The sequence below is a fragment of the Lolium rigidum genome, chromosome 5 (assembly GCF_022539505.1).
Source record: "Lolium rigidum isolate FL_2022 chromosome 5, APGP_CSIRO_Lrig_0.1, whole genome shotgun sequence".
Taxonomy (NCBI): Eukaryota; Viridiplantae; Streptophyta; class Magnoliopsida; order Poales; family Poaceae; genus Lolium; species Lolium rigidum.
This window is the reverse complement of record NC_061512.1, coordinates 27,137,919-27,210,007: the sequence shown is the minus strand read 5'-3', so window position 1 is coordinate 27,210,007 and position 72,089 is coordinate 27,137,919. Positions and strand designations below refer to the sequence as shown.

General features: G+C 47.0%; 1 long non-coding RNA gene across 4 annotated transcripts; it reads right to left on the bottom strand.

The window, feature by feature from the left end:
- Positions 1–50,129: 50,129 nt before the first annotated feature.
- Positions 50,130–51,983, bottom strand: LOC124653620. Of its 4 annotated transcripts, none has more exons than XR_006987979.1 (3): positions 51,223–51,983; positions 50,954–51,150; positions 50,130–50,796 (listed from the first exon to the last, which is right to left on the bottom strand). It is a non-coding gene; the product is annotated as an uncharacterized LOC124653620 (long non-coding RNA). The 4 variants fall into 4 exon arrangements; XR_006987978.1 differs by having other exon boundaries at positions 50,954–51,141; XR_006987976.1 differs by having other exon boundaries at positions 50,954–51,983.
- Between the last annotated feature and the right edge of the window lie 20,106 nt (positions 51,984–72,089).

Below are 72,089 nucleotides of genomic sequence, written 5' to 3'. Positions count from 1 at the left end.
TATCACAAAGGGGTACCTCTTTGCCGCCTGTACAAAAGTCTAAGGAGAAAGCTCGCATTGGATTTCTCGCTTTTGATTATTCTCAACTTAGACATCCATACCGGGACAACATAGACAACGTGATAATGGACTCCTCTTTAATGCTTAAGCATTCAACAACAATTAATTTTCTCATATGAGATTGAGGATATTTGTCCAAAACTGAAACTTCCACCATGGATCATGGCTTTAGTTAGCGGCCCAATGTTCTTCTCTAACAGTATGCATGCTCAAACCATTCAACTCATGGTAAATCGCCCTTACTTCAGACAAGACGGACATGCATAGCAACTCACATGATATTCAACAAAGAGTAGTTGACGGCGTCCCCAGGAACATGGTTATCGCACAACAAGCAACTTATAAGAAATAAAATGCATAAGTACATATTCAATACCACAATAGTTTTTAGGCTATTTGTCCCATGAGCTATATATTGCAAAGATGAAGAATGGAAATTTCAAAGGTAGCACTCAAGCAATTTACTTTGAAATGGCGGAGAAATACCATGTAGTAGGTAGGTATGGTGGACACAAATGGCATAGTGGTTGGCTCAAGGATTTTGGATGCATGAGAAGTATTCCCTCTCGATACAAGACTTAGGCTAGCAAGGTTATTTGAAACAAACACAAGTATGAAGCGGTACAGCAAAACTCACATAAAAGACATATTGTAAACATTATAAGACTCTACACCGTCTTCTTTGTTGTTCGACCCTTACTAGAAATTATCTAGACCTTAGAGAGACCAATTATGCAAACCAAATTTTAGCAAGCTCTATGTATTTCTTCATTAATAGGTGCAAAGTATATGATGCAAGAGCTTAAACATGAGCACAACAATTGCCAAGTATCAAATTATTCAAGACATTCTACCAATTACTACATGTAGCATTTCCCGATTCCAACCATATAACAATTTAACGAAGAAGATTCAACCTTCGCCATGAATATTATGAGTAAAGCCTAAGGACATATTTGTCCATATGCAACAGCGGAGCGTGTCTCTCTCCCACACAATGAATGCTAGGATCCATTTTATTCAAACAAAACAAAAACAAAAACAAACCGACGCTCCAAGCAAAGTACATAAGATGTGATGGAATAAAAATATAGTTTCACTAGAGGAACCTGATAATATTGTCGATGAAGAAGGGGATACCTTGGGCATCCCCAAGCTTAGACTCTTGAGTCTTCTTGAAATATGCAGGGGTGAACCACCGGGGCATCTCCAAGCTTAGAGCTTTCACTCTCCTTGATCATATTGTATCATCCTCCTCTCTTGATCCTTGAAAACTTCCTCCACACCAAACTCAAAACAACTCATTAGAGGGTTAGTGCACAATTAAAATTCACATGTTCAGAGGTGACATAATCATTCTTAACACTTCTGGACATTGCACAAAGCTACTGAAAGTTAATGGAATCGAAAAATCCATCAAGCATAGCAAAACCGGCAATGCGAAATAAAAGGCAGAATCTGTCAAAACAGAACAGTTCGTAAAGACGAATTTTATTGAGGCACCAGACTTGCTCAAATGAAAATGCCCAAATTGAATGAAAGTTGCGTACATATCTGAGGATCACTCACGTAAATTGGCATAATTTTCTGAGTTACCTACAGAGAATTAGGCCCAGATTCGTGACAGCAAGAAATCTGTTTACTGCGCAGTAATCCAAATCTAGTATGAACCTTACTATCAAAGACTTTACTTGGCACAACAATGCAACAAAACTAAGATAAGGAGAGGTTGCTACAATAGTAACAACTTCCAAGACTCAAATATAAAACAAAAGTGCAGAAGTAAAATCATGGGTTGTCTCCCATAAGCGCTTTTCTTTAACGCCTTTCAGCTAGGCGCAGAAAGTGTGTATCAAGTATTCTCAAGAGATGAAGCATCAACATCATAATTTTCACAATTTGTCCCATTAGGTATCTTAGATGCTCCCTTATCTATAGTGGTGTTAAGAACTTTATAAATTTTAGGCCTATAATAGTATTTTGGTTTAGGCGCCTTAGAGACATACATGAACTTCTGCTCCTTACCCACATAAGCTTTCTCTCTAAACTTTATAGATGAAAAGGTTGAACCCAATGTTCCCATAGCCTCTTCAAGTTCACTAATCCTTTGGGTTTGATTATCATGAATAGCACAAGCTTCTAAGATGGCAATTCTCTCATTAATTCCACCTAGAGATTTATCAAGTTTATCAGTGCTATCAAGTAATGCTCCCAAATTAGTCTCAATACTTGGAAGGTTTTGCTCTATGGTTTCCAACTTTTTCATGACATCTTCAGGAGAGGTATCAATTTTAACTTCATTAACAGGTGGTATTCCAAATAGACTCTCAATAATGCAACTAGCTTCTAAGGCAGGAGTACCTAAGAAGTTACCTCCCGCGAGACAATCAAGAACATACCTATTCCAGCTAGAGATACCAACGTAAAAAATCCTGAGTAGGATAGTGGTGGAGTGTTTCTTAGTGCACCTATTATGGGCATCACTAATTCTATACCAAGCATCTTTTAAAAATTCTCCCCCTTGTTGCTTAAACGAACGAACTTCAACTTCAGGATTACTCATTTTAGCAATAGTAAATAAAGCAAACTAGATAAAGTAAATGCAAGTAACTAATTTTTTTGTGTTTTTAATATGGAGAACAAGATAGCAAATAAAGTAAAACTAGCAACTAATTTTTTTGTATTTTGATTTAGTGCAGCAAAAAAAGTAGTAAATAAAATAAAACCAAGACAAAAACAAAGTAAAGAGATTGGAAGTGGAGACTCCCCTTGCAGCGTGTCTTGATCTCCCCGGCAACGGCGCCAGAAAAAGAGCTTGATACGCGGACAGCACGCGTCCGTTGGGAACCCCAAGAGGAAGGTGTGATGCGTACAGCGGCAAGTTTTTCCTCAGTAAGAAACCAAGGTTTATCGAACCAGTAGGAGCCAAGAAGCACGTTGAAGGTTGATGGCGGCGGAGTGTAGTGCGGCGCAACACCAGGGATTCCGGCACCAACGTGGAACCTGCACAACACAACCAAATTACTTTGCCCCAACGTGACAGTGAGGTTGTCAATCTCACCGGCTTGCTCTAACAAAGGATTAGATGTATAGTGTGGATGATGATTGTTTGCAGAAAACAGTAGAACAAGTATTGCAGTAGATTGTATTCGATGTAAAAGAATGGACCGGGGTCCACAGTTCAATAGAGGCGTCTCTCACATAAGAATAAGCATGTTGGGTGAACAAATTACAGTTGGGCAATGGACAAATAAAGAGGGCATGACCATGCACATACATGTTATGATGAGTATTGTGAGATTTAATTGGGCATTACGACAAAGTACATAGACCGCTATCCAGCATGCATCTATGCCTAAAAAGTCCACCTTCGGGTTATCATCCGAACCCCTCCAGTATTAAGTTGCAAACAACAGACAATTGCATTAAGTATGGTGCGTAATGTAATCAACAAATACATCCTTAGACATACCATTGATGTTTTATCCCTAGTGGCAACAGCACATCCACAACCTTAGAGGTTTCTGTCACTCCCCCAGATTTAATGGAGACATGAACCCACTATCGAGCATAAATACTCCCTCTTGGAGTTACAAGCAAAAACTTGGCCAGAGCCTCTACTAGTAACGGAGAGCATGCAAGATCATAAACAACACATAGATAATAGATTGATAATCAACATAGCATAGTATTCTCTATTCATCGGATCCCAACAAACACAACATGTAGCATTACAGATAGATGATCTTGATCATGTTAGGCAGCTCACAAGATCCAACAATGAAGCATAATTAGGAGAAGACGACCATCTAGCTACTGCTATGGACCCATAGTCCAGGGGTGAACTACTCACCACTAGTAGGAAAAGCCTCATCAGTGGCGCACGAAAATTTGATTCTGTGGCGCATGGGGGGTGCGCCACAGAAACGTCGCCACAAAAATAAGCTTTCTGTGGCGCATCTGGCCGTGCGCCACAGAATTAAGGTTTTTGTGGCGCACTTGGGCCGGTGCGCCACAGAAATAAGTAGTTCTGTGGCGCATGTGATATAGCTGCGCCACAGAAATAGGTGCGCCACAGAATTATTTTTTGGTGCGCCACAGAACTATCTACAGTATACTCGATTTTGTGCTCCCCGGTGTATTATACGGGTTTTATACTGGTTTTATACACGAGTATACAGGTTATATACTGATATAATATAGACAGATATAATATGGACATATATAATCATCACATCATCATCACATTACTTAGAGCCCGATCGAGTTATACATATAGCTCCATACAACTCATAATCCATGCAAATTAAGAAAGTTCTCATCATCTCTAGATACAAACGAAGTGACACCGGCCGCCGCCTACACTTGGATGAAATAGAGTACCGCCGCGACGATGGTGAGCAAGAGCGAGAGCACAAGGAAGGTCTTCATCTTGCTCTTGTTCGCTTGGTGCGCCCTCCACTTGGCAACCGCCTCGTGTCTAGTCGGGTACCCTTTGTAGCGACTTGCCGCTGAACTTGTGCACTGTTTCTTGCACTCCTCCCACTCCTCGTACACTCCCGGAACCCGCCCTCGAACACGACGTAGTACGTCATCTCTATGGACACAAGGCATATTAGTATATAACGCAATGGAAAGAGTTAGAGGGTTCACATGCATACATATTCACAAGAATTAAAGCAAGGAAATAATAATAAACCTAAAAGAAATATAGCATCGGTATCACATAAGTAATATGGCTCAACGATAACGACTACAATAGAAATTGAAGTCCAACAACGACGACCACCGTTTCGAGCAAATTAAGCAAGTTTAGTTTACAACACGGTACAAATTGTCTATCGATTCAAAGTAATGCTAGGCACACCGGCCTCGGTCAACGAGACGTCTTCTTGAGCGGCTCCGGGAATGGCTTGTACAAGTCCTTCGTCATCCACGTCCTTCCATCACCCTGCCTATGTAGGCGTTCTTCGATATCCCTCTTAGGCAACGCTCTGGCTGCGTGTAAGAGCCCCGATCCGTTGGATACATCTTGTAAGATAATTTCCGAGAGCTTTACTTGGATGCGATGGAAGTCTTCTCTAAGATCATCATCACTGATTTCCCCGACATTTTAATGGGGTCTCGCTTACTAGGTGGCAGAGACATCATCTCCGCATCCTCGACAAACCCTTTAAGGTGATGGAGGACATAGAAGGCCTCCTTAATGCTGCCAGCTGGCTGCTTGATACAAGGGAAGTTGATCACGTGCTTGAACCCGATCTTTTTAGTGTCCGGCCTGATATATTGCCCATTCTTGTCGAAGGTGCCTCCACTTTTGGAGTAGCCAAGGATAGCCTCATCGAGAACACCCCTTATTCTCGTGTAGTCTTTCTTCGTCGTCGTACTCGACGAGTCGAAATACTTGGGCTAGTGACCACTTTGGATCTAGGATGATGAGTGTGCAGTATTTGTCCCTGCTCAACACATGCAATTGAAATGGAATGTTGGAAATGATCGGCAATGGAAGAAATATATAAGAAAGCATAAGTTACGACGGCCGTGAGCGGATGTGTACTTACTCGGGAAAGACAGGCGAGAAGAATGGTGTTGCTCTCTTTGTGCATGAGCATGAAGTTACGGAGGTACCGCACCGCCTTGGTCCGTGTCCTTGAGCCGTCCTGGAGCTGGCTATCGCGCATGTAGTAGGGATCCGCTATCGCGATGTGGCGGGGTCTCTCTCTGTTGATCTTCATCTGAAGATTGATCGCGTATAGGCGGACCAAGTTATAGTCGAGCCGTTTCGAGTGAAATAGATTGAAGACGTCCTCGAACGCTATGAAGAAGATATCCGCGGGGTCTTCATTGACGAAGTTCTGGTCGGACGGCACCTTGACCGAGAACACCGGGTAATTTGGATCCTTTTCTTTAAGAAGGACGCTCTCTTGATAATGAATAGAGTGCTGCAAAGGGAGCATTTGTCCACTTGCGAGGTGTTCCATGTCCGGAGGCGAGTATAGGTTTACCAGCTTCATGACACCGGGGCAAGCCATCCGGGGTAGGTGGTACCATGTCGTCGGCCCGGATCCTCTTAGGAGCAGGCTGGCTCGAAGATGCGCCCTTCTTGGCTCCTCTCTTCCTTCCCTTCTTCACCTGACCTATCTGGGGGTGCTTGTGGTGCCGATGGTGGTGCTTCGGGTGCTGGTGGTGCTTCGAGGTTGCTGGGGTTGATTTGGGTGGCTCCCCGATGATCGTCTTACGCAGCGTGTTAGGGCTGAAAACGGTAGCGAGGCTTGACTTGAGCTGGATTGCCGGCCTCCGGAGGAGTGTCTTGAGAAAGACCCGTGAAGACCGAGGCGCTGCTTCGTGACCGTAGGGGGACGAGTAAGTTGATCGCCGTGTGTGCGGAAGGCTTGTTCATCCATAGGAGGCATGTACATATCTTGGCTGCAGGCGCCGGTGTTGATGTAGGCATCGATGTCATCATCATCATCTACATCGTTGCCATCAAGTGGCGCCATGTCCTGGACCTTAGGTGGTGGCGGTTGCGATGCCGCCGCTTGGCGTACCGTGTGTCTAGTAGACGGTCGTTGCGGTAGCGCTCCCAACAACTATTTGTGGCGTCTGGTGGTGACGGCGATCGTCGGTTCCTTCCGGGTGGCGGCGGCGACCGCCGGTTCCTTCAGGGTAGTGGGGGTGGCGACCGCCGTTTCCTTAAGGGTGTCGTCGGCGCTGGCGATCTTGGGCCGGATGATAGGGGAGGTGGCGCCGGTGCTTTTCTTACCACTCGGAAGACCCCCCCAGACGAATCTGGTTCTTCGGCCATGTCATAAGCCATGAGGTGCAATCCCCAAGGGGCAAAACGTCGCCTTCGTCTGTGCCCGGAGGTTGAAAGGGGGGATGGCGTAGCGGTACTCCGGCACTACCATTACCAACTTGACCTTCGCCACGTCTTTCGCCAATGTAGTGCCGTGCATAACGCGGGAAGCCATGACATAGCCGCTAGCAACTTCCACCAACTTGCCGCCGGGCTCCACCGTTTGCGGAAGTATGCATTGTTCATCCCGAGTCGGGGCGCCATGTTGGGCATCGTGAGATGGCAGTCACGAAAGGCATATATAGTTAAAGAAGATGACGCGAAGGAGTAACTAATGAGTTTACCTCCTTGATGGCGTCGATCTCGGCTACTGTCGATACAAGGGCGGCGGTTGGGGGCGTCGATGCGACCAGTTGGAGCTGCGGCGGTGGTTGGAGCTGCGGCGGCGTCTGGTGGAGCCCCGACGCCGGCATCGAGTGGAGCGGCACCGTCGGCGACACGTGGAAGCTTGAGTTGCTGCCGCTAATGCTGGGCACATGTATCGGCCCCACTTGACCTCCCGCATTCCAAGCAGCTAACCCCTCCATCAACCCAGGGGGGATGATCTGCCGGATCTTCTCGTCCAATAACTTGTTCATCATCTCCGTGTTCTCCAGAGGCTTTTCGGCCACCAGCTTCTCTAGTGACTCCACCTTCTTCTTCAGCTCCTGAACCTCGGATTTATCCTTTGCCGATGACCTCCTCTCCAGCTTTCTCGTCTTGGCATCCGATCCGTAGTACTCGGATAGCTTCATACTTGTGCCAAAGCCGGACACACGGCCACCCGACGTCGGTGGCTTGTCTAGCTCCCTCTCCTTGTATTTGTTCATCGCCCTGTTGAAAGGCGTGTCCCACGGTTCCGTCGACCCCTGGGACGACGGGCCAGCCTTCGTCAACTCTTCATCCTTCGAGACAAAGGAACTTAAGGTTAGCCCATTTGGCTTCATTGCCTAATAAGATGAGCGAAATAATATAGAACTATCCTTACCGTGTACTTCTCGAAATCCTTCACGTCTTCGTGATCCGTAATAAATTCCCCCGTCTTCCGGTCTAAGTAGTAGCGGGACCGGACAAAGTTCCTAGCCTCGTTCATCCTGGATTTTGTGCCGGGGTTTTCTTTCCCCAGACGTACCATCTCGGCATCCTCCTTGTCCCAAGTGGGCTGTTTTCCTCGGTAACCGCCGCTTCCGCAATGGTGGGTCCCTAAGTTCAAATCCCGCATTTTCTTCCCCCAGGCGGTCCATTTTTTAACATCGTCACTCTCTAAGTAAGACTTGAATGCATTAAAGTCTTCTAAGGAGAGCGACGGTTCTTTGCTACTTATCCTCTCCCAGCTTTCACCGGCGTCGATCTTTTTCTTCAGCCGGTTCTTCCAGCTGCTCAAGGCGGTGCTCATCTTCGTGAGAGCTAAAGAGTCCACCTTCTTATTGAACGGCTCCGGGAACGTGTATCGTTGGTGAAGCTTCGGAGGAGGGATTGGACGATAGCCTGGTTCTCCTTGCTTCTGAGGTCATGAGTTAGGATCGGCACGGTTTCACGGACGATGCACCCTAGTTGCATGCCGTACCCTTTGGCAACCCACGAAGGCTCCATCGGTAGGCCACTTTGGGAGACTACCGTGACAACATCGGTGACGTTGGCGAGCACTTGCGGCCTCCGATCCCTCCTTGGCCTCCTCGCCGTCCTCTTCTTCTTACCCTCCTGAGGGTTGCCGCCGCTATCACCTTCCGTGCGGTTGGCCGCGTTCTCTTCACCGGTCGTCTCTTCACCGGTGTGGGCGGCGTCGTCCCAGGTATCGTCATCATCGCCGGTGTCGGCGGCGGCCCCCCGGCCCTCTCCCTCGGAGGCAGTGTCCCGGCCCTCTTCCTCATCGTCAGGCGACTCGGCGGCGGCCTTCCGGGGCTGCTCGTAGCCCTCCCAGAAGTCCTTGTTGGCCTCTCTCGCTTCTTCGTTCTGGCTCCTAGGCTTAGAAGTGTTGCCCGACATGTTTATTTTTGCACTTCATTAAAAAGAGGCAACAAGTTAGTACAAAAGTCAACCAAAAAATTCGGCATGACCTTTGCTATTTTTTCTACGTAGGAGTGCCCATTTCTCAACCGAAACGGAAGTTAATCAACGCTTCGGGAGAAATGGGCAACTCAATGAAATCCCTGCAAAACCTGGAGCCCACATTCATCACCATATTCACAGATTCTAACCATGTTCATCATCATACAAAATTGTATCCAAATACTACTACATCAAAACCTGGAGCTACAACTACATCAAAACCTGGAGCATCAAAAACCCGAAGCATCAAAACCTAGAGCATCTACAACAAAACCTGGAGCATCAAAAACCTGAAGCATCAAACCCTGGAGCTACAACTACATCAAAATCTGAAGCATCAAAACCTGAAGCATACAAGTACATCAAAACACTGGAGCATCAAAACCTGGAGCATTACACTTATACTTACAGTAGCACTAACCACTTATACTTACAGTAGCACTAACCAAAGTAGCATCATTAGCTTGAACCAAGAATTGCTAACAAATCCTAGCTAGCAGTAGCTAGCAATAAAGAACATCAACATATAAAATTCCAGAGATAATTAAATAGCAGAAGCTTGAGCATCATATGGAAATGCTAGTGACTTACAGTAGCATTTCATGTACTAGTAGCATTATTATCTTGAAACCCCAAGCAGTAATTCAAAATCAACAAATCCTAGGCAGTAGCATTTCATTTTATTAACCCAAGCATTTTCATTTTCTAAACCTAAATTTTCTACTGCCAACAAATCCTAGCATCAATTCAAAATCAACTAGGCAGTAGCATTTCATTTTATTAAAAAACCTACTGCATTGTATTGAAAAACCTACTGCATTGTTCATTTTATTGAACCATTAGCTCTACTGCAAGCAATGAATTTGAAAAAACAGCAAGCAATGAATTAAAAAAATAGCAAGAACTTTATTAGCTCTAGTGCAAGCAATGAATTAAAAAAAATAGCAACCAATGAATTAAAAAAATAGCAAGAACTTTATTAGCTCTAGTGCAAGCAATGAATTAAAAAAACGGCAACCAATGAATTAAAAAAAATAGCAAGCAATAAATTAAATAGCATTTGATCGCATCATTTGCATTTACATTTAAACCAGTAGCATCATTTGCATGAACAAGAGAACCTAAATCAATTTCTAGCTTGTACATTTCATCATTTCATCATAGCATCATAGCATCATTTCATCATTTCCATTTAAACCAGTAGCATCATTAGCTTTCACCAAGAATTGCTAACAAATCCTAGCAGTAGCATTGGAGTCATTATTCTATTTCATGAATGCTTGTTCAATGGAGATGTAGTGTCTGGCCAGAGAATTCAAAATCAACAAATCCTAGGCAGTAGCATTTCATTTTATTAACACAAGCATTTTCATTTTCTAAACCTAAATTTTCTACTGCCAACAAATCCTAGCATCAATTCAAAATCAACTAGGCAGTAGCATTTCATTTTATTAAAAAACCTACTGCATTGTATTGAAAAACCCTATCGCATTGTTCATTTTATTGAACCATTAGCTCTACTGCAAGCAATGAATTTAAAAAAATAGCAAGCAATGAATTAAAAAAATAGCAAGAACTTTATTAGCTCTAGTGCAAGCAATGAATTAAAAAAAACAGCAACCAATGAATTAAAAAAATAGCAAGAACTTTATTAGCTCTAGTGCAAGCAATGAATTAAAAAAAATAGCAACCAATGAATTAAAAAAAATAGCAAGAACTTTCTACATCTAGCTATGGAGCCCCTGAATTTCATCACATAGAAAGAATATAATGCCATAACCAAGAAATTAGCTACTGTTAGGATCATGGCAATTCTTTGATGGCTTGGATGGCTTGGATCATGGCAATGCAAACAACAAGAACATGAGACAATACAAAATCTGACCAATGTTGCCCTTCTTCTCCGAAATTCGGGCACAAGACGAGTGGGGAGGGGGACAAGGGAGTGGGGAGGGGGAGAGGGACTCTCACCGAACGGCGGCGGTGGCAGGGCGCGGTGGTGATGGCGTTGTACGTCCTCCTCCTCTGCGGCGGCGGCTCGGGCTGCGCGTCCTCCTCCTCGATCTGCGGTGGCGGCTCGGGCTTGGGCGTCCTGCTCGGCGGTGGCGTGGCCGTCCTCCTCCTCCTCCTCCTCGGCGGCAGCAGCGCTAGGTGGCGGCGTGGCGGTCTTCCTCCTCCTCCTCTGCGGCGGCGGCTCGGGCTCGCGCGTCCTCCTCCTCGATCTGCGGTGGCGGCTCGGGCTTGGGCGTCCTGCTCGGCGGTGGCGTGGCCGTCCTCCTCCTCCTCCTCCTCGGCGGCAGCGGCGCTAGGTGGCGGCGCTTGGCGGTGGTGGTGGTTGCAGTGGCGCTAGGGTTGTCGGGGAAGAAACTGCTGTTGTGAGTGGGGAAGAAAGGGTCGATCGATATTTCACCAAGTGTCTAAATTCTGTGGCGCACCCCTCCATGTGCGCCACGGAATTCAGCATTCCGTGGCGCACCGGCTCGACATGCGCCACGGAATCCCTAATTCTGTGGCGCACCTAAAGGGCGTGCGCCACGGAATTTAGACACTTAGCAAAACAAAATGGTTTACTGCTGTGTGCGGCGGTTACTTAGCACTAGCCCGGTGGTTAAGGTCAATGTTAGCCCATTAGTAGCCGGGTTCGAACCACTGGCTGCCACACAAATTTTCTTCCTTTTTTTCATATTTTAGTTACATTTCAATAAATAACACAACATTATTTAGTAATTAGTAGAGTATTATAAATTAATTGTCTCATACAAACATGTACGTTCTTGTTTCTCTCACACACACATGGATGTACTTGTCTAACACACACTCACACACATGTGATAGACCAAAAAAAGATCTTCTTCGTCCCGGCTTCGAGCTCTAGCTAGCGTCTCTTCGCAATCTTCTTGCCCTTTCGGTTGTTGGCGGTTGAATACTTTATGCCGGCCACCTTGAGATTTCTTCGCGTGAACGGACAACCTTTAGAGGGTAGGGAGGTCTTCCTTCTTACTTTACTAGTAGTAGGCATGTCGAAGTGCTCGTCGAATTCCTCCTCAATCTTCGGGTCACCGTTCTTGTCCAAGTCTTCCTCGTTGGCGTCTCCTTGCATTCCTATGATGCTCCTCTTGCCCCTCCTCACGACAACACGGCTAGGCCTCGACGGATCGGTGATGAAGAAGCATTGGTCAACTTGGCTACCGAGTACCCATGGCTCATTTTTCGCGGATGCGTTCTTCGATTTTGCATCGGGTATAACCATGGTTGTGAAATATCAGCCTTCTTTTTCGACCTTCTTGGCCCATCTGACACGAAACATTGGCACCGTCTCTCCACAGTAATTGAGCTCCCATATCTCCTCGATCCTTCCAAAAAATCTTTCCTTGACATTAGTCTCGTCATCGGCGTATGATAGCATAGTTACTCCTGAGTTTTGATTTTCACTATTTCTGTCCTTTTCCTCGGTGTAGAATCTGTAACCGTTGATGTTGTACCCCTGATAGGTCCTTACGTTATGCCCGGGTCCCTGTGATAAGGTGTATATGAGTTTTTCATCTTCGGTAGAAGGCCTTTTTCTATGTGCTTGAACCAACGCGTGAAGCTGGAGTTGTGCTTTTTGGTTACGTCTCCCATCTTCCTCGGCCGGCCCATATCGATGTAATTCTGCTCGACCATGCTTTTGTGCTCTTGCACGAAAGGTTCGATCAGTTTTAAGTGTTGTAGCGCGACCCGGTGAGCCCTGTCAAAGTCGTCGCGTCGATTGTCAATGCCGACATGGACTGAGCGGTAGCCCTCGCGGTGACCGACTCCAGCGAGCCTCCCGAGGTGTGTCTGGGGGGTAGACCAACATGATCCTCGTCGTCCTCGGTGCTTAGATAATTCTGGCGAGAAGGAGATGCACTCGTAGGTTAGAAACCCCTTGGCCATGCTTGCGTACGGACGGGCCCTATTGCGAACGTATCCTTTCATGACACCGTTACGCCTTTCGAAAGGCATCATGTTGTGGAGGAACGTTGGGCCGAGCTGCTTGATGTCTTCAATGACATGGAGAAGGAGATGGACGCATATATCACGAGAATGCGGGCGGGAAGTAAATCTCGAGCTCACATAGTATCACCACGATCTCATCCTGTAGCATCTTGAGCTGCCTCACGCCGATCGACTTCCTGGTGATAACGTCAAAAAAGTTGCATAGGCCAAACAGCGTATCACGGACGTGCTCGTCCATTATGCCTCGGATCGCAATGGGAAGTATCCGCGTCATTAGCACGTGGCAATCGTGAGACTTCATCCCGGTGAACCTCTTCTTCGCTACGTCCGGATATCCGCTTATATTCCCCGAGTAACCGTGAGGAACTTTCACTCCTAGGAGGCACTCGAAAAGCTGCTCGAGCTCCTCCGGACTCGTTGTGAAGCGAGCGGCGGGAAGCTGCACCGCGTTCTTCTTAGCCCTTTTACGGAGACGTTGAGTCCCTTCCGTCGATCATCATCATCATCATCATCGTCGGTATCGGGGCTTGAAGATCTTTCACGATGCCAAAATGTTTAAGATCGTATCTTGCTTTCGGTCCATCCTTGGACTTTTACGAGTTGCAAAGAGTGCCAAGCAGACTCTCGGTAACGTTCTTCGTAATGTGCATGACATCGAGGCTGTGGGGCGTGTGGAGGACCTTCCGAGTACTCCAAGTCGTGGAAAACATACCTCGCTTTCCATACACCGAGCAGCGGCTGCGGCTTCGGTCGCTTCTTTCCCGCGCCGGGCACTCCTTCCAATTTTTCAGAAGATCATCGATTTCTGCGCCGCTCCTCGGGCATGGGGGTCCATCGGGCTCATCTTTACCATTGAACATATCACCGCGTTTTCTCCACGGGTGATCCAAGCGAAGCCACCTTCGAGCACCTGGGTAGACGGTTTTCGAGGACCCGGGATCCCTTGGTAGTTGTAGATGCGGGGTATCATCCATGCACTTCACACAGCCGTTGAATCCGTGGCCCACCTGGGCAGATACATAAGCGTAACCAGGATAGTCCGTGACCGTCGTGATCAACACGGCTCTCATATCGAAATAAGTTCTAGTGTAGGCGTCCCACGTACGGGGTGGCGTCTTCCACAACGTGTCTAACTCCTCTTTCAGCAGCCCGAGATACAAATGCATGTCGACACCTGGTTGTTTCGGCCCCTGAATGAGAATACTCAGGTGTATGTACCTTTGCTTGGTGCACAGCCACGGGGGTAGGTTGTAAGGCCATACAAACACGGGCCGGGTGCTATGCGTGCTACTCCGGTTGCCGAACGGATTGAGTCCATCGGTGCTCATACCCAGCCTGATGTTCCTTGCGTTGCCCCGAACCTAGGGAAGGCGATGTCCAATGCTTGCCACTGTCCAGCGTCTGAAGGGTGTGTCAGCATATAGCCCATCTCCGGATCTTCTTCGGGCTTCTCCCTTTCCGCGTGCCATTGCATGAGCTTTGCTTCCTTAGGGTCCACGAAATACCGCTGCAGACGGGGAGTGATAGGAAAGTACCATACCACCTTTCGAGGTACCTTCTTGTTCCCAACCTTGTACCGTCCGTGGCCACACACCGGACATGTGGTTCTGTCCTTGTACTCGCACCTATAAATCACACAATCATTAATGCAGGCGTGGTATTTTTCGTGCGGTAGGTCAAGGGGACACACGACTTTCTTGGCCTCCTTGGTACTACTTGGCAATGTGTTCCCCTCCGGGAGACGATCGTGCCAGAATTTTAAGTTCTTGCTGAAGCTGGAATCGGTCCACTTGTTACTGCGTCTTCATCTGCAGGTAATCAAGCGTTACATGCAAGCGCGTATCCTGCGGACGACACCCGGGAAAGATCGGAGTCATCCCGTCTTTCTCCATTTGCGACAGCTTGGCTCTCTCTCTAGCTGCAACTCTATCGTTGCTCGTCTCCTGGAGGAGAAGATCTTGAACATGAGAGTCCCGCAAGGCCGAAATTAGCGGGGTCGCGCCGGAATCTTCTTCTTCATCATGATGATGTTCTCCGCCGGCATCTTCTTCTTCATGATGATCTTCTCCGCCGACTTCTTCTTCATGATGATAGTCCCCGTCGGCATGATGATAGTCTTCTTCATGATGATAGTCATCTCGCTCGACATGGTCTTCATGCGCACCATTTGATGGGGCCGGCCGCGCCTGGTTGTCTTGCATGAAACCGCGCCTCGCGAGTGCTCCTCCGGTTGTCGGAATCAGGGTTGATCCAGCGCTCGAGTTTGCATGATCGACATGGACATCTTATCTGGCGCCTATTGTTCCGAATCATGTCCTCCTTCGCGTCTATCTTGTATCTGAGATTCGAGCGGAACTCATCGAGAGGACCATGCTTGCCTGCAAATGGTATACATAGAACAGGAAATTAGAACCGCACCAAATGCACACACATGCATGGGCCGTACCTCTCCTCAAGGTATTACATGGAGCGGAAAAATTCGGCATGACCTCTCCTCAAAGTAGGACATATGGGTAGTGCAAAACTTGCCGAAACGGAAATGAATCAACATTTCGGCAAACATCCATGCACCACACCGGCACACACAAGCGCTTCACCTGCAACAAGCATCCATACACACGACGGCCACACAAGATCTACAAGCATATGCATGTCTCCTCCAAGCATATGTATGTCTCCTCCAACTACTCACCTTCTAGATTCGATACCGAGACGAGACCGCGATCGATGAGTTCGAGAGGAGGAGAGAGTATGGAGAGCCTTCTCCACAACTCCAATTAAGTATCAACCAAAGTAAGTGCAATAAATACCCAAGCAAGTGAAAAGTAGAGTCAAAATGGTATGAGAGAGAAGGGGGGACGAGCTAGATGGAGGAAGAAGAATGGCTTGTGTAGTGTGGTAGGTGGGAGGTTGGCTCACTTTTGTATATCTGGTTCGTTAGTTCTGTGGCGCACCTGACCAAATGCGCCACAGAATACCTTATTTCTGTGGCGCACGAGACAAGCTGCGCCACAGAATAGCTTATTTTTGTGGCGCACTGTGGCCGTGCGCCACAGAATATCTTATTTTTGTGGCGCACTGTGGTGCGTGCGCCATAGAAATAGTAAAACCAATGATTGGGGGTGTCAGCTGGTGGGGCCCACCAAGTTTTTGTGGCGCACGGTTCTTTGGTGCGCCACAAAATTAAGCTATTTTTGTGGCGCACCTTGCCTGGTGCGCCACAAAAAAAGTTTCTGTGGCGCATTTTTCGTGGTGCGCCACAGAACTAAGCTCCGCCTATAAGGGTTTTCCTACTAGTGCACTCATCAGTCCGGAGGCGACCATGGCGGTGAAGAGTCCTCCGGGAGATGATTCCCCTCTCCGGCAGGGTGCCGGAGGCGATCTCCTGAATCCCCCGAGATGGGATTGGCGGCGCGCGTCTGCGGAAGGCTTTTCGTATCGTGGCTCTCGGTACTGGAGTTATTATCGACGAAGGCTTCTTATAGTCGGAGAGGTAGGTTTAGGGGAGACGTGAGGGGCCCACACACTAGGCCGGCGCGGCCATTGCTTGGGCCGCGCCGCCCTAGCGTCTGGCCGCCTCGTCGCCCCACTTCGTATCTCCCCCGGTGTTCTGGAAGCTTCGTGGAAAAATAAGATCCTGGGCGTTGATTTCGTCCAATTCCGAGAATATTTCCTTACTAGGATTTCTGAAACCAAAAACAGCAGAAAACAACAACTGACTCTTCGGCATCTCGTTAATAGGTTAGTGCCGGAAAATGCATAAATATGACATAAAGTATGCATAAAACATGTAGGTATCATCAATAAAGTGGCATGGAACATAAGAAATTATCGATACGTTGGAGACGTATCACCAAGCAGGTCCTGGCCACCCTAGAGACCATCGACGCCATCACGTCATCTGACAAATCGGCGTAGGGGTCATCGACAGGACCTATTCGCGTCGTACTCGCTGACCAGGCTTATTGGCGTAGTGATGGCTGAAATGTTGCATGATCATTGCATCATGTCCCAGCTTAACCTAAGCAAATCCATTAGACGCCATCTTTTGCCGCCACTTTTGCCGCCATTTCTCGACGCGTCCCGCATCATTTTCCCGCCATTTCTCGCCATGACCCGCTACATTCTCGCGCCATTTCTCGCCGTGTTCTCTATAAAAATAGGCATCGATATGGTTTGATGCACAAGTGCTCATACCTCTCCTCTTTGTGCCAGCTACGCTTTGGCACCATGAGTGTGACTTGCTCGGACCAAGAATTTAGGCCGAGGAAGATGAAGGACCCCGGGTGTGAGAGTGAGGTGGTGTTGGTGCGGAGATGTTGCGAAGATGAAGGAGGCGAAGGATTTTTCAAATAAGTTTGGCATGAGATTTTTTATGTGCGCGAACTATGATCATGATTCACCCAGACAAACAAGTTCGTCGTCCTCGAGGCCTGCGGTATGTTCTAAGCATGGCGAACAAACAAATTATCCATGTCTTTTTGTCTTTTTTGTAACATCTTATTTTTTTGCAGTCTCCTCCACCCCTCTGCATATGGCACCATGGGATTGACACGGAGCAGCTTGAGTGGGTGGCGAAAGAGATTAAGGAAAGGCATCATTGTGCATGGGCCAACTTGAAGGAGGAGGAGGAGGCAGAGCAGGCTGGTGCACAGGAGAAAGCAACGCGAGAGAGATGGCTGAAAAAGTATCACGAGGAGCAATGACGTTAGCTTGACTACTGGGGGAAGATACTCACGAAGGAGGAGGCGAAGTTAAAAGAGCGGGAATGAGTGCGCAAGGAGCTCCGTGAGGCGGAGAGGCTGAGGAAGAGAGAAAGGGCTGCTCAGGTGAAAGCAGCGGAAGAACGTGGTGGCAAGACTGGAAAATGGCCACACTGGACTCAGGACCACTACATTTCTGGCATACTAGCAATGTATCTTAATTTCAGTTGAAGTGTAGTGGTGTATCTTTATTTCATTTAAGTTGTAGTGTAGCTTTGTATCTTAATCTCAGTCGTACTGTACCGATGTATCATTTTTCTGCCAATTCTTCCTGCCTAAATGTTCCTCCCCCTAATCTTCCCAGCAATTTCTCCTGCCCAAGATTTCCCGCCAAATTCTCCCGCCCAAGATTTTCCCCCAATTTGTCCTGCCCAATATTTCCCGTCATTTTCTCCCGGTCTAGATTTCCCGCCATTTCTCCTCCTCGCGTCTTATAAAAACCCCCCATCGTTCCTTTGTTCAATCCAAGTGTATTCTCTCGAAGATGCCTCCTCCTGGCGATCGTAGTTTCAACAAGTATATGGCTGGACCTCTTATGTCCTCTTCCTGTTCAGTTATGTTTCACAATAAGATAGATTACCTCGAGGATCTCCTCAGTAGTGTCACCCTCCTCGTCGAGGTAGGTAAGCATTTTTCTAGGAAAGAAGGTATGCCTGGTAGGACTCTGGTGGAAATACGGTAAGAGCTTCTGAGGTTGCAAGCAAGACTTCAGAAGCAGAAACCCAGGAATGAGAAGGAAAGAGAATAACTTGCAAAGTACCCTGTCTATTAGGCTGAGTCAAGCGAGGACGAAGATGATCTCTTCATGCAGAACCCTGACAGTTGGGAACTCAGGCATATAGAAGTCCTGGATATTGACATATGTGCCCGGATTCCTCGCCTGCAGTGTGTTCAGTAGACGGACAACAGAGTCGTACGAGTCTATGAATGTCCCAAATCTGATCTCCAATGCCCTCTGCTTAGCCCTCCAAGCCTTGCTATAAGAAATTGAGTAATGGAATCTGCCCATAACTTTTTCCTGAAGAGTACTCACTTCCATAGTTTTACTCGTTACTATCTCCATGTAAAACAAGCGAACAATAAGAGTGGACGAAAGGTTCCCATGATCCTGGCGGATGTGAGTATTAACACATGTGTGCAACACTAAGTCGGTGTTATCACCAGAATTTGACCGGATCAGAGGTGGGCCGCGATCAAGATTGGGCTTGAAGAATATACATGGAAGAAATACGTGAACCGGCCTTGTACACGAAGTTTGGGCTAGTTTGCCCTTGTATCTGTAAATATAGTAGGATACGTGTCGGTCAGATAGAATTTGGCTCGTGCACGGTTGGGATTATTCCCACGTTAGAAAGTCTACGGACTATAAATATGTATCTAGGGTTATCGAGAAAAACAACAATCACGTTCATCACAAACCAATCTAGGCGCATCGCCAACCCCTTTGTTTCGAGGGTTTCTTCCGGGTAAGCATCATGCTGCCTAGATCGCATCTTGCGGTCTAGGCGATGACGCGTTTATTCGTTTATCATGCGTTGCTCGTGCTGAAGCCTTGTTGATGGCGAGCAACGTAGTTATCATAGATGTGTTAGGGTTAGCATTGTTTCGTCGTGTAACTTGCTTTTGTCCATGCAACCCTTAGACATCTAGCCGCCCTTACACCTACCTTAGGTGTAAGGGCAGCACCTTGCTTGATCATTATTTAGTAGATCCGATCCGTTATGATTGCTCCTTGTTCTTCAAGAATTAGTTTAATATCTGCATAGTTAGGCCTTGCAAACGGGTTGAAGGATCCAGTAGCACGTAGGGTGTAGTTTGCTAGCCCTAGATAAGATGTTCCGGGGATCAACTTCATGTTGGTTTTTAGGCCTTGTCTAGGGTTGGTTTATTATCACCGTGCGTGGCTGCCGAGCTCAATCACGCGTAGGATGTTCCGATTATGCGGTGAAAACCCTAAATCGTCGTAGGTCGTTTTAGCTATATATAGATCAAGCAGGACCACCATGTGATCGTAGACCTCATACGAACCATGGGTGGATCGGCTATTTGAGCCGATTCACAGGACAACCTGAGAGCCGATTGAGGCTCGTATTTAATGTTTACGTGTATGCCATGCAGGAAACTAAGCGAAGCAAATCCATCACCTTCCTGATCAAGTATAGATCAGGTGGCACGCCCTTGCACCAGCATCGGGACGTGTGTACCAGGAGCTTTGCGGGCCGTCGCTCGAGGGACCAGGGCCAGCCGCAGCTCTGAGTTGTTCCCGGCTCTTCGTGTTGCCAGCCGTTGCTCGCCGGTGGGTTTCGGACGCCAACACATTCTGGCACGCCCGGTGGGACAGTCTTCGACATCATCTGCATCGCCATCTACATCTGAGATGGCGGAAGGCACTCCAGTCACGTACGAGGATCTGACCGAGGAGTTCAAGAAGAAGTATGACGAGGTCAAAGCTATCCTCGAAGCTGACCTCATCGGCTCTTTCCAGAGGACCCGCTCACACGGCATCAGGTGGAAAGGGTTCTCGCCCAAGGCGCGCTCGATGGAGTGGATCTGTCTACCCCTTCGAAGAACGCACCAGGTCTCCGCGTCGGAGATTAACTTCATGGTAGCTCATTCGCTACACCGCCATTCCGAGAACTCCGGTGAACACTTTGGAGCGTGTCGCCCTTCGGGTGATCCAGGAAATCATGAGGCATCGGTACTCTCCGTCGGGACCTGCTCTAGGGACTCACCAAGGAGAAATACCACTCCGGTCCCGACCACCGCTGCCATTCGCGTTGGCAGCACCGAAGTACCGAGTTCACCGGCATTCGTCGTCCACAAGATCGGTGGTGACCCTAGTGATTACCAGTTCTTGTATGAGGCGCCTAAGGAGATCCCTCACGGATACACGTGCACATACGTGCCAGATTGCAGTAGCTGGGCACTCACGAACCAGACTACAACAGCAGGGACTTCCGGAACAGCAGGAGGAGCTTCTGGATCAGAACTTGACAAGCAGACGTGGCTAGCTAAGTACGCCACTCCGACGAACCTCCAGAGCTCAACTCCTGCAGCTGGCTCAGATCGTGAGAAGCAGACGTGGCTAGCTAAGTATGCCACGCCAACAAACCTCCAAAGCTCAACTCCTGCAGCCTAGCTCGAGCTTGAGAAGCAAGCGTGGCTGGCTAAGTACGCCACTCCGGCCGAATCTTCGAGCTCCACTCCTGCAGCCAGGCACCGCGGATCAGATCGAGTACAATCTTGAGAGACCAGTTCGGCATGGTGCCGAAAAGGAGGGCAATCGGCTATTCCAAGCCGTACCCCAACGAGTACGATTTGATCCCACTACCACCCAAATATCGGCTCCCTGAATTCTCCAAGTTTAGTGGGTCGGATGGCTCCGAGCTCAATCGAACATGTGAGCCGATATTTGGCGCAGCTGGGCACGATCTCAGCATCAGATGAACTACATGTGAGGTTCTTTGCACAGTCCCTCACAGGATCGGCTTTCGGGTGGTACACCTCGCTGCCACCGGATTCAATCCGGACTTGGAAGCAGATGGAAGAGCAGTTCCACATGCAATATCATTCAGAAGCTTCTGAGGCTGGCATTGCCGATCTAGCACAAGTACGTCAGAAGCGCGGAGAAACAAGTGTCGGAGTACGTCCGCCGCTTCAGGACCATTAGGAACCAATGCTATTCGGCTCGTTTGACTGAAAAAGAAGCAGTCGAGTTGGCGGTAGTGGGTCTCGCATCGCCGATCAAGGATATGGCTTCCCAAGCAGACTACCCTTCGCTGGCGCATATGGTTCAGAAACTCTCATTATATGAACAACGCCACCCAGACTTGTACCAGGACAAATTCAAGCGTGCGGTAGTCCTGGTTGAGGCAGATGAAGATGAAGGCTCTGCGGGAGATCAAGAGATAGCAGTGGCTGAATGGACTCGGGGGGCAAGCCCCGTGTCCTGCAAGTGGGTTAAGCCACAAGGTCCTCCAAAAGGGTTCGACTTCGACGTGACCAAAGCTGAGTAAATTTTTGACCTCTTACTCAAGGAAAAGCAGCTAAAGTTACCCGAAGGCCTCAAAACCCCCACGCCACAGGAGTTGAACGGAAAGCCATACTGCAAATGGCATAACACGTTCACCCATACCACCAACGACTGCAGGGTGTGGCGTCAGCACATCCAAATGGCGATAGAACAAGGGCATCTAATCTTTAGCCAGTACGCCATGAAAGTCGACACGCACCCCTTCCCCGCCGTTAACATGGTGGAGTGCACTTACCCTGGGAGGTGCCAGCCAGGTTTCTCGTTCAGCATTAACATGGTAGGGCCTGGGCACCACTCTGGTAAGGACAGAGACGAGGGCAGCCGCTCTCGTAGAAAGGACAAGGAAGAAGCCGTTCCGCGCGATCGGCTCCGACACGATGGCAAGCGCTACATCACAGAGGGAGAAGTGAAGAATGTGCGATATCAACGACCTCTCTCTGATCATCTCCTCAACAAATATGTGAGTCAGTACGACCAACGTCGACGATACGACGACGGTGACGAAAGAGATCGTCTGGCTAGCCAGGACGCCAGGAGACATCGTCGGCATGATTGAGACGAGGAGAGATATGAGCGCCATGCCAAGAACAAGTCAGGAGAGCAAGATGATGTGGACAAGCACTGGGACTGTCCCTTCTTCAAACACTGCTGGGATTCAGGAATGAGCCGATTGCCTACAATCGGCAACTGCCCAGAATGTAGACAGAAAAAGAAGAGCACAGGAGACGTGTCAGTGTTCAAGCGTCTAGGACCTCTCCCATCTCGGAACAAGCAAGCTGAGTCCTCTCGGGGGGAAGATCTCGAGGAGTTAGAAGATGACGATGAAGAAGAAGAAGATAAATACCACCGGCCAAGGTGGTGCCCTGATGGACTCAGCCGTTCCCAAAAGCGTAGGGTTCAGCGACTACGTGGTTTGGAGGAAGCCGAAAGGTTATACCTGCACACGTTAAGGAAGGCGCGGCCTGATCTGGCTGCGAAAATTCAATGAACCCTGGATGAAGAGGGTCGACCACAAAAGATGGAGTGGCGCCCCAAGCAAAGGAAAGCCGATGATGAGACATCGGCTGGTACAAACATGGTGTTCATCCTTCCAGCGGAGTTTTGTGCTCCGAGATTAGACGAAGCACCCGTGGCACAACTTGATCTGCGGCCCACGGCCGCTTATCTTCGAGAAGCCACGAGAAAGAAGCTACGAGCACCGAAGGCCCCGTACTTACGAGGTTACATCAATGGAAAGCCTGTCAACAAGATGCTGGTGGACACCGGAGCGGCAGTCAACATCATTCCATACTCCATGCTACGTCGGTTGGGACGCTCTAGCTCGGATCTGATCAAGGCCAACGTTACATTGAGCGATTTCAACGGCCAAGCATCTGAAGCACAAGGTGTTCTGAACGTGGATCTGACTGTAGGGAGGAAAACCATCCCTACAACATTCTTCATCGTCGATAGCAAGAGCACCTATGCTGTCCTGCTAGGGAGGGATTGGATCCACGCCAACTGTTGCATTCCATCCACGATGCACCAATGTCTAATTCAGTGGGATGGAGACGAAGTAGAGGTCGTCCACACAAATGACTCAGCCGAGATTTCAACGGCTGGCATGAACGTTTGGGAGACGGCAGGCCAAGAGCCACTCTCAGGCATCACTTTGGACGACTGCGAGCGCATCGACGTGACAAAAACGGGGTGAGGCTGGTCTTATCCACCGGCCTGACCGTGTAACAAGAGCAAAAGCTATGGACGTACGTGGCAAGGCTGATCCTTGTGATCGGCCCCAAAAAATAAAAAGTGATGATCTTGTCTCAAGCATGTCACTGTCGATCTAACAGGTGACGGAAAGCTAGGGTATGGGTTTACATCGGCTTGTGAGCTCGAAGAAATCGGCATTGGCCATGTCCGCAGAGCCGATGTTCAGGTATAGTTCTTTGGATAACTGCAGAGCCGATATCTGCAGTAACCTGACAGATTCGGCTCGGGGGGCACCTAATCAGAGGAACATGTGCGATACATGGGCAGTGAAATGTGAGGGGCCGATAGAAAAATCGGCCAGTAAATTTTTTTTTACATACAAGTCATAGCCGATGCACAGACATCGACTTGAGGAAATATGCAAAGACAACAGCATACAAGTACATCCCTAGACAAGTACGGGGGGCACCTAATCAGTTCCAAGCCAGAGCCCATGGCATTTGAGATAATTCTCTCGTTGGATTTCCTGAATCTGTGCGTTTGAAATTTGAGGATGGCATGGACACGGATGAGATCTGTTTGACTGCATGAATAGGCAACCGATTTAGGCCTTAAAAATGCGTGTTATGGTAGGAGCCGATGCTCTGCCATCGGCTCTTTGTGCAGCAACTCCGTTTGACAATCGGCAAAATTAACAAGGAAGCAAAGTTAATGGGGAAATATTTTCTTCATTAATAAGAGGATTTCTTACAAAGAAAGAGCCGATTGCTCAAGGGAGGAAGAACAAAAGAAAGGCCTGTTTGCCAATCTACTACTACTACTAGGCCTATACTAGTAGATCCTAGCCTACGGGCCGTCGCTGCCCTCGTCGTCGCCAGAGCTCTCGTCGGCACTGCTGCCGGCGGGCTCCTCGTCACTGCTCCAGCGGCCCCCAGGGGGGGCCTCATCATCTTCATCGTCGACATCGTCGTCGTCGTCGTCGTCGTCTGACCCGGCGCGGAAACGCTTCGCCGGCGGGTAATCCTCGAGGGAGTCGTCGTCGTCGTCTTCCTCCTCCTCTTCCTCGGAGGGGGTGTAATCGTCCCAGGAGAACGAGTCGTCCTCGCTCTCCGATTCCAGTTCCCCATCGGCGAGGAACTGGAGCTCTTCTTCTCCGCTGGTCAAGGACTTGTCGTCCTCGGACCAGACGGAGGAGGCGTGGTCCTCCTGGTCCCACTCCTCTGGGGCGCGCTCGTCGTGCGCCGCCATCTAAGCCGCCATCGGGTCCCACTCTGGCGTGGGTTCACGGGAGGAGGAGGAGGAGGAGGAGAAGGACTGGGAGGAGAGATCCGACGAGGCGGAGGAGGAAGAGGAGGAAGACATTGCTCTGAGGTTGGGGTTTTTTGGTGCCGATGGCCGGAGCAGAGCAAGGGGATGAAGTGGCGAAATTGTTTGGAGCGGTTAAATAAAAGGGGATATAGTGGAGATTCAATGCCACAGCAGTTTCCGAGGAAGTGGTGCCCAAAAGAAAAAAACAACAACGGTCAAATCACGCGGGGAAGTTGAGAAGGCAAGGCATCATGATGAAGGATACTGCGATGGTTTTGCCCTGCCACGACATGACCCGACGAAGAAAAAGCGGAGTGATTTTGGAATTATCAATTCCAAAACCAGGGGGGCATGTGTTATCACCGGAATTTGACCGGATCAGAGGTGGGCCGCGATCAAGATTGGGCTTGAAGAATATACATGGAAGAAATACGTGAACCGGCCTTGTACACGAAGTTTGGGCTAGTTTGCCCTTGTATCTGCAGAATATAGTAGGATACGTGTCGGTCGGATAGAATTTGGCTCGTGCACGGTTGGGATTATTCCCACGTTAGAAAGTCTACGGACTATAAATATGTATCTAGGGTTATCGAGAAAAACAACAATCACGTTCATCACAAACCAATCTAGGCGCATCGCCAACCCCTTAGTTTCGAGGGTTTCTTCCGGGTAAGCATCATGCTGCCTAGATCGCATCTTGCGGTCTAGGCAGTACGCGTTTATTCGTTTATCATGCGTTGCTCGTGCTGAAGCCTTGTTGATGGCGAGCAACGTAGTTATCATAGATGTGTTAGGGTTAGCATTGTTTCGTCGTGTAACATGCTTTTGTCCATGCAACCCTTAGACGTCTAGCCGCCCTTACACCTACCTTAGGTGTAAGGGCGGCACCTTGCTTGATCATTATTTAGTAGATCCGATCCGTTATGATTGCTCCTTGTTCTTCAAGGATTAGTTTAATATCTCGCATAGTTAGGCCTTGCAAACGGGTTGAAGGATCCGAGTAGCACGTAGGGTGTAGTTTGCTAGCCCTAGATAAGATGTTCCGGGGATCAACTTCATGTTGGTTTTTAGGCCTTGTCTAGGGTTCGTTTATTATCACCGTGCGTGGCTGCCAGGCTCAATCACGCGTAGGATGTTCCGATTATGCGGTGAAAACCCTAAATCGTCGTAGGTTGTTTTAGCTATATATCGATCAAGCAGGACCACCATGTGATCGTAGACCTCATACGAACCATGGGTGGATCGGCTCTTTGAGCCGATTCACAGGACAACCTGAGAGCCGATCGAGGCTCGTATTTAATGTTTACGTGTATGCCATGCAGGAAACTAAGCGAAGCAAATCCATCACCTTCCTGATCAGGTATAGATCAGGTGGCACGCCCTTGCACCAGCATCGGGACGTGTGTACCAGGAGCTTTGCGGGCCGACGCTCGAGGGACCAGGGCCAGCCGCAGCTCTGAGTTGTTCCCGGCTCTTCGTGTTGCCAGCCGTTGCTCGCCGGTGGGTTTCGGTCGCCAACAGTCGCTGACCACCCACGTCGTGTCATACTGAGGGCAATGGCCATACACCCTAGTGGGACAATCATCTGCTTTGCACACCATTGTCAAATATTTTTGTGATGACACGGTTGTCCTCAAAACCCTTTGTGTGGACATTGCCTACGCAATGATCGTGTCCTGCAGATGTTTGTTATCCGGATATCTGCCCCCCCTTGGCGATGTTGTTCTGCTGATACTCTCAAGCAGAATCATGGCCATCGTCCACAGTCATTCTGGACGAGAAGTCCTGATTCCATGAATCAGGAACCGACACATCCTCTTCATTCTATTCGTCATCCGAATCATAGGAATCATCGGAATCACCACTATCACCATCTGTATCTTCTTCTTCCATCCACCTCTCCAAAGTGCCATCTTCATCTTTAGCATCTGCCTCTCCACTATCACCGTCTCCTCTTGTTGCCTGACTGCTCCGACCAGATTCATAACCACCACCTCCGCTGTGTGCTTCGCTGCTCTGCCCATTGTGTTCGTAACAACCACCTCCAGCGTGTGCGTGTGCGTGGCTGCACTGTCCTGATTCATAACCACCACCTCCAGCTGGTTCACTTCCCTGACCAGGATCATACCCACCCCCGCCTTCAGGCGAAGAGGCCTCCTTCGCCACAGGAACAAGTAAGGCGATGGGGTGAGTTCCCCTGTTTTCGCATCCTTCTAACCAGTGCACCGACTGAGAGATCCGATCAATCGGACTCAAATACCACAAAATGTTTGATCTTGACTTGGTCCACAATGCATGCACACCGATGTTTCAGGATTTAGTCTGAAACTTACTGTCAGCCAATCCTTCAACTGACTAACAATCCATGTTTTAGGGGCCATCAACTCCAACTCAATAAACTAAAACTCACTAAGATCAGCTCCCATCTGATTTGTTCGGACAGTACCAACACCATATTGCACAACAAATTTCACTAACTCTGACATTGCTGTGATGGCCAAAAAATATATATACACCCATCAAATACTATGCAGAACGACATAATACAGTGTAAAATACACCGCTGAATTAAACACAAAATACTACCGGGTGCTACCTACAAAATCTGATTAGCCATACCCGCTTACACACATTACCAATATACAATACATTGGAATTAGCGAGGGATTAGGGTTTACCCTTGAAGCGTGCGAAGCACCTCCGTCCACAAGGCTCGAATCACAAAAAATAAGGATCCCTGGCTGTCAACTGCCGGCAACGGTTCAGAGATACTGTGGCAGTCATAGCAGTCGATACCTGTAGTTGGGGGCTTCGCGAAATATTTGGGCGCCGCTGTCCTGAGTTAGCGCGCATGGAGCGAAAAAATTGTAGTTTCCCTAGACCATGCCGAATCCCTCGCGCGTCTGAGATCCATACCTGGCCAACAGGCCGTGCCTGGGACATGCCGGCCAGTAGCACGCGAGCCCAGCCCACAGAAGGCCCGGTATGGCACGTGGCTTCGCGGCACCGTGCCGCCCGTGGCACGCTGGTGCCGTGCCTAGGCCGCGGTGCGCACGTGCGCGGCCCGCACCATCACGCGAGGGAGCGTCGGCCGATCGGCCACTCGACGTCGCCAGCTCGCCACTCGCCCACGAGCGTCGGTCGGCCGGTTCGTTCTGTTTTTTTTTTTCAAAATTTGAATGCTTGTGGCTGGCTGTTTGGGGGCTGTTTTAGTGATTTTTAGTGCAGTTTTTTAATTTTGGACCGTTGGATGGGGTATTTTTGTCTGAATTTGGCTAAATTTCCGTTATAAAAAGGGCAGCGCACCCCTCTCATTTTCCACACTCAAACAGCTCTCTCATTTCCACACTCAAACATGTATGATGATCCAAACCAGTTTCTCTTCTCCATGGATCAGTTCGGGGTTCAAACCCCGTGTTCTCCCTACCTCAACAACGACTATCAGACACCTTCATGTACACAATCTGATCAAAGTTCTTCCACTTCCGCCGGCACCTCCAACACCCTAGGCACGAAAAGGCGGAAAAAAACCTCGGCGATCTGGGACCACTACGTGGAAGAAGAATAGTTGACGGCGATGGTGTCACGTGTTAGGATTTAATTAATAGGTTAATTAAAGGGGTAATCCTCCCTCATGTAATTCTCTATGTTGATTGGTTGGTCAAGAGACACAACTCTTCCCCACACCTCTTCCAACGGACGTGACCCATATTCGCGTCCCTTCCCCTTGTATATAAGTTGTGAATCATCAATGGAACAGTACAGTTGAATCATTTGTTGCTATCTCTCATTTCTCTCTCGATATTACTTTCAACACGTTATCAGCACGCTCTACATCTAAGTGATTTGAGAGAAGATAAAGCGATTGGAAGAACAGGCAATCGGTACGAAATAAAATTGCCTGCAGGCATATTGTCGCTGCTTCTCCAACGCTACATGAGGACATCGAGAATAAAAGGAAGAACGAGAAATTAGAAGCAGAGAACAACAATGTCTCCTTCCTAAAATTTTACTTCAGTTCACGAGATACAAAGGGAAGAAGACCTCGGTCCGCCTCGCTTTTCCAGCAGTGGTGCCCGACGCGGTCCTCAAATTACATCGTCGCCGAGCCGCCCCTGAGAGCGATTCCCTTATGAGACCCCGATTTTTCATTGCCATCACCATGGCCCGTGCCGGAGGCAGCTCTAGCGTCGAAACGGCCCGAGACGTCAAGGGCCGACGCGGACTCGGCACGCCTCCTCGCGATGCGGTGGCGCTCGTGGCCGCGACCACTACAACCCCGGTGAGACATCCGGCGGATGGGCGACGCGCCTAGCCCGCAAACCGCCCTCGGCGGCAGCAGCGGTTAACGCCCATCGAAGCCCTCAACGGCAGCCGCGCTTCACCATCCCGGCGCTGCTCCACGCAGTGGACGACCCTAGTGGACCACGGCCCCAGCGTGGCGGCCGGCGCGCTCACGACTAGACACGGCGTCGCTCGTTCTCGCAGCCACCCGACGTGGCCGCGCCCGTGCCCGCGGCCTCCCGGCGAGACTCCGGCGACGGGGTAGCCTAAGACTCCCAGCGTGGACCACGTGGCGCGGACTTGGTCTTCACGGCCGGCGGTGCTCGACGGGGCGTGGCTTGCCGCAGCGTAGCGGATGCCTCGCGGTGGCGACCCTCCAGCCGGCGCATCACGGAGCTCTCTCCCGGCAACATCCGTTGCGTGGATTTTTCCTCTGGTCTGCAACCTCACAGGAGAAGGTCAACGAACCATATCTCCTTATCGTTTTGCTAAATGCCCCTAGATTTGTGGGAATTCGTAAAACATGCTAAAAACAGATCTCATATAACAACTTTGCAGATGAAGCCTGAATTTTCTTTTGGGTACTGAGAATTGGTCATCTAGCAATACTACTGATTTAGTATTCAACATGAACAGGACGATGTATCTTTGGTATTGTTTCCTCGATAATGTTTGGGTTGACTGGTGCAAATTATTTCCATGTTTTACACATGTTGAGATTGTTTACCTTCATTATTTTCGCAATTGAGATTTTTAATCTCTTGCAAATAAGAATCAGTTCATCGTCTCAATTGAGCCTTTGGCTTAATACGAGCAAGAATTGATATGCAAAATTGAAAGTGACTACTTCAAATTGATGTGTTGGGATCATAGGTAGTGTGCCGATCTACTGCATTGCAGATTATCTTCACTACCATGATTGCCTTATCAACTAATCTCCCAAACATTTTATTAAGTTATGACATAAGGTTCTAGAAATATGAGTATCTACTGATTTCATCAGATTATACTCTCTAGTGCTGAGAGACGGACTCCAAAATTTCTTTTGGAGATTATCTACAAAGTGTCATACTTAACAATTTGAGGTTCACACTAATGATTTCAAGCCAACGCCTGAATCTTTATTAATTTTGCAAAGTTCATTACAACATAACCATGATGGTTTTTGATTTACCAATTGTAAATTAATAATCTCTGGTTCACCCAAGTAAATAAATGATGGCCGAAAAAGGATTTGAGGCATTTGCCCTCAATGGCCACAACTACACTACATGGAACATGACCATCAAGATCACTCTTGCGTTTCATGGGATAATGCGTGCAATCCAAGCCTCACAGGATTCACCTCCGACTGGAGCCACGCCGCTGACAGAAGAGTAAAAGTATGTTGTCATGTACATCACAAGGCAACATACATCCAGATCGAATGTGAATGCTATACGCATATGATAGAGGAATGCCACACCACCAACATCTGGTTATTCTGTATTAACAATCCCTAGCATGCAAAGGACCTCAGGAAAAAAGGTTTGAAGCTTACTTCAACCTTCATCCATATTGCACTAATAGAGATGGTTGTTCGCGAGATGTTTCTCTTCAAAATTGCAACACCATGACTCTCTAGCGGTCACAAGACCCTATGGGCACGGAGAACATGATCATTGAGTATGCCTCAACCGACATGTTTGGAGACGTTAACTAGTCTCATTATCTCCTTAGTGATCGATTTATTCATGTCCATTTTTGTTGTTGTAATAGAACATATATATTGTATTTCACAATATATTGTATCAAGCACTCGGTATGAATATGATTGAATGCCTTCTATATATTTGATAAATGTTTCTGCAATAGAAACTCTCCAATTCGATATATAGATTTCTATGGGATTCAATCCAATGGATGAGGTACAAGTATTTCAAAAGGTACCCTCTCTATTGTTTGGATTGTACTACACGTACATCCAACCCGTAGCACATGTTGCCCATAAATCAGTTTCATTGGTCATGATTTGCATGAAGCTAAGTTTCCTTAATAATTTGATATTATGTAGCTCATTTTGAGGTTCTCATATACCTCAATATCAAAGATGGATCACTGAAGTCCCTCGATCAAATGCATTCGAGGTGATATTTGTGGCCTCTTCCAACCATAGTGTGGACTGAAAATGAATTATAATCAATTCAAATGGACAATGATGCAAAATTCTCTTTATGTGCCTTCAATAATTATTGCATGGCTTTCGAAGATTGGAGTTCAGCACTTTGTCACATATGTCCATACACAAAAGGTTTGGTTGAATATCTGAGCAAGAGGATCGGGCTCGTTGCACAACCTTTGTTAATGAGTTGAAATTTTACCAACTTCACGTTGGAGTCATGCGGCTTTACACACCCTTGACTAACTAACTGCATATCGCAGAACTTCCCCTCTCTAATTGATATGTGGAAATCCTCCGAGCATTTCCCATCTGCGTAAGTTCGGAATCGCTTCACGCGTACCGATCTCACCACCACAGCGTACATCATAGGCCCACAAATTAGGGATCTATGTGGGGTACAGATCTCCGTCGATCACTAAGTACCTTGAACTCCTCATAATGGATCCGTTCATAGCCTCGTACGCTGATTGCAAATATTGAAGGATGGATATTTCCAGGTATTAGGGGGAGATTTCATGTACCAAATAGAATGCCAGGAAATCATTTGGAACTCCACGTTCCTCCTCATATCCACATACTCAAGAATATAGACTATACGTCTAGGATTCACAAATTTGCAACACTTTGCAAATAACCTGCTAGATTTATTTACTGATTAGAAGGTGCTATATAATCCTTTAATCCGGCTAGAAATGCGCCCGAAAGAGTGGAGGTACCAATAAAAACCACTGAACTCCGTATCTCTGAAAAAGAGGAGGAGTAGTACGGCCTCTAACCAGGATCTAGCTTCCTACAAGCAACAAGGTAAAACGAGGAGAAATCCTCTGAATCAGTAAATACATATCAACCTAGCGTTGACTAACATCTTATGGGTAGTATACACCCAGTGGAAGGGAAACCTCCACAACCCAGCTTCAGCTTGCACACACTGGCTGGGACATCGGAACACCCGGACTCACGCGTATTGGGAAATCACGAAGAGTCATCATGGGTACTTGAGATTTCCTCTAACTATATCGATTCTGGAGAATCATATGACTAAAGTCTACAAATGTCGACAATATTTCTCTTGTATGATTGCAAACATCTTTCACAATGATTCAGATCCAAAGACCATGGCCATGGCAGAGTGTAAACCACTTTCTCAGACTGAAACAAACGAAGGATGCAATCCAAGCAGAATTAGCCTCGCTCCTCCAAATGAATTCCCTATGCGGTTCAATATGTTCTCTTCCAGCAACGGAATGAGATAACAAGGTGGTGAAAAAGCAAGGCTTGTAGCACAAGGTCGGATTTACGCAGAGATCCGAGTCCTAATCTCCAGATACGAGTGAAATCCTATTTCCGATACATTATATCATTGGCAGTACAAAATCATCTATCTATGCAGTTGATAGATGTAGCGACCACACATCGATGTGGATCACTAGATTTGGACATGTATGGTTCTCGATGGAACCACAATCCGAATCGAAAGAGACATGCAACATGTATTGTGTAAAATCTTTAAGTCGGAATATGACTTATTGTTGTCGGTATATTTTGGTACAACCGACGTAGTGAGTTTCTTATACACAAGGATTACTCCTACAATGATGATTACTCATGAGTTTTTGTCATACACAAGTATTTCTCTTGCAATGATGAAGCACGTGATCATCCTAATGACGGAATTTGAGATGAAGAATTTGGTTTAACCCAAATAGTGCTTGATACTACAAGTCGAGCTATTTCACTCAAGTATTATGGTACACCAAGTTGCCTATATTATAAATATTGGAGAAACTTGAAATGGACAAGTCATATCCATCTCCCATGCCGGTTGTTCGATCTCTAGACGTAGAGAAAGATTCACTCAAACCACGGGATGATGTAGAAGGGATATTGGAACTTGAAGTTCTATATCTCAGTGCCATTGGACCCACCAACGCAATTGGTTGGGAATCAAGAATATCTTTCAATATCTCCAAGGCACCACATATTACTTGACATATTCTTGTAATTTCAGAGAAATCTGAACTCCAATATCATCAGGATACACTGAAGTTGGTTACTTGAATGATCCCCACAATGTGTATCAACTTGTAGAATTGACACTTCGGTGACTACACCTACCAATCATTCTGAAATACAAAGCCGCGTCAACACGTGTAGCTTTACGGAATGATAAACCACATAAATAAGTCATGTGGTATTGGTTCTCTTGAATCATCAACCATTATCTACACAGATAATGTTGCTTGTGTTGCATGGATGCAAACATGATACATCAAGAGCAATATCACTGTCGTTGCCTAATCGACGGTACCCCGGAGGAGGGATCCTCACGAGGGGGAGAAGAAGTAGGGGCCATAGGGCGGAGTGCACACGGGACGGTGGTACGCGAGTTACCCAGCTTCGGAACACCTGCACGATGACAGGGCCTACTGCTGCTTGTCTGGAATTATCTGGGCGCTTTCGCGTTGTTACAATGAGTTGAGGTTCTGCCTCTAGGGCTCCCGGGATCCGGCTTATAAAGGCGCACGGATCTAGGGTTTACATGGAGAGTCCTAGCCGGATTACGTATAGCCTAGCTACGGTACAATATCTTGCCGTGCACGTCACGGATCCGCCTTCCATATACGTCGTACCTGGATCCGGGTTCCTCATGGGCCTCCGCGGATCCGGGTTACTCCTAATGTCGGTACGGATCCGGCTTACCGATCCCGGGCTGGACTTCTTCCTTCATGATCAACGAAGAATCGGGCCGCCCGATGGGCCACATGCCTCATCACCATCGTGGGCCACCTGGGCTTGCCGGATCTAGGCACTGTCGATGGTACACCCATGAAGTATACCCACAACAGTAGCCCCCAGAGTCCTCCGAGTTTCGCCTGCAGTTTCCGCCATGCTTGCACCTTAGGTTTCCGGCATCGTTGGTAACGCGGAGAAATTTGAAGAACTCCAACTTCATATTTTCTTCTTTCCTAACCTTTAGTCAGAAAATCCCCCATCCTGCGGGACTTCATCCATCGACGTTTCAAACATGTCTCCGGGTTACTCCCACGCTTGCGAATGAGAATTACTTATCTCCACGCTTTTACCCGGAATCTTAATAGACTCAAACGGTTCCGCCAATTCTGGCGCCATTTTCGCGCGATTTGTGCGGTAACTTATCTCTAGCCATTTTTACCGTTAGGGTTTGGGACATGTGTCACGCATCCAACGGCGCGACGCTTGCGTTCCGACCACAGGATGCGGAGCACGAATCTCGTCCCTCAGCCTATAAATATCCGCCATCGACCCTAACTCCTCATTCACCCCCCTTTCTCACCTCTCCACGCAGCGCCGCTCGCGAGCTCTTCCTCCGCCGTGCCGGAACCCGCCGGAAAAGTCGCCGGAGCATCACCGGAGCGAGTTCACCACCGTGGTGTTCTTCGTGTTCTTAACTCCGGCGAGCCACCGTACAAAAACCTCGTCGCCGGCGACTCCAACCACCGCGAAGTCCATTACAGTAAGTTCTCCGAGTTTCGACCTTTGCCGTAGTTGGTAGGGATGATCATTAGGTTGACGATGCAGGATCCGACTAAATTACGTTTTCCGCCACTTCAGATGTCTTCTGCGACTCCGCCTCCAACCTCCGAGCCCATCATGGCAACTCCCATCTCCTCCGCCCCTCCACCCTGCGCCCCGGTCCACCTGGATCCCATCAAGGATTCCGGCAAGGACACTGAAGGAACTTCTGCTAACCCGGAGAAAGCCTCCGGGGAGGAAAAGGCGGAACAGAAAGCGGAAGAAATCGCCGCCAGGAAATCCAAAGCTCGTCAGCGAGACGCTGAAGCCAAAGGAAATGGTGGCCCTGCACCACCACTGACACGGAGCTGAAAAACTTGGAAACAGAAGGTTTTCTGCTTCCCGGAAGCTGGCGAACAGTTCCGGGTTCCCTAGCTCCAGCCCCACAAGATGGCGAGATGGTGGTAACAAAGGCGCTGGTGGAGCGAGGTTTCTCTTTTCCGCCATCGGATTTCTTCTCGGAAATCCTGAAGGCGTACGGGCTCCAGCCCCACAACATATCGCCGAACAGCGTCCTGGCGATCAGCAACCATGTCACTCTCTGCGAGGGCCACCTCCGGGTAACTCCCGAACTTCCCCTCTTCCAATACTATTTCTCTGTCAAGAAGGACAAGATCCGCCAGACCTCTGAGTTGGCGACTTGCGGATCTATCACCTTCATGCTCCGCCCCGGCCGCGTCTACCCCCATACCGACCGCCACGAATCCGCGCGGTATTGGTCCGGAGGCTTCTTCTACCTGAAGGACGTCTCCGACCCGGCAGGCGACAGAAAACTTCCATTATTCAAGAACAGCCCCGCCAGTGAAACTCCGGCATGGACACAGTGCCCCCACTTCTCCGACTCGCCTCAGCTGACCCGCGCTGTTAGGCGGATCTGCAAGCTCACGGAGGAGGGGCTGACGGGGAAAGACTTAACCCTTTCCTAGTTCACCAAGCGGATCCAGCCGCTCCAACACAGGGACCGCCTGATGTTCCAATACACAGGGCGCGACGACCCAATGCGCGCCACGAAGGACAATCTCTCCGCCGACGCCATCGACAAGAGGATCCGGGTCCTCATCAAAATCCCACGTGAACTCCATGTTCACGTGTGCAACAAAGACATCCATACAAATGGTTCCGGAACCGCGGTATGTCGGCTTGACTTTAGTCTATTGCTTCTCTTCAAACTTTTTTGTCTAAGTGTTTAACATTGCATTAGCTCAAGGCGCTTGAAGAAAACGAACTCGGAACTCTCCTCCGGGTTCCTTCCACCGGCAACGCGGATCCGGAAGCTGCATCGGAGGCGGAAGCTCCCGAGGCCCCACGCCCTGCTAAGAGGAAGAAACCAGCTCCTTCCAGCCCCTATGCAAAACGCCCCCGCGAAGTGCTTAGCACTGCGGCTACCCGGAAAGCGGAGGCGGAAAAGAAGCGCCTTTCACTGATTAACACCAGCAACAAGGGGCAGCCTGCCATCCAGCATTTCTTCAAGCCTTCCGGGTAAGCGTCTACTTCCGAGATCCAAGTTCTGGTTTCACGCTCAAACTCTTATACTTTTATGTTTTTCTGAAGCTCCGGAAGCCAGCCCCCCAAGGCCCCAAGGGTCCCGAAGAAAAGAGCCAGGCCATCTCCGGTTTCTATTCCTATTACTCCTGAGGTTGAAGTTCCGCCCAAGGCTTCATCCGCCTCCAAGCCGGATCCGAAAGATGTCATCAACCTTGATGACCTTCCTGAAGATTCCGCTCACCATGGCGACTCCGCCAAGGGGACCTCCTCACCTGTTCCTCCGCCAGATCAGCCAAGCTCCGCTTTCGCGGGGCCCACAGGAGAAGAACAGGAGCAAAAGGCAAAGCTCCTTCAAGTTACCAATGCGACTCGGGTCAACCTCCAACCAACTCCGTCCCTTCAAAAGCTTACCCTTGCACAGCGTCACGCGGAAGTTTCCGCCATGCTGAACAAAGTGTGGGGAAAACCGGACGAGGAGGTGCGAGAGCTCGCCGACCTGGAGGACAGCCTGAAGGAGTTTTTCGCCAAGCACAAGGAAGTGCGGCAGGTGATTACTAGCCCCCAAGCATTGGGTGATATATTTCCGTGTAAAATGTATTAGCCGATGCTTTCCCAAAAATGTACTCTGAGGCGGAATCTTAAATTTTTTATACCAAGACTTTGAATTCTTCGCTAGCCCCCAAGATTTTAATATCCGACCAACTCCTTGCTGCTTCACAGACCACGCGGAAATTGCACGAAGATCTGCGAGTGCACGTGCTGGAGCAAATCGCGGAGATCGAGGGGCTGCGCCAGAACGCGGAAAATAGCCAAAAGGCTATCCAGCTGCTTGAGACCCGCCTTCAAGGTACGAGATCCGGGTCTTTACTTTTTGTACTGACATAGTTGTTCAGGATGCATAATATGTTCAACTTTCTGCCTTCAGAAGAAACTGCCAAGCACTCCTCGTTCGATGAGCTTTCCGCCAAGGTCAAGGTGCTTGAGGCGGAGAACGAGTCCCTCAAAGCCTTCATCCAAGAATCCTCCAGTAAGGAGACTGAGGCGAGGAAAGAGCTCTCCGAGAAGCATGCCCGCGACCTGGCGGAGCTGAATGAAAAACTGGAGAGAAGCCAGGGTCGCGTGATCTCCGTGTTAGCCAAGAACAAAGTTCTGGAAGCGGAGGCGGAGGCCATCGACAAACTTATCTTCCGTAAGCATTTTTCCATGTCATTGCTCCGACTATCATATATGCTTTCTCTCTAACGGAACTGAGCCTCCTTCTTCCACAGCAAGCCTTGGCTTCGAGTGGTCAAAGGAGTCGAATCTGAAGAGGACGGAGGCATACGATGAAGCGCGGATTTCAATTGACGCGTTATTTGAAGCCTGTCACGGAATCGCCACGGCTCTGTCTCTGAAGAAGGCCAAAACCACAGTCATCGATACGATGACCAAACTTATGCAACAGGTGCCGGATTTCATCAAGGACCGGCAAAAGTCTTCAGCACGCGGAGTCGCCTCCCTAGTCTTGGCCACCTGCAAGGCTCACTTCCCCTCGCTCAACCTAGCGGATGTTGCACGCGGAGCCCCCAAGGATTCCGACATGGGTGCTCTCCTTGCGGAAACCCAAGGCTATGAGCAGTTGTTTGTCAGGCGAGTGGATCACTCGTTCTGGTATAACAAACACGATCTGCCCGAGGGATTTTCCGATGCAGAGGGGGAGGAGGAAGGTGAGCCAGAGTATTATGGGGAAGGCTCCGGGTCAAGCGGCGAGCATTCCGGAAGAAACTCTGGCGACGACTCCGAAGCCGGATCTGGTGACAGCGACGACGGCTCCACCTACCAGGAATCTGAAGAAGAGGACTCCGAGTAGAGTTCCTGTGTAGGCAATGAAACAAGTTGCATCATTTTGGCCCCAGAGTGGGTTTGTAATAAGACTTAAATTCTTAAGTAGCTAGGAACGAAACGATTATGCATGGGGCGGAAACACTTATCCTGCTATCCGTTAATGTTATGTGCATGTTTCGTTTTGTGTCGGAAAGCAAGTGCTGATTTCGTTGTTTTCCGGCTTGCCCGCTTGACCTTCCGCGAGCCGGAAGACCTTAGCCGGAAACGCTCGCCAGCGGCGACGAAGCCCAATGGCAATCCGTCAATAACCGCGGAAACAAGCCCCCAAGCATAGGTGCCGGAAATCGCTACTAGGAATCCACGAGTTCGCAACAGACAACAACTTAATCAGAAAACTTAAGCTTACGTCCTAAAGGACGATTTTTGAAAATCACAACTTTTATACACGCCTAGGCGGAAAAATCCAGTCCTGCGGTTTTAGTCGGAAAACATACATGATCTAAAAATGAACAAGTAAAGGAGGTAAAAGACTCAGAGAGTGAACCATAAGCTTTATTTCATTGATCATGTATAACTATTACAGGGTTTGTAACTCGGAAAAATATGCTAAGTATAGAAAGGACGTAGCTGTGCGATGTTCCAAGGGCGATCTGTCTCGTCGTAGATATCATCCGGATCCTCACGCTTGCGTTTCCGGTGCCAATTAGCAGGTCTATCCCTCAGCTCGCGGAAATCAACAAGGTAGTACGACCCGTTATGAAGCACTTTGCTAACGACGAAGGGTCCTTCCCATGGAGATTGCAGCTTATGGTCTTTACCTGTCGAAGGCGGAGGACCAGGTCTCCTGCCATGACGGAGCGATTCCGAACTCGACGACTGTGATAACGTCGGAGCTTCTGCTGGTAGATGGCGGAGCGCTGGTCAGCTAAGTTCCGAGCTTCCTCGATCAGGTCCACGGATAGCTGTCCGGCCTCGTCGACCGTTTCTTCATTGTAGGCGGAAACTCGCGGTGAATCGTGGATGATGTCGGAGGGAAGCACGGCTTCGGATCCGTATACCGGGAAAAATGGGGTAAACCCTGTTGATCCGTTAGGGGTAGTTCGTAAACTCCACGAAGCAGCTTCCAACTCATCAGCCCAAGCTCCAGTCTGCTCGTCGCAGCGGTCCTTCAAGGCGTGGTTTAATTCCCGATAATATTAGGCCGTTAGCCCTTTCAACCTGACCGTTGGATTGTGGATGAGCCACAGATGCAAAGTCCAATCGAATCCCTACTGTCTCACAATAATCCCTCAATTCTCCTTGAGCGAAGTTTGTGCCATTATCTGTGATTATGCTGTGTGGGATGCCGAATCTCATCACGAGGCTGCAGACGAATTTTAGTGCCGTAGCACCATCGGCTTTTCTCACTGGCTTAGCCTCGATCCATTTGCTGAACTTGTCAACAGCGACCAGGAGGTATTCAAAACCGCCAGGAGATGATCTTTTAACTTACCAACCATATCGAGCCCCCAGACCGCAAATGGCCAGGTGATAGGTATGGTCTTCAGCTCTTGGGCTGGAGCGTTTGGTTGAGTAGCGTAGTACTGACAACCTCGGCAGGACTTGACTATTTTGTCAGCATCTTCTTTAGCTGTGAGCCAATAGAACCCTAACCGAAAAGCTTTTGCAATGAGTGACCTGGGAGCGGCATGATGCCCGCAATCCCCTGCGTGGATCTCTCTGAGGATCTCAATGCCATCTTGATTGGAGACGCATTTGAGAAATACCCCTGCTGTACTTCGTTTGTAGAGCTGTCCATTAACTACTGTGTAGGATCTTGCTCGTCTGACGATCTGTCTTGCGAGGACCTCATCCTCAGGCAACTTCTGATCGATGAGGTAGTCCAGGAAAGGCTGTGTCCAAGCCGGAATGATAGCCATCACTTCCCTAGCCGGAGACACTACCACCTCTGGGTTTTCCGGGTTAGCGCCCTTCACCGAGGGTATCCGGAGATGCTCCAGGAAAATGCCAGGCGGAATTTGCTTCCTGCCGGATCCGAGCTTGGATAGCATGTCTGCCGCTGTGTTATCGTCTCTCCTGACGTACTTGACTTCGTATCCGAGGAAGCACTTGGCGATCTCATCAACTTCGTCTCTGTAGGCCGCCATGACGGAATTTCTGGCGTTCCAGGTTCCGGCTACTTGTTGTGCCACCAGGTCGGAATCTCCACAGCATATGATGTGCTTGATCCCAATTTCCTTAGCGATGCGCAGACCGTGTAGTAGAGCCTCATATTCCGCCATGTTGTTTGTAGCTTCGAAGTGGATCTGCAGAACGCATCGCAGTTCTTCTCCGGTAGGGGACTTCAGGGTGACTCCGGCTCCTGAGCCTTGGTGCTGCTTGGATCCATCGAAGTGCATAACCCATGTTTCTGGTTCCGGCTCCAGACTTGCATCCGGAGCTTCTGTCCAATCTGCGACGAAATCCGCCAGGACTTGGGATTTAACCGCGGTCCTAGGCTTGTAAGCGATGTCGAAGGCGGATAATTCGATGCCCCATTTAGCCGTACGTCCTATGGCGTCAGCGTTGTTGAGAATTATTGACAGCGGAGGCTTGCTCACGACTGTTACTGGGTGCTCTTGGAAGTAGTGTCTCAGCTTCCGGCTGCCTAGGAACACTCCATAAGCTAGCTTCTGAAAGTGAGGGTATCTTTGCTTTGACTCCGTCAGCACCTCGCTAATGTAGTAGACATGCCTTTGGACGTCATATTCATGACCTTCTTCCTTTCGCTCCACCACGATGACGAGGCTGATGACTTTGTTGGTAGCTGCCAGATAAAGGAGCATTGGCTCTGACTCTGCTGGAGCTGCCAAGATAGGTGGGGAGGTGAGTATTTCCTTCAACCCCCGAAGAGCTGCGTCAGCTGCGTCGTCCCAGACGAATTTGTCTGTTTTCTTCAGCAGCTTGTACAAAGGTAGCGCCTTCTCGCCAAGACGGCTAACAAACCGACTGATTGCTGCGACGCAACCAGTTAGCCGTTGCACATCTTTGAGACAAGTTGGCCGTTTGATGCACAGGATTGCCTTGATTTTTTCCGGGTTAACCTCAATGCCTCTGTGAGAGACTATGAAGCCAAGGAGTTTTCCAGCTGGTACGCCAAAAACGCACTTCAGCGGATTCAACATCATCTTGTACCTGCGGAGGTTGTCGAAGGTTTCTGTGAGGTCACTGATCAAGTCGGATCCTTTCCGGGTCATGACCGCGATGTCGTCGACGTAAGCGTGCACATTCCGGCCAATTTGGTCCTTCAGGCACCGCTGCATCGTACGTTGGTAGGTTGCACCTGCATTTTTCAAACCAAAAGGCATGGTAACATAGCAGTAAGTACCAAACGGGGTAATGAATGAAGTCGCCTTTTGGTCGGATTCCTTCATCCGGATCTGATGATACCCGGAATACGCATCAAGAAAACACAGAAGTTCCGCCCCCGCCGTCGAATCAATGACCTGGTCAATGCGCGGCAAGGGGAACGGATCCTTCGGGCAATGCTTGTTCAAGCCATCGATGCACATTCTTAGTATTTCAGTGTTCTTTTTGGGTACAAGGACGGGATTCGCGACCCAATCGGTGTGGATAACTTCTATTACAAAACCTGCCTCTAGTAACTTAGCTAGTTCCATTCCTATGGCGCGGCGCTTCTTATCTCCAAAGCGTCGCATAGCTTGCTTCACCGGTTTAGCCCCGGATTTATGTTGAGGTAGTGCTCGGCGAGTTCCCTAGGTACTCCGGATATGTCAGAAGGTTGCCATGCGAAGATATCCATCTTAGCGCGGAGGAACTCGACGAGCGCGTCTTCCTATTTGGGGTCCATGTTGGCTCCGACTGAAACCTGCTTGGAAGAGTCGCCTTTGATGAGGTCGTGCTTCTTGGTTTCTATCACAGCCTTGAAGGAGGTTTTCTGTTCGGAGATCTGCTTCTTGGTGGTCTGCATCTCAGTCGGATCCACCGCGGCTCTGTAGCCTTTCAGCTCTTCTCCAGATATCACAGACTCTGCGAAGGCGGCTTCGCCTAACTCGCACTCATGAGCCTTTTTGTAGTCTCCGGTCACGATAATCATACCTTTTGGACCCGGAATCTTGAGCTTGTTGTAGATGTAGCACGCTCTTGCGTGGAACTTGTGGTAGGTGGGCCTGCCGAAGATGACATGGTAGGAGCTCTTGAAGGGCACAACTTCAAACGTGATCTTTTCTTCGCGGAAATTGTGAACATCGCCAAAAGCCACGGGAAGTGTGATGCTGCCGAGGGAATTCGCCTTCTTACCCGGAACCACGCCGTGAAACTCAGTGTTGCTGTGTTTGAGCTGTTCCTTGGTGAGGTTCATACGCTCTAGAGTCTCCAGGTACATGATGTTCAGGCTGGCTCCGCCATCCATGAGGCACTTGGAGAAGTCATACCCATCTATGCGGGGACTTACAACCAAGGCGTAGCATTCCTTTGGCACAATTGCAGGGTGATCCTTCCTATCAAATGTGCACGGGATTTCCGACCACCTGACGTACTGCGGCACAGCCGGAACTATGGCGTTCAGGATCCGGGTAGCTGACTTGGTAGCGCGGACTGTTGGGGTTCCGAGGAAAGTGTGGTAAGCCCCCACGCTCTTTTTATCGAATGGGTTGGATTTACCTGCGAATCCTGCTTTGGGATCCGGCGAGTTATCATCCTCATCCATCGCCTCGGAACTATCTTCCTCCTTGTCCTTGTTCTTGCCCTTGCCTCCCTTGCCGCGTGGGCGGTGTTTCCGGGCTCGCTTGTATCCTGCCTCCAGGTCGTTCTTTAGATCATTGACCCACTTGCAGTTGCGGTTGGTATGAGTGGACTTCCCCGTAACCGGATCCAGGTGGGCCAGGCAGGGCATGTCTCTGTACTCCTCGTAGGTTTGCGGGGCGCGGGTTCCGCCAGCCGTGACCTCAGTGGCCTGCGGCTGACCCCTGCCGGCTCCGCCTCCTCGTCCGCGTCCTCTTCCGCCTCCTGAACCTCCGCGTTGAAACGCCATGGCGACCATCTCGGATCCGCCACTCTTCTGGTCATCAGGGTTGTTGCGCTTATGGCTGCTGCTGCTACCGTTATCACGGTTCTTCTTTTGTTGATGCAGGGGGATTGCTGTAGCTGCGAGATCACCGCCTGCGTCATCATCGGCGGCAGTATGATCACTAGCAATGGAGATCATCTCATCCAAAGTCAGCTTGCTTGAGTTAGCCAAACGAGTGAGCGTATGCCTCAGCAATCCTCCCCTCTGCAGTCCACCAATAAAAGCGTACATGGCGGTGGTGTGGTCGACGTTTTCGCACTCGTTCCTCGCATGCCAACCATCGTGTGAGGTAGTTTCTTGAGGTTTCTCCCTTCTTCTCGGATGCGAGGCTTGCGGGTCGCTTGCCGTGGCAGTGTCTTTAGTAGGTGCCTCCGAAGTGTTTCTCGAAAGCGGTCTTCGGGTCGAACCGGCAAAAGATGGAGTTCTTCTCGAGGTCACCGAGCCGGATCCGGGCTGGACCTACAAGGTACAAGCTGGAGCATGCGGCGGGCGATGTTAGGGGTTCCTCCGGCAAAGGTTACTCGCATTATAGTAATCCTCAATCCAGGTATCCGGCCTTTCGGTGCCATCATAATGCTTCAGGTTTCCGGGTAGCTTGAGGTTCATCCTTGGCTTTGGTTCCTCTCGAATCATCCTGCCAAAGCACTTCGGACCAATGTAGTCGGTTCTGTATTCGTTAAGGCGATCCCGGGCGTCGCGTGGGCCGTGGCGGGGAGATTGTGAGCGAGAGCGCGATCTCCGGCCGTTGCCTCCGCCTCCACCTCCGCCGCCACCGCTAGGTGGTGGTGAGGGAGACCTGCGAGGTGGATGGTCCGATTTCTTGCTTCCGCCATCTGATTCTCCTCGGCCTTCCTGGTGCTGACTCCGGCTCCTGTGGCTGCCTTCGCCCTGGCGCTGGCTGCCCTGGTCGTTCCGGCGAGGCTCCGGGTCACGGCTCCGACGAGGCTCTGGGTCGCGGTTCCGGCGAGGCTCTGGGTCGCGCTCCTCATTCCGACCCCTCCTGGGCGCGGGCTCACGAACATTGTTCTGGTTCCGGTGTGGTTCCGGCGAGCGCTCCCTGTTTCTGTTTCTTGGCAACACGTTGTCGCGAATAACAATCCCACCATGCCCTGAGGGCCTGGTGTTTCCAGCTGGACTACGGCGGCGAGGGGGTCGCGGATAACCATTGGGCGGAGGAGAGGGGTTGCGATATTTGTCTCGTCCGGAGTACATTGCATCCTTTCCCTTTCTTGGATCTGACGAGGGCGTCTTTGATGGAACAGGGATCGGATTTGGGTGTTCCCTGGTTCTTCTTCTGCGCTCCGAGGATCCGGTGTGCGATTCATCATCAGGATGCCGATCGGCGCGGGCGTCCTTCTGCGCGGTAGATACACAGTTATCCGGATTGGATTCCAACCTGCGCGAAGTATCCGCCTTGCTTTGCTGCTGCATTGCTGAAGCGACAAGTGTGCGGAGGTAGTTGATATCAACTTCTTCGTCCTTCTTCTTCAACAGCTCCGCAGCTTTTTGCATGTTGTCCTTTGGGGTTTCCAGCGGCCGGTGCTCTGCGGGTGTGGCGAAGTTGATTCTGCGAGGCGGAATTGCTTCTCTAACAATTCGATCGGCCTCCGCCTGCGCATAAGTCATCTTTACTTCCCACTCTTTCGCCATGCTCTTGACCTGCTCGAGTGTGGCAGTAATCTCGCGATCCTGTCTGTCGAAAGTTTCCGCCAAACCTGCAGCTTGTTCCCTTTCTTCTCTTAACGCGGCTTCGGTATCGGCGAGCTTCTTGGCAGTGGCCAGCATTTCCTGTCTAGTGGCCTCTAGAGCCTCCAGATCTGCGGCGTCGCCCGGAGTTATAGGTTTGTTAAGAACTGCTCGCGCGACCATCTCTTCAGCCGACAGGAGCTCCTCCGAGGAAGAATCCCGGCGGGGTCGCTCCCGTGACATTGGAGATCCATGGTGGGATGGCTGAGGATCGGATTGGTCGGTTGCCTCTTCAGATCCAGTTTGTCCCAGCGCTGCTACTGTTGCGAGAACCTGCTTAGGCTGGGCGGAGTCGACTTCAGGCTGATCACCGAAACCGTACTCTCCTAGCTTGCGGTTAAACTCGTCAGTGTCCATGGAGGGGGTATCTCCGGAAATTGGGCTCAGATTGCCCAAAATCGACTCTTCAACCGGAGCTTCGCTTTCTCCGACAGGCTCGGCCTGATCCGGATCTCGCGCCGTTTTCCGGTGCCTCTACCTCGCTCGGGACCAGCTCCGTCTTCTTGAGGGGCGGTTCCGGCGGTATGGGCCAAGAAGTGTACGAAGTGGCACCTCTGCTTTTCTAACACACGGGAGACCCGTGCGGATCCGCATTGGTCTTCCACCGTTGTTTCCTCGCTCGTGGGCGGATTGGGTGGGTTTTGAAATTTCCGGATCCGAGGCGGAATCTTCTTTGGGAAGTTCCGCATCTCGGATCGGATCTTCGCGACGGCGTCCAGCTCTGCGGCGGTCGCGTCTGCGTTACTTACCGAGTGGGTTTCCGTCGGAATCGACGGTTTCCCGATGAAGATGTGTATGCCGCCAATTGGGACGATGGAGAGCTTGACGGGGTTTGTCCTAGCCGGAATCCAACACTCATTCGGGGGACGATCGGCAGATTTCCGGCGTAGAGGACGCGCCCCACGGCGATGGTGTCGTCGTAGCTTCCCATGGCGGAACCCTCCCGGTTCCGGCCTCCGCACGCCACAGGCCCCACGGTGGGCGCCAAGCCGTCGTTGCCTGATCGACGGTACCCCGGAGGAGGGATCCTCACGAGGGGAGAAGAAGTAGGGGCCATAGGGCGGAGTGCACACGGGACGGTGGTACGCGAGTTACCCAGCTCGGAACACCCGCACGATGACAGGGGCCTACCGCTGCTTGTCCGGAATTATCCGGGCGCTTTCGCGTTGTTACAATGAGTTGAGGTTCTGCACTCTAGGGCTCCCAGGATCCGGCTTATAAAGGCGCACGGATCTAGGGTTTACATGGAGAGTCCTAGCCGGATTACAGATAGCCTAGCTACGGTACAATATCTTGCCGTGCACGTCACGGATCCGCCTTCCATATACGTCGTACTGGATCCGGGTTCCTCATGGGCCTCCGCGGATCCGGGTTACTCCTAATGTCGGTACGGATCCGGCTTACTGATCCTGGGCCGGACTTCTTCCTTCATGATCAACAAGCAATCTGGGCCGCCCGATGGGCCACATGCCTCATCACCATCTGTGGGCCACCCGGGCTTGCCGGATCTAGGCACTGTCGATGGTACACCCATGAAGTATACCCACAACAATCACTAAGCATATTGCCTCTAGATTGTTTTATCTCCATGAACTTCAGAAGAGTTGGAGAATAAACATCTAGCAAGTCAAATCACACAATACTGTTGCTGATTTGTTCATGAAGTCTCTACCAGCTTCAACATTCCAGAAGTATTTTACGGAATCGGTATGCGACGGCTTCCAAATTTGCAAGAATCAGGGGGAGTATCTTCCTGAATCAATCATGTTCAAAGCATCATATTACACTCCTTTTCCCTTTATGAGTTTACTACACAGGTTCTCATCAAGGTTTTTAATGAGGTAATATCAACACAAGATGATATGTCATATTTTCTGTTTTCCCCAACGGGGTTTAGGAAAGTATATACGACAAATATTGTTCTCTAAACTCTATGGGTTTTTCCCTTTTTACAAGGTTTTTCTCATATTAAGTTAACAAAGAGACAATACCAATTATATGCTGTGTCATTTTCTCCTTATTTTCCCACTGGGTTTTGAAGGAGTTTTAACAGCATATCTAACCATTATATGTTGCACCATTTTCTCCTTATTTTCCCACTGGGTTTCAAGGAGTTTTAGCAACATAACATACACACAACTCTCCTCGTATTTTTCCCACAGGGTTTTTAGAGGCGATGATTCCAAAGATGATTCTAGAGATGACCAAGCACAAGGACAAGGAAGGATTAGGGGGAGTGTTAGGATTTAATTAATAGGTTAATTAATGGGGTAATCCTCCCTCATGTAATTCTCTATGTTGATTGGTTGGTCAAGAGACACAACTCTTCCTCACACCTCTTCCAACGGACGTGATCCATATTCGCGTCCCTTCCCCTTGTATATAAGTTGTGAATCATCAATGAAACAGTATAGTTGAATCATTTGTTGCTATCTCTCATTTCTCTCTCGATATTACTTTCAACATCACGAAGCTGAGGGCTAAGTGCCTCCATCCGGGTTGCAGTAGCAAATTTGCTCTGCAGAAGGGAGGAGGAAATGGCCACATGAAGAGGCACACGCAGACCCACCTCAAGAAGGATGAATAGAGCGCTGTGATCCAGAGCAGGATCCGGTTCAACCCCGACGGCTCGCAAGGTATTTTCGTCTATGACCAGGAGCATAAAAGAGATGCTCTAGCCTATTTAATTGCTTCAAATGATTTACCGTTAAGTTTTGGTGAGTCTCTGGCTTTTACCGAATATATTAAAACTGCTCATACTCCTGATTTTCAACCGGTCTCTATACAAACTACAAGTAGGGATTTGAAAAAAATAGCCAAAGCGGGTTTATTAGCCATAAAAGAAGAGTTAGGCACATCAACTTTGTCAGTCTCTATAACATCTGATATCTGGAGTGGTCGGGCTAAGCAAGATTATATTTATGTGGTCGCTCATTATGTTTGTAGTAAGTGGGAACTACAAAAAAAGAGTCATAGGATATGAATTAATTGACCGTATCACATACCGGTGAGAACATTGCTATATGTAAAGTTGTGGATCATTTTGGCCTCACCGAAAAGATATTTTCAGTAACTTTGGATAATGCTTTAGCAAATACTAGTGCAACGAATATTCTCACTCCTTTATTTGAAGTGTACGCATCAATTTTTTTACTCCATCAGCGTTGTGCTTTTCATATAATTAATCTTATTGCTAAAACTGCTTTAAAGAATCTAGAACCGCATATTGATAAATTGGGCTCGGCAATTGGATGGTTGGGTCGTTTGCATCTCGGCGGACGCTCGGCGGTCGCGGAAAATGTCCGCTCGGTCCTCGCACGGGCCCGCATGGCAGCGGCACAACTGTTTCGTCTTCCGCGGCATTACTTCCGGGCGGCGCACTGCATCATTTGCAGGGCCGCGTTAATGGCGTGCCTCGGCTTCCGCGAGCGTGCGCAGCGTCAATGCGTCTTCTCCGCCAGTACTGGCACCGACGCGTCGCGTCGGTAGTCTGCGACCGCGTTAAAGGCGAAGCCTCGCGTGTCGTGCGTAGTAAATGGCGACGCCCCGCGTGGCACGGCCGTCGCCCTGTCTCCGACCTATATAAACAGGGGCGCGAGCATCTCACCTCCTCCCCACTAAACCCTACCCGCCGGTGCCGTAGCGGCGCTTCCGCTCAGCCCTAGCAGATCCGCCATGAGCAGCGCCGGACGTGGCCAGGCTGCCGCGCCTCCACCTGCACCTTCACCTCCCACTCCACCTCCCCCGGCCTCGAGCTCCGACGACGAGTTCGACTCCGAAGATAGCACCGACCTCCTCCACCCGGTCAGGGACGCCGCAGCCCTGGCACTCGCGGCGCAGGAAGCAGAGGAAGAGCTGGCGGGCCACGTGGCGTTGGACGCCGAGCTGGAACGGCGCAGGCTGGCGGCCACCGCTGCAGCCGAGGACTCCGACTCGGAGATATCTTGGTCCTCTAATGATCCTGATGCGCCGACACCAGAGGAGAAGGCGGCGGAGCAGCGGGCCCTCGTCGAGTCTTTCGAGACGCTCAAGGACGAGGCCGCCAACGCGAGGCTGGAGCAGTGCCTGCAAGAGGACGCGGCGGCGCACCGAGCCATAGCGGCCGCGCGGGAGGCGGCGGAGAAGCAGGCGACGGAGCGACGCAATGACGGTGCTGGCCCGTCAGGAAGCAAGTAGTCTAGGCCTACAGATCTACTTTGTATAGTTTTTATGCATTTTTATATACTATTTTCAATGTTTTTACTATGTTGCAATTCAAAAAATGGGTCGCCCGATGGGAGCACACCCAGACGCAAACGAACGAGCGGATAAAATATATCCGCGGGGCGACGCAAACGGACGCTCGCGATCATTTTTGGGCGTCCGAAATGCGTCGCGCCGCTAGAGATGACCTTATAGGATATTTTGAAATCCAGAGAGGAAAAACAAGGACGATGAAATCTCGGCGCTAATAAAACACAAAATTTATATCACTCAGTGTCCCTTGTACTTCCTCTGTTCCGAAATATATCGCCTAGTAGATTTTTCAATAAATTGTGCAAACTTTGACCAAGTTTGTAAAAAAATATTAACACCAAGAATGTAAAATCAACACCACTATATAGTGTAGTTTGAATTTCGTGAAAATTTATGCCCACTATATTATAGTAAGGAGGGAGTATGTGCTAAGGCGTTTATTCTCATATGCTGAATAAAAACATGTTTCTAAGGGAATCTCCAGCGGAGCGACGCAAACGGACGAATCCGTTTGCGTCTGCACGGACAAAAAACGCGCTCAGTGGTGCGACGTAAAACGTTCGCAGTGTCCGTCCTGACGCAAATATGGATCAAATATGCGTCAGGAATGCGTCTGTGCGAACGCATCTGTTTGTGTCCGGTTGGACTGCATGCAGCCCTCTCTCTCCTCCTTTAATCATGCATGCGATCATTCCTAGCCACACAAATAGAATCTCTCCCTCTCTCTCCTCTCTAATCACGCATGCGGTCAAATAAATGCATCTCTGTCGCTGGAGAAAGGGCAGACGCATGCGGACATATTGACGTTTTTTGTGTCCGTGCCCGACGCAAACGGACATAAATATGCGTCGGGGCCGCTGGAGATGCTCTAAAGCTCATATATAAATTCCATAGTACTGCCTAGTAGATCGGCAGCTAGGGCATACATGCAAAATTGCACTCCAAATCTGGCTATCTTATCAATCTTATCAGTAACATCACTCACTGACAACCTATAAAGGAAGTGCACATGTTAGATCCATACACCAAACGAATGGGCAACAATGAGTGTTAGCTTAGGCTCCCATTTCTGGTGGGAGAATTTACATTCTTGCATAGATTAAAAATAGATGAAATAATAGTGTCCACAATGGTGGAAACTTATTGTGTAGGTACATCTGTTAGATTTGTAATAGCACTTGTTGAAATCAAACAAATACGCTGCCTCAATGATCTATTCAAGCTTGATTGTTTATGCCCTTAGTGAACTCTATTTCACTAACTCCATCCCTATAGCATTAGTTATGAGATGGAGGCTATGGCATCACCAAATATCCATTTTCATAGGGAAAACATCATTTTCATAGTTTTGCTGCACAATTCACTGATATTTGAATAGAGTAGTTTCAGAGCCACCCATACACACACCAGCCCAAGAATCGTCCTCCACAGGTGGGAGGTTAACAGGAAAACCATACCCATCCATCTAGAATGGCCAGCCCATGCCAACAATACGATTTGCATCAGATCCTGCAAGAAGAAAACAAATCAGGAAAGATAAAAACAATGCACAAATAGCCAAAAGGAAAGAATAAGTCACAGCCAAGACAAAATAACTTGACAGCATCTTGAAGAAGCCCCCATTCTGCATTTGCATGACCTTGTCGTTGCCAGGGCTGGTGCGGAGGTAGGAACTGTGAAGCCCCCATTCTGCATTTGCATCACCAAGACCGGAAATCTGCACTGGCATCAAGAACAAATAGAGATCAAAATCAAGGCCAGCGTGACAAAAAAAAACACATGGGCAGAGATTAGAGAGAGCGCGGTGCAGCAGACGCGCGTCCTTCACTGCCGTCTCCAGCTCAATCTTTCATCTCGCACAGGTAGAGAGAGGGCCTACCTGTGTGGATGTGGGCGGCGGCCTGGTGGGTAGAGACGTGTTCGGCGCGGACGGCGGCAGCGCCTAAGACGCGCCAATCCCGACGAACCGGCGGAGGCGGTTCCCAGCGCGAGGCATAACTTAGCCCTCGAAAAGCAGTGGCGTGAACTCCCAGCCACAGAGGGCTGCATTAGATGGCGGCGGCGGCGCTTCACGGTCTCAAAAGTATAGAATAATTAAGAGAAGAAGAAAATCAATACCAGTAGAATCATCAACAACCAGAAGCTCACCTAGCCCGATCTCGCATCAAGGTGAGAGAGAGTTACAGGGACATAGGCTCACACTGGAACCGCTTGCTGCAGGTTTGAAGGGAAAAAAAAAGAAAGAAAGAAGCAGGAAGGATCAGGTCCATATCCTTCTCTTCTTATCCCTCGGCCCCTCCTCCACCTCCTCCTCTTCCATCTGCATCTGCAGTTCGAGATCTTCCTTGAACGCGTTCGTTGGCCCTGTATCGGACACCACCAACACGATGGGATGCATGGCGGCGGCCGGCTCAGGGCAACAGCGTGGCTGGCGCGGCCAGGACCACCTACATCCCGGTGCTCCTCCCTATCACGCATCAGCCCCACTCCTCCGACCGGGATCTAAAGGAAGGGAACACCCACGGCGACCTTCCCATGGGGAGGGAGGAAGTGCCCCGGGTCGAGCGGTACGACCGCTGCAGCATCCACCGGGAGGGCCTCCCCATTACCGCTGTGCACGTCGTGGTCGTGCTGCTATCCCCCTCGACCTCGTCTCCCCCTGGCCACCTCCATATCCTTCTCTTCCTCCCTCCTCAATCTTCATCTCCGGCTCGAGGTTCTCCTTGTATGGGGAACGGCCAACGGGAGGCGGTCCATGGCGGCCGCTCGGGGCAACGACCCGACTGGTACTGCTCGTCCCCGTGCTGTGTCATGGTAGGAGATCGGATATTCGGATCGAACAATGGGGAGCCAAGATGCGAGAGGACAGAGGAGGGCGTGCTATCAAGGGAGGGGAGGGGAAAAGAGACCCAATGGGCAGGTAACAATCGGGGAATGTCCAGAAACCCCGTCCACACACAAAACCGTGACACGCAGGCCTCACAAAGGAGTAACGTGTCACAACATCAATCAGAACTCCACCGCTAGAGGCAATTACCGGAGCAATCCAAACAAAGCGAAGGAAAGACATTCAAGAACCGGTAACCGGTAACCTTCAATCCGTGAAAAGGGGAAATCTTAAAATACCTGATCGACTCAACCAACTAAGAAAAAAAAATAAACACGCGTCACCCAACAATTGGAGGAAGAAAGAGATAATTTGTTCATCAATAGTGCTCAAATCGTGGAGAGAGCCGTAACTTGTTCACCTTTTATATAGTGTATAATTGGCACACTTTGTTTACCACTTTGAGAGGATAGTAGGAAAACACGGCGGTACGGTGGTGCAGGTAAAGCGCGTCGACCGACTAGGGATGGAGGATAGTGCGGCGGAGTAAAACAATTTCTTGACTCGGTCTATGAACTATATCTTCTAATAAGTGCCAGCTACCCCTGAGAAAAACAGGCTGGGAAAATGTTGATAATGCCCAACAAATCAACTGCTAGTCTCTATCAATACAACTTTTTTCCAGCACTATCAATTTTTGTCTGTAGCATAAACTAAATCAATTCTAATAAATACAAGGCAATCTCCACGTGTTCGCATTCTCGATACATACCCTTATTCTTTTCTGCGACCTAAGTAATTTGAAATTTAGATTTGTCAAATGTGACGACAAGTGACACTCAAACAGAAAAAGTTCAACGAGTTGCATGTAAATTATGACAACCTCCATTTACACATGCGGCGACGCAATAGTAATTTTGTTGGAGCAAACCTAGAGGGGTTGAAAAATATTGCAAGGAAAGACCTTCTCAATTCTTACCTATTGTGGATGTTCCGTTGATGTGTTCAGATCATATTTCACCTACCAACTATTATTTTTCTTGTATATAAAGAAAGTATCCTATTTTGGAGGTTATTGACTCCCAAAACGCCACCTTCTCCTCGTGTGGAATCCTCTTCTACCACTCTCTATGATACTGAACTCCAAACTCTAGCTAGGATCCGGAGGAACCCTTCCTTCCACAGGTTGTCAGCCAGATGCTTACTTAGGGATGAGAGGGGTCAGGGTTTATGTGTGTGTGTGCATTGATAAGTGACGCCATAGTTTATACCCGCGCTCTTGTCGGATACATCCATCATGGCACTGCCATAGCCGCTCCCATCAAAAGCGTAACGCAATGCAGTTCGAAACCCAACACACGAAGCCGCAACGTGGGCAAATAGACATATAAGTCAGAGTCCGTGCCAAGATCAGGTGTGGATTGGATGAACTCACCAACTCACCTAACGTGTTGTACTCAGTAGTCGTCCTTGCACCTTTGCTGGGCACAAACAAGAGGTTTGGTACAATTGCTTCACATGCATACAAAGCCCAAGAGCTAAATACATCACAATTACTATCTCACAAACTAATTAAGTTTGAGAAATAATTCAGTAACCCATTGTCGTTCTCAACAAAATCATCACTCCCGAGTTAAAAGAAGAAAAGATTTTTCAAGTATGTGCTTTGTTTACGCCCTATACCAAAAAAAAGGTATGTGCTTTGTTTACACACACTACATGGTATATATGACACATAAGTCATAAACCTCAACATGGTAATGCTAATTGTGCGAGGTTCTCCCCAGTCCCTAAAATTGACAATATGGTTTAGCAATGAATTTTCAAAGAATGAATTTTCTTTGGTGAGTAAAACAATTAGAACCTGGTTCCATTTACACTAGTGGAAAGTAATATAAGATTTTCTTTTGAATAACTTTTGGGAGCGCAAAAATAAATTTGTAACGGAATATCAGTTTTCTCACATATTGTATAAATTTCATTGATGAGATTAGATTACCTTTCATACATATAATTTTTATTCCCCAGCCTTGATGAGTATATAGAGTCAGCGCTATTTGACCCCAGGGTGCAGAATAATAATCCTACACCCACCTTGTATCTTACAAATCGTAAATGATTTTTATGCCACGTAAATTTTGTCTTACTTCAGAAGTTGAGTATAACATAAGAAAAAATAGGCATGGCATACTTTTTATTGTTTACATGATGTAAAAAGACGTAAAATACTTATTTTGGATGGTTTTTACACTATATTGACTCATAGAATGCATTTTTTATATCAATTTTTTCTGTTATGAGTCAATATGAACGTAATTATTTGTGTACAAATACAAAATTTAATGAATATAACATCACAAATATATGCCAAGTGTAAATTACTTCGCTGCACCTTAGGCATCGGATAGCGTTTCTACAAATGCATTCTATATGTAGCATGGAGTCACCTATTTCTTGTGAGGCTTGACTACTCAACTCTAGCTAGGGTTAGGAGAAACAATCTGTTATCATCCATCTCATTTCCTTCCTATAAAACGAAAAAAATCTCTAGGCATGAGAGGTGTCAGGAATACATGTAGTTGTTATTTGGTTGAAATGTGATGTTACAAGCAGGGGAAAACACAAGGTGATATTGCTTTTTGGTGAGCACTGAGTATTGATTTCGGGGGTGAAAATACTGGGTCTCAACATTCATTGGTTGTACCAATGTTCGGGCCTCTCTCGGGGGGACAACGATGCTTTTCCATTGTTTCTTTTTAAATGCGTCGCTTTCGGAGAATATTTTTATTACTCCAGTTGTTGTCAATGATGGTGGTTGTTCTTGCTGCCGCGATGCATTGTTTGCCTCGGATGGGCCTTTATTTTTTTTATTTTGTGCTCCTTTATCTTGTGCATCCTTGATGGCTTGACTAACTCTTAACATTATGATACTGTAGATGACATGTGTAAGTAGTATTAGCTCGATATTAGTATATTATCTTTATCAATAAAAATGAATGTGTTTTTTTATGCACGCTACATGGTATAAAATATTAAATAACCTTGACATGGAATTGCAAAATGTGTGTGGTTCTCCTCAGCCCCGTCCAAATATCTAGAATTCATAGTATGGTTTAGTGACTAGTTTTCAAAGTAAGGAATTTTCATCAGCGAGTAAACAAATTCGGACCTGGTGTAATGCCACATTAGATTTTTTTCGAATAATTTTCATGAGTACACCAAAAAAAATGTAAGGCAATATCTGTTTTTTCACATGGTGTACAAGTTCCATTGATAAGACTAGATTGCCCCTCACATATCTGTTTTTTTTCTTGCTCCGTTAGTTGTGTGCATCCTTAATGTATTTATTAATTGTTTGACATTGTCGCAGAGGCTAGGTGTATTAAGTATTATTATGATATCAGTATATTCCATTTATATAAAATGTATGAGTTCTATGTCCACCTTGCTACATGGTATGAAACATCAAGTAACCCCAAGATAGTGTAGTTCAAAATGTAGGAGGTTCTCTTAGGTCCCGTCCAACTGTCTAAAATTGATATGGTTTGATGACTTTTCAATGAAGGAATTTGCATAGACAAGTAAGCCAAGCAGGACCTGGTTCCATTTACACTAGTGTAAAGTCACGTTAGAATTTCTTTCGAATAACTTCCAGGAGTGCAACAACAAATTCGTAAGGCAACATCTGTTTTTTTCACATGGTGTATAAGTTCCATTGATGAGACTAGATTGCCTTTGACACATCCAATTTTATTCCCCACCGTTCATACCTATATATGTTCACCAAAGCATACTATAGCTACCTTCAAGGCCACCCATTTATCCTGAGGGCTGACGCTCAACTACTCATCTCTGGCTAGGATTAGGAAGAACGATCTGTTTCCATCTCATTTCCTCCCTGTTCAACGAAAAATTAATCTAGGGATGAGAGGTCTCAGGAATACATCTAGTTGTTAGTTGTTACTTGGTTGAATTATGATGTTACAAGTGGAAAAAATGTAGGGCGTCCAAGCAGACTTGTAAAGTTTTTTTTGTGTTAAACCAGAGACAAAACAAGAGCTTCGAGAACATGAAAAGGGCACACTGCATCGTCTCCCTTTGCATTCGCCTTAGCATGCACGAGTCACGTTGATGCTTACCCAGAGGAGAGTGCTGCTGCTGCTCGCTCTCAAGTCTCAATTTAGTGCCAAGTAGTGCGAACACGACATGGGTTGGCTGAGCCTCTGGGAGGCTCGACAACAGGCATTTGGGCCCTTCGTTTTCGGAGCAGCGCCAGTCCTTGCTTTATACTCTCCATGATCACAGAGACCATGGCCTGTCCCCAGGTTGAAGCGTGGCATGCCATACAGCTCACCGCGCTGGAGACCAGCTCAGTAGATGTGAGCTGTTTGTCAGTCTTTGGCTGAATGATCTTGATCGACAAATCAATAATGTATTGAGTATTGTGTCTGTCCCGCTGTCAACTTAGCTCTAGCACTAAGGGGCTGTTTGGTTGAGGGGATATCCTCCAGTGGTTAGTGGTAGCCACTAAAAAAGTGGTTGCCGTCCGTTTGGTTTAGTGGTTGAGAGGGGTTGAGGATAACCAGATTCCTGAAATATACCTCCAAAATGGTGGCTGAGCCCATCCGATGAAATCTGCCGGATGTGGCCAACCACTTGTGGCTCGCGCCTGCAAGGGTCACCTGTGCCGATTTCGCTCGCTCGCTGGCCCGCGAAAGACAAAGAAAAACTTACACTATCCCTTTCCCCTGCCTCTCCTCACTCTCACCATCATGAAGCAGAGGCGGCGCTGGAAATAAAATTAACGCACGGGGCTCGCAGAACGCCGGCGGGACTCATCCGAACGTCGGCGGCAGGACTCCTGGCTCGATCGGCGCGTTAACTGCCAAGATTGGACGGAGCAGAGGTCACAGCGACCGAGATTGAAAGGCAACGGAGGTGTCTTGGGAGGGGCGGCGAGGTAGTGCCTCAGCTCTCCCTGTCTATGTTCTCTCTATCTGTATCTGTGGCGGTGTGGCCTGTGATGGGACGTGAGAGGAGATCGGGTCGGTGGCGTAGGATGCTCCGCTTTCCTTTGAATACATGTTTCTTCAATTCCCATCTATATATCTTGCTAAACTGAATTCTCTCTGACCTGTACAAGAGCAACACGAGCTCACTTCTGAAGATTTTGTGGTTCCCCTGCATCACTCGCAAGTCAGATTAGCTTTTACTAGTTATATACATCCAAAGCATTACTTGTACAAATTTTAGTCAGGGAGGTAATCTCTACAGGGTAACTATCACATGTTCTCTGTAACATCCCAAAATTTAAAACAAATAAGAAACACAAATTTCCTTATTCCAAAATTTGGAGCCAACAAAAGCTCTAATTGAATTATTTGTGTGCATGGTGCTCATGCATGAATCTCTTGATATTGCCATGATGTTTGTTTGAAATGCTTGACAATGTTCCTAAACCCTAAACCATGCCTAGTTGAATCAAAGAGAAACAAAGAAAAATAAAATAAAATAAAAAATGGAATCATATATGAGCCTATGGCCATATTTGCAAATCTTAAACTAGGCCATGTTTACTTTGTGAAAATGGTTTGAAAACATTACTAAACTCAAAATAATAACATTTGTGTCAAAGAAAAGCAAAACAAATAAAAAGAAAATGAAAAATACATGCACATGTGATAATGGTCATTTTTGACAATTATAGCCTGATGCCTATGATACGCGTACAACACGCGACCGTTGGGAACCCCAAGAGGAAGGTGTGATGCGTACAGCGGCAAGTTTTTCCTCAGTAAGAAACCAAGGTTTATCGAACCAGTAGGAGCCAAGAAGCACGTTGAAGATTGATGGCGGCGGAGTGTAGTACGGCGCAACACCAGGGATTCCGGCGCCAACGTGGAACCTGCACAACACAACCAAGATACTTTGTCCCAACGTAACAGTGAGGTTGTCAATCTCACCGGCTTGCTGTAACAAAGGATTAGATGTATAGTGTGGATGATGATTGTTTGCAGAGAACAGTAGAACGAGTATTGCAGTAGATTGTATTCGATGTAAAAGAATGGACCGGGGTCCACAATTCACTAGAGGTGTCTCTCCGATAAGAATAAGCATGTTGGGTGAACAAATTACAGTTGGGCAATTGACAAATAAAGAGGGCATGACCATGCACATACATGTTATGATGAATATTGTGAGATTTAATTGGGCATTACGACAAAGTACATAGACCGCTATCCAGCATGCATCTATGCCTAAATAGTCCACCTTCAGGTTATCATCCGAACCCCCTCCAGTATTAAGTTGCAAACAACGAGACAATTGCATTAAGTATGGTGCGTAATGTAATCAATAAATATATCCTTAGACATAGCATTGATGTTTTATCCCTAGTGGCAACAAGCACATCCACAACCTTAGAGGTTTCCGTCACTCCCCAGCATTTAATGGAGACATGAACCCACTATCGAGCATAAATAGTCCCTCTTGGAGTTACAAGCAAAAACTTGGCCGAGCCTCTACTAGCAACGGAGAGCATGCAAGATCATAAACAACACATAGATGATAGATTGATAATCAACATAACATAGCATTCATTATTCATCGGATCCCAACAAACACAACATGTAGCATTACAGATAGATGATCTTGATCATGTTAGGCAGCTCACAAGATCCAACAATGATAGCACAATTAGGAGAAGACGACCATCTAGCTACTGCTATGGACCCATAGTCCAGGGGTGAACTACTCACTCATCACTCCGGAGGCGACCATGGCGGTGAAGAGTCGTCCGGGAGATGATTCCCCTCTCCGGCAGGGTGCCGGAGGCGATCTCCTGAATCCCCCGAGATGGGATTGGCGGCGGCGGCGTCTCTAGAAGGTTTTCCGTATCGTGGCTCTCGGTACTGGAGTTATTCTCGATGAAGTCTTAAGTAGGCGGAAGGGTAGGTCAGGGGGCGCCACGAGGGGCCCACACCACAGGCCGGCGCGGCCAGGGCTTGGGCCGCGCCGCCCTGGTGTGGCGTCGCCTCGTCGCCCCACTTCGTATCTCCCCCGGTGTTCTGGAAGCTTCGTGGAAAAATAAGATCCTGGGCGTTGATTTCGTCCAATTCCGAGAATATTTCCTTACTAGGATTTTTGAAACCAAAAACAGCAGAAAACAGCAACTGGCTCTTCGACATCTCGTTAATAGGTTAGTGCCGGAAAATGCATAAATATGACATAAAAGTATGCATAAAACATGTAGCTATCATCAATAAAGTAGCATGGAACATAAGAAATTATCGATACGTTGGAGACGTATCAGCATCCCCAAGCTTAGTTCCTGCTCGTCCCGAGTAGGTAAACGATAACAAAGATAATTTCTGAAGTGACATGCCATCATAATCTTGATCAATAATATTGTAAGCACATGTAATGAATGCAGCGATTCGAAGCAATGTAAATGCAATGAGTAAACAATTGAATCATATAGCAAAGACTTTTCATGAATAGTACTTTCAAGACAAGCATCAATAAGTCCTGTATAAGAGTTAACTCATAAAGCAATAATTTCAAAGTAGAGGCAGTGAAGCAACACAAAGGAAGATTATGTTTCAGCCGTTGCTTTCAAGTTGTAACATGTATATCTCATGGATATTGTCAACATAAAGTAATATAACAAGTGCAATATGCAAGTATGTAGGAATCAATGCACAGTTCACACAAGTGTTTGCTTCTTGAGATGGAGAGAAATAGGTGAACTGACTCAACATAAAAGTAGAAGAAAGGCCCTTCGCAGAGGGAAGCACCGATTGCTATATTTGTGCTAGAACTTTGATTTTGAAAACAAGAAATAATTTTGTCAACGGTAGTAATAAAACATATGTATCATGTAAATTATATCCTACAAGTTGCAAGCCTCATGCATAGTATACTGATAGTGCCCGCACCTTGTCCTAATTAGCTCGGATTACCTGGATTATCACCGCAATACATATGTTTTAACCAAGTATCACAAAGGGGTACCTCTATGCCGCTCGTACAAAGGTCTAAGGAGAAAGCTCGTATTGGATTTCTCGCTTTTGATTATTCTCAACTTAGACATCCATATCGGGACAACATAGACAACAGATAATGGACTCCTCTTTAATGCATAAGCATTTAGCAACAATTAATATTCTCATATGAGATTGAGGATATTTGTCCAAAACTGGAACTTCCACCATGGATCATGGCTTTAGTTAGCGGCCCAATGTTCTTCTCTAACAATATGCATGCTCAAACCATTCAACTCATGGTAAATCGCCCTTACTTCAGACAAGATGAACATGCATAGCAACTCACATGATATTCAACAAAGGGTTGATGGCATCCCAGGAACAAGGTTATCGCACAACAAGCAACTTAATAAGATATAAGATGCATAAGTACATATTCAATACCACAATAGTTTTTAGGCTATTTGTCCCATGAGCTATATATTGCAAAGGCGAAGAATGGAAATTTTAAAGGTAGCACTCAAGCAATTTACTTTGAAATGGCAGAGAAATACCATGTGGTAGGTAGGTATGGTGGACACAAGTGGCATAGTGTTTGGCTCAAGGATTTTGGATGCATGAGAAGTATTCCCTCTCGATACAAGGCTTAGGCTAGCAAGGTTATTTGAAACAAACACAAGTATGAACCGGTACATCAGAACTCACATAAAAGACATATTGTAAGCATTATAAGACTCTACACCGTCTTTCTTGTTGTTCGACCCTTACTAGAAAATATCTAGACCTTAGAGAGACCAATTATGCAAACCAAAATTTAGCAAGCTCTATGTATTTCTTCATTAATAGGTGCAAAGTATATGATGCAAGAGCTTAAACATGAGCATGACAATTGCCAAGTATCACATTATTCAAGACATTCTACCAATTACCACATGTAGCATTTCCCGTTTCCAACCATATAACAAATTAACGAAGCAGTTTCAACCTTCGCCATGAATATTATGAGTAAAGCCTAAGGACATATTTGTCCATATGCAACAGCGGAGCGTGTCTCTCTCCCACACAATGAATGCTAGGATCCAACTTTATTCAAACCAAACAAAAACAAAAATAAACAGACGCTCCAAGCAAAGTACATAAGATGTGATGGAATAAATATATAGTTTCACTAGAGGAACCTGATAATGTTGTCGATGAAGAAGGGCATCCCCAAGTTTAGACGCTTGAGTCTTCTTGAAATATGCAGGGGTGAACCACCGGGGCATCCCCAAGCTTAGAGCTTTCACTCTCCTTGATCATATTGTATCATCCTACTCTCTTGATCCTTGAAAACTTCCTCCACACCAAACTTAAAACAACTCATTAGAGGGTTAGTGCATAATCAAAATTCACATGTTCAGAGGTGACATAATCATTCTTAACACTTCTGGATATTGGACAAAGCTACTGAAAGTTAATGGAATAGAAAAATCGATCAAGCATAGCAAAACAGGCAATGTGAAATAAAAGGCAGAATCTGTCAAAACGGAACAGTCCGTAAAGACGAATTTCTAAGAGGCACCAGACTTGCTCAAATGAAAATTCTTAAATTGAATAAAAGTTGCGTACATATCTGAGGACCACTCACGTAAATTGGCAAAATTTTCTGAGTTACCGAAAGAGAATTAGGCCCAGATTCGTGACAGCAAGAAATCTGTTTTTGCGCAGTAATCCAAATCCAGTATGAACCTTACTATCAAGGACTTTACTTGGCACAACAATACAACAAAACTAAGATAAGGAGAGGTTTCTACAGTAGTAACAACTTCCAAGACTCAAATATAAAATAAAAGTGAAGAAGTAAAATCATGGGTTGTCTCCCATAAGCGCTTTTCTTTAACGCCTTTCAGCTGGGCGCAGAAAGTGTGTATCAAGTGTTATCAAGAGACGAAGCATCAACATCATAATTTGTTCTAATGATAGAATCAAAAGGTAACTTCATTCTCTTTCTATGGAAGTGTTCCATACCTTTCTTAAGAGGAAATTGATATTTAATATTACCTTCCTTCATATCAATAATAGCACCAACAGTTCGAAGAAAAGGTCTTCCCAATATAATGGGACAAGATGCATTGCATTCAATATCCAAGACAACAAAATCAACGGGGACAAGGTTATTGTTAACCGTAATGCGAACATTATCAACTCTCCCCAAAGGTTTCTTTGTAGAATTATCAGCAAGATTAACATCCAAATAACAATTTTTCAATGGTGGCAAGTCAAGCATATTATAGATTTTTCTAGGCATAACGGAAATACTTGCACCAAGATCACATAAAGCATTACAATCAAAGTCATTGACCTTCATCTTAATGATGGGCTCCCAACCATCCTCTAACTTCCTAGGAATAGAAGCTTCGCGTTCTAATTTCTCTTCTCCAGCTTTTATGAGAGCATTTGTAATATGTTTTGTGAAGGCCAAGTTTATAGCACAAGCATTAGGACTCTCAGGAAGTTTTTGTAAGAACTTTATAACGTCAGAGATGTGACAATGATCAAAGTCTAAACCATTATAATCTAAAGCAATGGGATCATTGTCTCCAATGTTGGAAAAAATTTCAGCAGTTTTATCACAGGCAGTTTCAGCAGTTTTAGCAGTTTCAGGCAGTTTTTCACGCTTTGCATTAGAAGTGGAAACATTGCCAACACCAATTATTTTACCATTAATAGTAGGAGGTGCAGCAACATGTGGAGCATTAGCATTACTAGTGGTGGTAATAGTCCAAACTTTAGCTATATTATCTTCTTTAGCATTTTCTTCTTTTTCCCACCTAGCACGCAATTCGGCCATCAATCTTATATTCTCATTAATTCTAACTTGGATGGCGTTTGCTGTAGAAAATGACTTAATATCAATATTTTCATTAGGCATAACTTTCGATTTCAAAAGATCAACATCAGCAGCAAGACTATCGACTTTAGAAGCAAGTATATCAATTTTCCCAAGCTTTTCTTCAACAGATTTGTTAAAAGCAGTTTGTGTACTAATAAATTCTTTAAGCATGGCTTCAAGTACAGGGGGTGAATTCCTATTATTGTTGTAAGAATTACCATAACCGTTACCATTATTATAAGGATATGGCCTATAGTTGTTACTAGAATTGTTCCGGTAAGCATTGTTGTTGAAATTATTATTTTTAATGAAGTTCACATCAACATGTTCTTCTTAGGCAACCAATGAAGCTAACGGAACATTATTTGGATCAATATTTGTCCTACCATTCACAAGCATAGACATCATAACATCAATCTTATCACTCAAGGAAGAGGTTTCTTCGACAGAATTTACCTTCTTACCTTGTGGAGCTCTTTCCGTGTGCCATTCAGAGTAATTAATCATCATATTATCAAGAAGCTTTGTTGCGTCGCCTAGAGTGATGGACATAAAGGTACCTCCAGCAGCTGAATCCAATAAGTTCCGCGAAGAAAAATTCAGTCCTGCATAAAAGATTTGGATGATCATCCAAGTAGTCAGTCCATGGGTTGGGCAATTTTTAACCAAAGATTTCATTATTTCCCATGCTTGGGCAACATGCTCATTATCCAATTGTTTAAAATTCATTATGCTACTTCTCAAAGATATAATTTTAGCAGGAGGATAATATCTACCAATAAAAGCATCCTTGCATTTAGTCCATGAATCAATACTATTCTTAGGCAGAGATAGCAACCAATCTTTAACTCTTCCTCTTAATGAGAAAAGAAACAATTTTAATTTTATAATGTCACCATCTACATCCTTATACTTTTGCATTTCATATAATTCAACAAAATTATTAAGATGGGCAGCAGCATCATCAGAACTAACACCAGAAAATTGCTCTCTCATAACAAGATTCAGTAAAGCAGGTTTAATTTCAAAGAATTCTGCTGTAGTAGCAGGTGGAGCAATAGGTGTGCATAAGAAATCATTATTATTTGTGGTTGTGAAGTCACACAACTTAGTATTTTCAGGAGTACCTATTTTAGCAACAGTAAATAAAGCAAACTAGATAAAGTAAATGCAAGTAACTAATTTTTTTGTGTTTTTAATATAGCAAACAAGATAGCAAGTAAAGTAAAACTAGCAACTAATTTTTTTGTGTTTTCTTTGAATGCAGCAAACAAAGTAGTAAATAAAATAAAGCAAGACAAAAACAAAGTAAAGAGATTGGAGGTGGAGACTCCCCTTGCAGCGTGTCTTGATCTCCCCAGCAACGGCGCCAGAAAACAGTCTTGATACGTGTACAGCACGCGACCGTTGGGAACCCCAAGAGAAAGGTGTGATGCGTTCAGCGGCAAGTTTTCCCTCAGTAAGAAACCAAAGTTTATCGAACCAGTAGGAGGCAAGAAGCACGTTGAAGGTTGATGGCGGCGGAGTGTAGTGCGGCGCAACACCAGGGATTCCGGCGCCAACGTGGAACCTGCACAACACAACCAAGATACTTTGTCCGAACGTAACAGTGAGGTTGTCAATCTCACCGGCTTGCTGTAACAAAGGATTAGATGTATAGTGTGGATGATGATTGTTTGCAGAGAACAGTAGAACGAGTATTGCAGTAGATTGTATTCGATGTAAAAGAATGGACCGGGGTCCACAGTTCACTAGAGGTGTCTCTCCGATAAGAATAAGCATGTTGGGTGAACAAATTACAGTTGGGCAATTAACAAATAAAGAGGGCATAACCATGCACATACATGTTATGATGAATATTGTGAGATTTAATTGGGCATTACGACAAAGTACATAGACCGCTATCCAGCATGCATCTATGCCTAAAAAGTCCACCTTCAGGTTATCATCCGAACCCCCTCCAGTATTAAGTTGCAAACAACGGACAATTGCATTAAGTATGGTGCGTAATGTAATCAATAAATATATCATTAGACATAGCATTGATGTTTTATCCCTAGTGGCAACGAGCACATCCACAACCTTAGAGGTTTCGTTACCCCCCAGATTTAATGGAGACATGAACCCACTATCGAGCATAAATACTCCCTCTTGGAGTTACAAGCAAAAACTTGGCCAGCGCCTCTACTAGCAACGGAGAGCATGCAAGATCATAAACAACACATAGATGATAGATTGATAATCAACATAACATAGCATTCATTATTCATCGGATCCCAACAAACACAACATGTAGCATTACAGATAGATGATCTTGATCATGTTAGGCCGCTCACAAGATCCAACAATGATAGCACAATTAGGAGAAGATGACCATCTAGCTACTGCTATGGACCCATAGTCCAGGGGTGAACTACTCACTCATCACTCCGGAGGCGACCATGGCGGTGAAGAGTCCTCCGGGAGATGATTCCCCTCTCCGGCAGGGTGCCGGAGGCGATCTCCTGAATCCCCCGAGATGGGATTGGCGGCGGCGGCGTCTCTGGAAGGTTTTCCGTATCGTGGCTCTCGGTACTGGAGTTATTCTCGACGAAGGCTTAAGTAGGCGGAAGGGTAGGTCAGGGGGCGCCACGAGGGGCCCACACCACAGGCCGGTGCGGCCAGGGCTTGGGCCGCGCCACCCTGGTGTGGCGTTGCCTCGTCGCCCCACTTCGTATCTCCCCCGGTGTTCTGGAAGCTTCGTGGAAAAATAAGATCCTGGGCGTTGATTTCGTCCAATTCCGATAATATTTCCTTACTAGGATTTCTGAAACCAAAAACAGCAGAAAACAGCAATCGGCTCTTCGGCATCTCGTTAATAGGTTAGTGCCGGAAAATGCATAAATATGACATAAAGTATGCATAAAACATGTAGGTATCATCAATAAAGTAGCATGGAACATAAGAAATTATCGATACGTTGGAGACGTATCAGCCTACTTTGAGCCTCTGTAGTAAACAATTTCTCAACTAAACTTTCCCATCTCTTTGCTCCTCATCCAAGTAAACATAAAAATGAATAAAGTGGTGTTGACCAATCATGCTAAATCAAATTCAATTGCTTATAATAAGCAACCAAAGTGACAACATTGAAACAGATTCTAGATCAACCCAAATTTGATTTTTACCAAACCATTTTCAAATTTCAAACCAAGGTCATCAAGAGGTTCCAAATATTAATTGAATCACACCCATAAATTATTTTGGCAAAATTCAAATTCAAAGTTCTTTCGGCCATTTCATCAAACACCTTATGTGCACAATCTGGTTATGTGCATACACTCTAAAATCCAGAGGATCTTAGCCTAAACCATCACCTCTATGGTCAACCTCAGCTCCCTCTTGTACCCCTTGAACAATGCCAAGCACCAGAACCAATAATCATGGATGATTTCATCAAGGACATGGCCATGCAAAGCCCCTCATGCCACTCCCCATGTCAACCCTTTCTCCACTCCTCCCTGGCTCACCTCAGCATGTCCTTGAGCTTGCCGTCACTCTCCTGATCACGCTCGTGCACTCCATCGACCAAGGAGAGGCTTGCACTGGCCGGCACAGGACGTGCCCATGTCAGCCAGTGACGCCAGCGCGCGCACGGACACACCCCAGAGCGCGCCAGAGCACGTCGTCGCCCCGTCGCTTCCGTCCTCCCCTTGACCCATGTCTCCGCCCTGAGCTTCGCCATGATGCCAGCGACCTCTCAGACACGCTCATTTGGATCGGAGAGACATGTCGCCGTCGCCATCGACGACACCGTCCGCCACGGTACTGCCAGCACACGTCACGCTCCCCATCGCGTCTGACCACCATTTTCTGTGCCACGAGCACTGTAATGATCGCCATGACGTATAGAGCACCGTTGCGTCCTTGCCCACTCCTCTCCACCGTTGTAGCACCGTCGCCATGGTCGACCTGCCCATGCCGTGCCGCCCTCTCTCGCCCGCTATAAATAAAGGCCTCCCCTGCTCAATTCCTTCACACCATTCACCTCCCCTCTTCTCACTGATCCTCCTCGAGCACAACCACGCCTCAATTTGACACACAGAGCCTCAATCGCTCGTCGGAGAACCGTCGGAGCCGTCGCAGAAGGAGCCGACGATTGGAGCCACCCCAGGAGCTGCCGCCAGTACCAGGAGCTTCGCCGTTGTCGACAATGTCGATCTACGTCAACGCCGAACATCGCCGGACCTCCGGTGAGCCGCTGACCCCCTAGGTTCGCCGCCAGTAGGGTTCATGCTCGCCGTCGACGACGACGAGCATCGGCCGTTCGATCTCATTCTAATCCTACAGTTCATATCCCGCGTACCGTTTCGGTGTTCTAAGTGACGCTGATAGTGGGACCCATTGTCAGGCAGCCCACGCGTGCGAGACGCGCAGCTGGGCCGGCCCTTTTCTTTTTCTCTCTGGCCCGTTAGCTTTTCCCGCCTAAGCCCACGTATTTGAATTCGAATTAATTCATTTATTCTAAATTCAATACTGATGCCATGTTCAAAATAAAATCGAAAAATATCTACTGAGCCAAAATTTATGAATTAAATATTTCTGGAAAGCTTATGAAAATATCTATCCAACCCCACTGGTCTCAACCCTTGATACATTATAGAACACTAGCAATAAAAATAACAAGGAAGTACCTTTTCAAAATTCAAACAATTATTAAAATTCAACCATAATGAATTTTGAGGTGTTTCCAATTCTCATAATTCACATTTCAAAAACTCTATTTGATTATGGAAAAATATGACATGGTTGTTTTAAATGATCATGGGCTAGATTCAAATAATGGCTATGTAGTGATTTCTAGCTCATTTAAATTACTTCAAAATATTAATAAAACCTTATGAGAGGTATCCTCTCATTTAAATCACCTTTCCAAGTAATTCCATGTGAGGTGATTACATTAGCTTACATGACCTCATATTTTATTACTTGAGAATATTAAATCTTTTCCAAAGTACTATTTAAATTGTATGAGATGTAGTATCTCATTTAAATCATTTTCCCAAATGGATAAATATGAAGTGGTGACTTTGGTCAACATGATCTCATACTTTATTATTTGAGGAAATTAAATCTTAGTAATGTTCAATGAGAGGAAATTACTTTCAAAGGAAATAAATGGAAACCCTAGTAAGTATTAAATCCTAGTATTTTTTTTTCAATGAGAGGAAATTATTTTTCTTAAAAGAAAACAAAGCCAACCACAATGTTAAAAATGGTGTGATGCTAGATCCTCTTGTGTGAACCATTTGAGTGTTAAGTCTAGTACTTAATTATTGTTTGGTGATTGTGCATCTCGTATTGTATGTTAGACGCTAGTACCGAAGGATACGAGGAGGAGGAGGTCTTCTACGAAGAAGAAGAGGAAAACTTTGATCACTATACCACTTAAGGCAATCTCAACTAATACTAATGCAAGCTATTTACCAATACAAGATATTACCATGAGCAAGCTATTACCAATGCAAACTCTACTAATGCAAAGTGCAAGATACCCTTGCAATACTCTTTTGTTTAAAGATTTGTCCAATCCCAAGTTTTTATCTTGCAATATTTTACTTTGTCTATCAAGGCTTAATTATTATAGTTAACTTTGGTCTAGAGATAGAATACTACAAGAGCATCAAACTTAGCCTAGAGAGCTACACTTTAGTTAGCACCCCTCATGACTAGTTTCTAGTGCTAAAACTAAAATTGACTACTCTAGATGGGAACATGTGAATCAAATGACTTTGAAAACCTTAGAATGATGAGTCCTTCTATTGAAAGTTTGAAGGTGAATATGACTTGTGAATGACAAGGTGAATTTGACAAAAACTGATGGTTGGGTTCGGATGCGATACCATTACAATTTTAGAGTACCCCCACAATACATGATAATGGGTAGAGCTTAGCTAGAAATTTATGTGCTTTAGTGTGGGTTCGCTCTGAACAAGCGTCATAGGGGTTATGCTGAGACTACCTCCGTGAAAAGTGAAATGACGTGAAATTTAGGTGAATGTCCTACCCAAGCCCTGTGCAGTTCCCAGGATGGCAGATAGCCATAGCTGGGAGGCCAAGCTCATAGGGGAGGTGCCTATACTAGGGTATGTAAGTGAAAGGTTAATGGTTGATGATCCGCATACTGAGTATGATTATTCAGGGCTATCCCTGACGGATGTAATCAAAAGTTGTGGCACAAGTGTACAACCTCTACAGAGTGTTAAACTATTCGAATAGCCGTGTCGCGGTCATGGACGGTTGGATGGCCATACTGTTCCGTTGTCAGATGTTTTCTAAAAATAACTTGTGACTTGAAAGGTGAATTTGACTTGATCACAACAGAGTTGTGGAAATGACACTAATGTTCCCATCTGAGTAAATTTAGACAACTAAAGAGTCCTTGACTATTAAGTATTTATGAAATAAAACTAGCTCTGTGCAAATAAACCTAGAAGCTTAGAATCATGATTAGAGCTATTAGTACTTCTATTAGTGGTAGTTTGCGAGTACTTCAAAAGTACTCATGGCTTTGTCCCTGGCTATTCAAATGGCCAGACTATGAAGGAGAGCACCAGTACCGGGAAGATGGACAGCAGGATGTCTATGATAACTAGGATCACCTTCTGACGTCAAGCGTTGCCCGTGGAACAAATGGACCGCTACTACGTTGCTTCCGCTATGTGTTTGTATGTTGATCTGTAGATCAACTCTTGTTGTAAGACTTGGATCATGTGATCCCTTGTTGTAAGACGATTATGATTTGTAATAAATAATGTTCTGTGATATCAACTATTATTTCTCGCAAAAACACTATTCCTGGGATTGCGATGTATGGCATAATAGGCATCTGAAATTAAAAATCCGGGTATTGACATTCTCGATAAAGATCATTATGCTTTCCCAACACATCCAGTTGAGATTTAGATTTGATATATAAGATGCTAAATGATATTCGAACCTGAAAAATTGCAATGAGTCGTAGGTCAATTAGGACGTCCATTTACACCAAAATTTCAGTTCACACGTGGTGTGCAGGTTTAATTGATGAGTCAGATCTGTTTTTCACCTACAAACTTTTATTTCGCATAGTATCAAAGCAGCTAGAATCCTATTTTTGAGGTTATTGAGTCGCAAGGTGACGCTTTCTTCTCTTCGTCGATCTCCTTCTCCACCAGTCTCTACTAGGATGCTTAACTACAATTCTAGGTAGGATTAAGAGGATCTCCCTTTATTACACCGCTTGTTAGATGCATGCTTACATAGGGATGAAAGGGTTCCAAAGTACATGTGTGTGCACGGATGAGTGATGTCACAGTAGGTGATTGGAGATTGATTAGACAAATCAATATGACTGCAGGCATTATTTTGACAGTGGGAACTATCTTCATGTGAAAATCTAAGACCTTTGGTCGGACGACGACGGCGCTAGTACACTGTTCCTTTTTTGGAGGCTCTCTCTAGAAGTGCCATCCCTACACATGAGGATGATGACACGTGAATATTCTTGTTCACCGAACTTCCTTAGGTACACGACAATTCCTAGTAGCTGCCCGATCAGACTCCCACAAATGAGGATCATGGCGGCCTGCATGCGAGTGAACTAGGCTGCAAACAAACCTCCACGTCGATGTTTATTCTTGGAGAGATATGACGATCGATGCTGCTGCAATGCTGCACATGATGCTGTAATAATAAAAATGTTATGGCAGTCTCTGCTTTCACTTGGCATGCAAGTTTCATCAGTGAGATTGGTCAATCGTCTTTCACTCACCTTCTAATATGGGTTAATTGATTTTATGCCACTATCTATTCCATGAATTGCACATATACCATTACAAAAACTGGACTTTAGGATACGCCACTCTAACTCTCTGATACAGTGTAGACTGTAGTATTTACCGTAATAGCCCTAGTTTCAAATTTCTGCAACACTTTAAGGTCTTTTAGGCGCCCAAAAAATTCAAAAACTTCAAATTTTGGAAAAATTGTAACTTATCAGAAAAATCTGAAAATATTACATAAAATGAAAAAAAATTAAACGAGTCTACTGTTCCATTTTGTGCCATTTCTGGAAAGATTTGCATCGCTAAACAAACATTTTCTGTTCTGTTCATAAATTAGTCAAATTTTAGCCGATTAAAATTTCTCAGAAAAATCTGAAAAAATTACAGAAAATCATAAACACCAATATAACTGCACTGTTCTAATTTGAGCCATTGCTGGGCAGATATCATAAACACGAATATGGTCCGCTAAACTGAGGTGCAAAGTTCTAATCTGATGAAGTTTTCTTCACTGGGGTCTTTTTCTTGGTTTTCTCTTGTGTTAGAGCTTTCTCTACACGTGTCTTGTTCTTCCCGTGTGTTGTAGCTATTTTCATTGTATCTTCTTCTTGGTCGTTGTGTTGGGCTTTCTGGTATTGTTCTAGCCTTTTTCCTACATCAAGAACATATGGTTTAGACTAGATAAGTAGTAACATATGGTCAAGAATCCCAAATCAACATGTATCCACTATGACTTGTCTATCATGGAAGGGATTCTCCAAGCATACACCTGCCTTGAACTTTTCTAGGAATAGTAATCATCCACATATGTCTAAATCTCGACACCGTTAATACTACAAATGAAAGCAAGTGCATGCATGCATGGCTTTTCAGAGACTTGCCAAACTCTACAAATGGATCACTTTCTATATTTGAGGTAGATGGAACGAATTCATCAGATCTTTTTAGTGGCGAGGTTGAATGAGATGCTGCATTTTTACTAAAAGTTAGAGGACAGCCTTGTAGACCCACCAGAAGCACATTACTATCAGGAATTGTTGGCTCGGGACATAATCAGCATTGTCAAGCAGCCTCCTCTCTGCTCTATATATACATATCAAACATCAGATGAAACTCATCTGTTTGAGTTAGTTTAACATCTTGAGCCATTATCATGTTAAAATACCACACGGTGATACTCAGATCCCTGCCAACTCCCAACTTTGAACTTAACCCATCCATGAGCACATCCATTATGAAATCTGAGTTCACATTCCACCTAATTGTTTTTCCCTTCACATATGATTTCCTACCGGCCGGCTCTTTGAGCACAAATCATTGAACAACAATATCTAAGCTAAATGTATTTGTCAATTCAAGCCTACAAACCATGGGAAAACGAAATTACAGAATGTACAACTATGTGTACATTCAAGCACATGTTGGAGAGATGATTTGGGACTCACTGGTACGGGCAATCGTTGGTCGAATTCATGCTGCACACGGGCGAGCGCAGGACGAGCTCCGATGCGTGCGGCGGTCGAGTG